General features: G+C 45.6%; 1 protein-coding gene across 1 annotated transcript; it reads right to left on the reverse strand.

The window, feature by feature from the left end:
- Window positions 1–2,120: 2,120 nt before the first annotated feature.
- Window positions 2,121–60,409, reverse strand: LOC147095993 (uncharacterized). Its single transcript, XM_085974945.1, has 16 exons — window positions 60,313–60,409; window positions 44,617–44,665; window positions 41,903–42,247; window positions 39,358–39,693; window positions 38,011–38,124; window positions 34,096–34,114; window positions 33,962–33,999; window positions 31,547–31,578; window positions 29,931–29,972; window positions 29,799–29,842; window positions 27,931–27,968; window positions 25,555–25,589; window positions 21,652–21,749; window positions 18,263–18,291; window positions 6,612–6,652; window positions 2,121–4,923 (listed from the first exon to the last, which is right to left on the reverse strand). The coding sequence occupies exons 2-16, from the start codon at window positions 44,657–44,659 to the stop codon at window positions 4,816–4,818; spliced, it is 1,362 nt and encodes a 453-aa protein (XP_085831071.1). The 5' UTR covers window positions 44,660–44,665; window positions 60,313–60,409; the 3' UTR covers window positions 2,121–4,815.
- Window positions 60,410–72,089: the final 11,680 nt, after the last annotated feature.

The following is a 72,089-nucleotide window of genomic DNA, read 5'->3' on the forward strand; positions in this document are numbered from 1 at the left end:
GGGATGGTCGTGTCTGACTAACTTGATTGCATTTTTTGAGGAGGTAGCAAGGAGGGTCGATGAGGGTAGTGTGTTTAATGTAGTCTATATGGATTCTAGTAAAGCTTTTCATAAAGTCCTGCATGACAGACTGGTCACGAAAGTAAAAGCCCATGGGGTCCAAGGCAAAGTGGATCCAAAATTGGCTCAGAGGCAGGAAACACAGGGTAATGGTCGAAGGGTGTCTTTGTGACTGGGAGGCTGTTTCCAGTGGGGTTCCACAGGGCTCAGGACTGGGTCCTTTGCTTTTTGTGGTATTTATCAATGATTTGGACTTGAACGTAGGAAGTATGATTAAGAAGTTTGCAGATGATACAAAACTTGCCCATGTGGTTGCTAATGAAGAAAGCTGCAGACTGCAGGAAGATATCAATGGACTGGTCAGGTGGGCAGAACAGTGGCAAATGGAATTCAATCTGGAGAAGTGCGAGGTAATGCATTTGGGGAGGGCTAATAAGGCAAGGGAATACACAATGAATGGTAGGACACGGAGAAGATTCTGATGAAGTAACAGGGAGGATTGATGAAGGGAATTGATGTTGTCTACATGGATTTTAGGAAGGTGTTTGACAAAGCACCACGTAGAAGGCTGGTTAACAAAACTGAGGCTCATGCAATAGGTGGGTCACTGGCAGCTTGGATAAGTAATTGGCTTAAGGACAGAAAACAGCACGTTGTGGTAAATGACTGGAGGATGGTAGACAGTGGTGTCCCCCAAGGGTCAGTGCTGGGGTCACTGCTTTTTTTGATATATATATGACCTGGATATTGGAATACAGAGTAGAATTTCTAAATTTGCCGATGACACCAAACTTGGAGGTGTGGCAAACAGTGATGATGATACCAATCGACTGCAAAAGGACATAGAAAGACTAGCAGAATGGGCAGACAAGTGGCAGATGGCATTTAATAGAGAGAAGTGTGAGGTGATGCATTTTGGCAGAAGGAACAGGGAGAGGCAATATACACTTAATATACACTGGGAGTTAATGTGCATAGGTCCCTAAAGGTGGCAGGATATATTGAGAGAGTGGTTAGCAAAGCATTTGGGATCTTGGGCTTCATAAATAGAGGTATTGTGTACAAAAGTAGAGAAGTTATGCTGAACCTTTATAAAGTGCTGGTTAGGCCACAACTGGAGTATTGTGTCCAGTTCTGGTCACCACACTTTAGGAAGGATGTGAAGGCACTTGAGAGGGTGCAGAGGAGATTTACCAGAATGGTTCTGGTGATGGGGGATCTTAGCTACAAGGACAGGTTGGAGAAGCTGGATTTGTTTTCATTAGAGCAAAGGAGGTTGAGGGGTGATTTGATAGGTGTACAAAATTATGACAGGTTTGGATAGGCTGGACGGGGAAAGGCTGTTCCCACTAGTTGATGGTACAAGAACTAGGGGGACACAGATTTAAGGTTTTTGGCAAGAGATACAGGGGGGATGTGAGGAAAAACTTTTCTATGCAGCGAGTAGGCTAAAGGGATCAAGGGATATGGGGAGAAAGCAGGGACAGGGTACTGAATTTGGATGATCAGCCATGATCTCATTAAATGGCAGAGCTGGCTCGAGGGGCCGAATGGCCTACTCCTGCTCCTAGTTTCTATGAGTGGTGAGGATCTGGAACTCGCTGCCGAAGGAAGTGGTAGAAGCAGAGACACTCAATGTTTTCAAGAGGAGACTGGATAGGCACTTGAGGGAAATAAACTTGCAGGGCTACGGGGATAGAGCGGGGGAATGGGACTGACTGGATTGCTCTACAGAGAGCCGACACGGACTCATTGGGCTGAATGGCCTCCTTCTGTGCTGTTACGACTATGACCAGAGGAAAATGTTTAATAAAACGTAGACATTTTATATGGTGGACATATTACTGCAGATGTTCATCAACTTATAACTCACCAACTAGAACCAACATCTGAAGTTCGCAATTCCAAGGTACTTGCGATAGATGGAGCTACCGTTCCTACCTCTGAGTTTAAGGTGCAGGATTCAAACCCTGCTTCAGACAGTGCCGGTGAGTGGAGAACTGAATTCTGGATAGACAGTGCATGTTTGCAAAATAATTCATTTTCCTAAACAATTGAAAATGTATTAGTTTTATTTGCATTTTAAAACAAAGATTTTTTTTATAACCATTTTAAACATTTGTTTACATGCTGCATCGGTTATAACAAACTACAGTGGTGGTGTTGTATCAGTGGTCAGATTTGCCAGCATCACTGATAAGGGCTAAGCTGCTCGATGCCCACATACATTTCCACCAAACGTTGCTAAGCATCAAAATCTACATCCGAAGTTTCACTTGCGACCAGCACTGACATGGGCGGTATTTCCCCCCAAGCCCCGCTCATAACAGTCAGAAAATCCCATCCAAAAGCAGTCTTGAATGAAAAAGACTTATTTATATAGCGCCTTTCATTACCACCCGACATCTCAAAGCGCTTTACAGCCAATGAAGTACTTTTGAAATGTAGTTACTGTTGGAATGTGGGAAACACGGCAGCCAATTTGTGCACAGCAAGCTCCCACAAACAGTAATGTGATAATCACCAGATAAACTGTTTTTGTTATGTTGGTTGAGGGATAAATATTGGTCCAGGACACTGGGGCGATCTTCCCTGCTCTCCTTCAAAATAGTGTCATGGGATCTTTTACGTCCCCGAGGGGGCAGATGGGACCTCGGTTTAACGTCTCATCCAAAAGACGGCACCTCCGACAGTGCAGCACTTGCTCAGTACTGCACTGGGCATGTTAGCCTAGATTTTATGTGCTCAAGTCCCTGGAGTGGGACTTGAACCCACAAACTTCTGACTCAGAGGCGAGTGTGCTACCCACTGAGCCACAGCTGACACAGGAACTGATTATTTAAGAATTCATATTTATTTTACCTGTTCCTTCCATCTGTTGCTCATCTTTCCAGAGATGTTTGAGGTCACAGCTTTGCAAACTTTAGAATTAACTAATAGGAGTGATTCGAGGAATCTGCCCTCGGATGCATTGTGTAAACTACTGTCTGGATCACCTGATATGCACCTTAACCCTTGGTTTAAACTGAAGAGGTGTTATTGCAGAGCGATCTATCTCCAGCCATGCATTCATCACCTTACCCCTTAAATTTATAAAAGATTCATGTTGATCGCTGATTATTTCTTGTCTTATGTTCAGCGAGGCTTTGAGTGTTTAAACTGGAAATTCAATGGTGGGGGCGCAACTGACAAGTTGGTGAGACTTCTCTGCGATGGGTGGACATCTTATGACCCAATTAAGTTACCACACCCAACTTCTGCATTCTGATTGGTGTTTACTCTAATGAAATGCCAACCGTGTGGCATTGCCACCTTCGCGTCACCCTTTCGGGTTGAAGTCTGAACTACAATTTAAAGGTGGTGAATTGGGCACCAATTTTAAACCTCACCCGCCCGTCGGCGAACTGGCGAGATCGGGTCCAACACTGGTTTTACACCCCGCCCGATTTTCCTCTCCGTGGAAGTCGTTGGGCCGTATATTCCGATCCCTACGGGTGTGTATGAGCTGTGTATGCACCCATAGGGACAGCGGAAATTCCGGTTTCAGGCATGCAAAGCGCTTGCGCTGAAAACCGGCATTTCCGATGTCAGGAATGCTCTCGGCAGATCGGACGCCTGCTCTGGAGAAGAGCAGAACCTCCACCCACTGAAACACCTTAGAAATCTTACGGCTGGTAAAAGCAGGTGTAAGGCCTGCTTTTACCTGCATAAGAGTTGAAAAAAGTTTTTTTTTATTTTTTATTTCACTCATTTATAATTTAATAAAAATACTTTTCAAAAAAGGTAAGTTTATTTTTTGCCCCGTAAAAAACTTCAATTATTTTTTTCAAAAAATTAAATTTTCATTTAAAATATTTAATTTAAACTCATTTTAAAAACATGATGGTTTTTTTAAATGTTTTTAATGTTTTAAAGTGTGTTTGGGGTGATCTCCATTCATATGTTTGACAGGTCTGTCAAGTTTATGAAGGGAGATTCCCTTCTGCTATTGGCTCCCCATGGCCCACCTGATCCCAGGGAGGCTTGCGAACCGCCTGCGTCTCGGATACCTGGGCCCTGCGCACCAGCAGTTTGGAAAGGACTTCGGCTGCCCTCAGGTAAGTTCGTAGATTTTTTCCAGATCAGAGGCCTCCGCACGCGGGAAGCTTCCGATCGGAAAATACAGGCCAATGGGATAGCAATATTGGGCGGGGCGTAATACCGGCATTACGACCGATCCGGTGGGCTTCCCACCCAGGCGAGTTCGGTTACAATCACTGGTCTGACAGTGGCTTAACCACACTCAGCAGTTTCAAGAGAATAAACTGGGATATCTGGGAACATGCGTTCCATTCTGCTTTTGAACAAAATCCTAGGCATTACTGAATGCTGCAGTAGATTACCGCACTCTCCGTCCTGCTTTGGGAGGTTGATTAAAAAAACCTCAGCACAGTCTGGTGAAGCAGGAAAAGTACCACAAAAAAAAAATCACCAAAATATTTCTAGGTTACAAATCACACACTGCTAAATTTAATCGGATGCACAAATAACTATTAAAGTTGTAATGTTAGCAGACGGAAAGAACGAAGTTGCATTTATATGGCGCATCTCAGGACCTCGGGACTTCCCAAAGCGCCCACTTTACAGCTGCTTCATTGGCTGTGAAGGGCTTTGGGACATCGAAGGCCTGAAAGGCGCTATTTAAAAAGGCAAGCTTTTTTTTTCAGAAAATAAAATTGGACCTGCGTCACAAGGGTTGACATCACACCACATTGGCTAATGTAGTGCTGCGTATACAGTAGAAGGTTGGCTTGGAGACAGATCTTCTTCTTTGCATTCATTCACCACCCAAGGGCACTGGTCGAAATCTGCTCCGTCTCCCTGCTTAAATTACGAAGGGACAAAAGTAAATTACACTCAACTTACTTAAACAGTACAGCCTCAACACTGGTAAAAGTGTTCCACCTAAATGTCATTGTATTTATTTTTTAATTTGCTCACAGGATGCAGGAGTCACTGGCAAGGCCAGCATTTATGGCCCATCCCTAATTGCCCTCGAGAAGGTGGTGGTGAGCCGCCTTCTTGAACCGCTGCAGTCCGTGTGTTAGGGAGGGAGTTCCAGGATTTTGACCCAGCGACGATGAAGGATCGGCGATATACTTCCAAGTCAGGATGATGTGTGACTTGGAGGGGAACTTGGGGGTGGTGGTGTTCCCATGCGCCTGCTGCCCTTGTCCTTCTAGGTGGAAGAGGTCGGGGGTTTGGGAGATGCTGCCAAAGAAGCCTTGGCGAGTTGCTGCAGTGCATCTTGTAGATGGTACACACAGCAGCCACAGTACGCTAGTGGTGCAGGGAGTGAATGTTTAAGGTGGTGGATGGGGAGCCAATCAAATGGGCTGCTTTGTCCTGGATGGTGTCAAGCTTCTTGAGTGTTGTTGGAGCTGCACTCATCCAGGCAAGTGGAGAGTATTCTATCATACTCCTGACTTGTGCCTATGACTAGCAAGGTTAACACAGTGGATCAAGTAGCTTATTTTAATGACAAACTTCAACAACAAATTGATAATTGTTGCTACATGTTAAATACGGTGGTGCAGGCTGGTCTTCACGCTCCAGGAGACTGTTGATGAGTCATCAGCCAATCTGGCTCATCACTGGGATCTGTAGCGGTAGACCAGTCACAGGAAGATAAGATTCTCCCCGTTCTATATCAGATAACCCCATGGGTACAATTTTAACCATTGGTCAGTAAACTGATTGTGTGTAATGCTGGTTTGAAGTCAATGGAGAGTAATATTGGGTAATGTGTATTCCAGCATTCCACCCGATCCTGTAGGTTTGCTGCCCAGCAGGCTAGGTTACAATTACTCCCCTGTAAGTCAATATCCTAATTGGTAAGGTGATCCTGGCTAAACAAGTGATGGAAATTGCTTTATCAATGTTTGGAGCTGGCTAAAATTGCAGCAGTATTCCTGTGGCGATCCCCAAGCCTAAGCTCTGCCAACCTGCCACCTAAGCTCTCTCCGCGTAGGTAAGTGGAATGTACTTACGAGGAGACAGCCATGCTCCATATGACTATTTGTGTGCATTTCTCAGGCATTTGGATTTCCCAGTACCACAGTTACTCTGCATCAGATATTGGGCGGCCACAGAATGTACATTGCTATATTGTTTGCTATTTTGGCCCATGTCCAATTTGGAGGATGTGGTGGTGTTAATTATGGACAGTTGCTGTCATGCATATTTATAAAAATATAATTTCATTTTAAGGCGACCGTATAAAAGCCACATAGTCACCAGATAGCTTTGGATGAAAAGTCTCTTCAGTCTATCGGCTCTCATCCATCCTTCATATCAACTCTGCAGCCTTTCCCATAACAGCATCTAGCCGTTTCCTAAATGAATCCAAGGGAACCCTCCCTGGTCACATGTTCCAGTTGCTGATTACTGCCTTGTGCAGAAATACTTACCGTCAATCAGACAGTAACCTGTAACTTGAATTGGTTTGATTTTCCTTATGTTAAATGTCGGCTTAGTGACATAAATGCAGGGTGCAAACATTGCTTTCTTACCTGATTCACGGACATGCCTTCAGGCTGAGGGTCACGTCTTGCTGTGAATTAAATGAGAGAAATGTAATGTATATACCTTTAAGGGGGAACCATCTTTTACAGCTCATGTATACTGCAGTACCGGCAGTGACCACACCTGTATATAGCACTGAGTAGTAATCTGTACAGACCAGTTCCAGTGTGAGCCACGTTGAGTAAACACCTGTTGTACCGTTCTCCTGCAGTCTGTGTCTTATTATACACTGACACAACATTGGCGACAAGGCAAGTTCGAACCTACTTACAACTCTGCATCACCTCCCGGAGATTCGTTCCTGGAGATCAGTGGATTGGAGGACAAGGCCAGAGACTCGGGCGTCGACCACAGGCAACCGCCCAGTCATCCAGCAGAGACTCGAGAATTGCGGGGGAGGCTGTCGAGCCAGGCTTGGCTTTCCAGTCGAGGTGGTCCAGCGAAACGGGCTGGCAACAGGTAGTGTGCAGACCCTTCCCAGACAGCGGCGGGCTAGAGCCCGACCGAGCGGCAGAGCAAAGGGGCTGAGCAGCGTCGAAGAGAGGGAGAGAGAGACGCGCAGAAACCCGCGAGGCGCCACCATTGCCATGAGGACCGCCGAGAGCAGCAGCGCAGGAGAAGCGCGCGAAACCTACAGGGCGCCGCCATTGCCACGAGAACCGCCGGGAGCAGCGTTGGCAGCAGCGGGGGAGGAAGGAAAGTGCGGGAGATGCCATTTTAAACCACACCCAAAATGCCGAAGAGTGGCAGTATCACCGCATTTGACAATGAAGTCGAAGATTGGACTACATATGTCAAACGAATAGAGGTATACGGCAAGGCAAATGAGGTGTCAGATGACAAGAAAGTGTCGGTATTGTTAAATTTAATGGGTGCAAAGACGTATGGTTTATTACGAAATCTAGTAACACCAACGAAGCCAATGGAAGAGAGTTTTGAAGACATAGTAACGATACTACAGGAACATTTAAACCCCACACCGCTGCTGATAGCAGAGAGAGATTCAAGTTTCACAAACGGAACCAGCATAAGGATGAAAGCAATGCTGATTATTTAACAGAACTGCGCAAACTATCGAAACACTGCCAGTTTGGAGCGGGACTGGCAGATACCTTAAGGGACAAGTTTGTATGTGGGCTTCAAAGTGAAGGAACCCAGAAACGGCTTTTATCTGAAAAGGACCTTACGCCGGAAAAGGCTTTCAGCATTGCGGTATCATATGAAGCAGCAGCACGGGGCGCTGCAGAGATACAACAGAGACTGCAAGAACATGGCACAAACGAAATGTCATATGGAACAGAGAAGTGCTATCGCTGCGGCAGAACACACGACCAGAATGATTGCTGGTTCAAAGACAAAGTGTGCAGACAGTGTGGAAAAGTAGGACACATAGCACGAGTCTGCAGGTCGGGAAAAAAAACCAGCAATAAGAAACCTACCAAAGAAAAGTATAAGGAGGTACATAAGATGACGGAGAATAGTTCAGATGAACAAGAGTGATAACGACTCCGAAAGCAGGGAACCGAGTTGTCTGAAACGACATAATGTGATCACAATGGAGGATCACCGAACCATTTGGGTCACTCTCAAGATAGCAGGAGTCCAGGTAAAGATGGAATTGGACACAGGATCAGCCCTAACAGTCATAAACCGACAGGACTATGAGCGGCTACTCTCACACATACCCTTGAGAGACACAAAAATTATTTTGAAGACGTACACGGGGCAAAAAGTCTACCCCAAAGGAAAAATAAGGGTGACCGTTATATATAACGGTAAGGAAACACCAAAACTAGACCTGTATGTATTGCAAGATGGAGGACCACCATTTCTGTGACGTGAATGGATCCGGAAAATACAACTGGATTGGCATTCCATACAGGCACTGACTGTGGCTGACAAAAAGGATGACGACGTCACACCTGGGCGACTGTCAAAGATCCTAACTGACGCGAAAGAAGTGTTCCAGCAAGGACTCTGAACACAAAGGCATGACAGCGACGATTAAAATTGAAGAAAACGCAAGGCCAAAATTTTTTTTTTTTTTTTTTTTATGCCAGACCGGTACCTTATGCGATCCGCCCAGCCGTCGAAGCAGAGCTGGAGAGTCTGGAACGTTCAGGTGTACTGTCCAAGGTAGACTGGAGCGAGTGGGCTACACCCATCATCCCTGTGATGAAAAAGTCGTTGAGCAGCACGCCTGGGGAACCAAGGAAGGTTCGCATCTGTGGGGACTTTAAGGTAACAGTGAACCCGGTCCTTCACACCGTACAATATCCACTTCCGCAGATTGAAGATATTTTCGCCTCGCTATCTGGAGGGAAGCGCTTCACTAAGATTGATCTGGCCCAGGCATATCTGCAAATGGAGGTAGAAGAAGCATCAAAAAAATACCTCACAATCAACACCCATAAAGGTCTCTACCAATACAACCGGCTGGTATTCGGGGTAGCATCAGCTCCGGCTATTTGGCAGAGGGCAATGGAACAAGTCCTGCAAGGGATCCCAGGGACCCAGTGCTATTTGGACGACATCCTGGTCATGGGCGAAAATGACAGTGATCACCTTGCCAACCTGGAGCAGGTGCTCACTAGATTGCAGGAATATGGGCTCCGAGCTAACCGCCCCAAATGCGAGTTTTTTAGAAAACAAATCTCATATTGTGGCCACGTTATCGATAAAGAGGGGTTACATAAGTCCCCAGAGAAGATTGAGGCAGTAGTCAAGGCTCCAGCACCGGAAAATGTGTCACAACTGAAGTCGTTCCTCGGGCTGGTAAACTACTACCATAAGTTCTTGCCAAATTTGTCTACAATACTACACCCACTGAACACCCTACTGCAAACTGGGGTGCCGTGGAAGTGGAGTGACGAATGTAGACGAGCTTTCCAGAAGAGCAAAACACTAATCACATCGAAAGAGGTATTGGCCCATTACAACCCGGCATTATCAATTCGGTTGGCATGTGATGCGTCACCCTACGGCATTGGAGCGGTGCTGTCGCACAAATTCTCGGATGGCTCAGAGAGGCCAATAGCCTTTGCGTCACGATCACTAACCTCAGCCGAGCGTAACTACGCCCAGATTGACAGGGAGGCCCTCAACCTAGTGTGGGGAGTGAAAAAGTTCAATCACTATCTGCACGGGCAGAAATTCACCTTGCTGACTGATCACCAGCCTCTTGTCTCCATTTTTAATCCGAAGAAGGGCGTTCCGGTGATGACTGCGTAACAACTACAAAGATGGTCACTTTCTAGGGGCGCACCACTATGAGATTGAATATAAGGGCACGAAACAGCATGGAAATGCTGATGGGCTATCACACCTGCCACTGCCTACTGCAGAGGAAGCACCAGCAGTGGATCCTGTCTAAATAGTCCATTCGACTATAGTTGAATACCTACTGGTATCTAACGCTTGTATCGAAAAGGAAACCCAAAATGACCAGACACTGTCTCGGGTATATGATTTGACGGTGAAGGGATGGCCAGCACATGGCGACTCACTGTTGCCAGCATTCTCGACAAGGAGAAGTCAGTGTGCCGGGGAACCTTGATGTGTGGATCCAGAGTGGTAATTCCACCCAAGTTAAGGGATAGAGTGCTCAATGAGCTTCATGAGGGTCATCTGGGAGGGGTAAAAATGAAAAGCCTAGCCAGGGCTTGTGTGTGGTGGCTGGGAATCAATAAACAAATCGAGGACCTGACCAAGAGCTGCTCAGGATGCCAGAAAGTCCAAAATGCTCCACCACAGGCCCCTCTACACCCATGGGAGTGGTCCTCATCTCCATGGCAACGGGTGCATATTGATTTTGCTGGTCCATTCATGGACTCAATGTTTTTAATAGCCGTGGATGCGCACTCGAAACGGCCTAGGTCATCAAAATGTCCTCCACCACCACGGAGAAAACTATTGCAGTCCTACGGACCATTTTTGCCAGGAATGGCTTGCCAGAACAGATTTGCTCCGACAACGGACCACAGTTTGTGTCCGAAGAGTTCCGGAGGTTCTTGAAAAAGAATGGGGTAAGGCATTACACATCCGCCCCATATCATCCAGCCACAAATGAATTGGCCGAGAGGTTCGTACAAACCTTTAAGAAGGCAATAAAGGCTATGTACAATGACAACATTCCGCTGCAGCACAAGGTGGACAATTTCCTGTTCGCCTACCGGAATGCAACACATGCAGTCACCAACCAGGCCTCAGCCATGATGTTCTTTAACCGAAGGTTAAGATTTCACCTGGATTTGCTCAGACCAAACATACGAAGAGATGTTGAGAGTAAGCAATTCCAGCACATCCATGAGAAGCCAACAAGGAGCTTCAATGTAGGGCAACCAGTCTTGGCCCACGACTACCGAACAGAAAAATGGCAGCCAGGAACGATGTGCACACGGCAGGGCCCACTAATGTACACAGTGGACGTTGGGGAGAGCACCGTGAGACGCCATGCTGACCAGATCCTAGAGTCACAGGAACAAGTCAACCCCATGCCTCGCCCATACGTACCTGGTGATGAACCCGACGTACAGGTCGCATCTACCCCAGAAACAGTAGCATCGGAAGCTGATGAACCAACTGACGACAGGGGGCCAGAATCGCCTCCGCACCAAGAGCAAGACACTCGGGAAAGGCGCTATTCAGAAAGGATCAGGAAGCCTCCCCAAAGACTGAATATATAAATAGACTATTCTCAGCTAATGTTGCATGTTAAAAGTGTTAATTGTAATTAGTTTGATATTTAATTGTTAAAAATGAGTGTTCTGGTACTGTTAATCTAAAAGGGGAGGAATTGTAATGTATATACCTTTAAGGGGGGGACTATCTTTTACAGCTCATGTATACTGCAGTACCGGCAGTGACCACACCTGTATATAGCACTGAGTAGTAATCTGTACAGACCAGTTCCAGTGTGAGCCACGTTGAGTAAACACCTGTTGTACCGTTCTCCTGCAGTCTGTGTCTTATTATACACGAACACAACAAGAAAAGTGCATGTAAATAGTAAAATGCTCTGCCCCCACTCCCACTCGGACCTTTCGGTCCTCGGCCGCCTACAATGTTGCAATGAAGCTCAACATAAGCTCGAGGAACAGCACCTCATCTTTCGATTAGGCACTTTACAGCCTTCTGGACTCAACATGGAGTTCAACAATTTCAGATCATAACCTCTGCCCCCATGATTTCCGCACGGCAGCTGTTGATAATTCTGATATTCCCATTTACATCTCCTCTAGACCCATCTTTCATTTCTTTACTTGTCCCTTTCCTTTTTGTCACTTAATCTCTCCTGCCTTCCACCATATCACAGACCTTCCCATTTGTTCTTTTCTCCCCTCACCCTTTTCCCTGCCCTTGCTTAAAACCGGTTACATCCCTAACTTTTTCCAGTTCTGATGAAAGGGCTGAAACATTGACTCTGTTTCTCTCTCCAAGGATGCTGCCTGACCTGCTGAGTGTTTCCAACATTTTCTGCTTTTATTTCAGATTTCCAGCATCCGCAGTGTTTTCTTTTGTAAATACTATAACATTACAACCCCACAAAAAACAATCTGAGAACATACTTTTCAAATCCTGATTTCTTTCACCTTGCATTAATATACGAAAATAAATGTTGTCACGTTAAAGAATGTGCCAAAAGTTTGGCTCCGGCCATTCGCAGTAAAAGTACTCGTGAAAGTCTGTCTGTGGGATGATAGGGAAAGAGAGGGTGAGTGGGACTAATTGGAGAGCTCCTTCAAAGAGCCAGCACAGGCACAATGGGCTGAATGGCCTCCTTTTGTGCTTTGTCATTGTTTGATAGTAGCAAGATCATGAGAACAGAACTGCCTCCACTCCCCTCCAAGGGAGATATAGAAACATAGAAGATAGGAGCAGGAGTAGGCCATTCGGCCCCTCGAGCCTGCTCCGCCATTTAATGAGATCATGGCTGATCATCCAAATTCAGTACCCTGTCCCTGCTTTCTCCCCATATCCCTTGATCCCTTTAGCCTCAAGAAATATATCTAACTCCTTGTTGAATATATTTAATGAATTGGCCTCAACTGCCTTCTGTGGTAGAGAATTCCACAGGTTCACCACTCTCTGGGTGAAGAAATTCCTCCTCATCTCAGTCCAAAATGGCTTACCCCTTATCCTTAGACTGTGACCCCTGGTTCTGGACTCCCCCCACCATCGGGAACATCCTTCCTGCATCCAATCTGTCTAGTCCTGTTAGAATTTTATAAGTTTCAATGAGATCCCCTCTCATTCTTCTAAACTCCAGCAAATAAGCCTAATTGACCCAATCTCTCTTCATACGTCATTCCTGCCATCCCAGGTATCAATCTGGTGAATCTGCACTGCACTCCCTCCATGGCAAGAACATCCTTCCTCAGAGAAGGCGACCAAAACTGCACACAATACTCAAGGTGTGGTCTCACCAAGGGCCTGTACAACTGCAGCAAGACATCCTTGCTCCTGTACTTGAATCCTCTCACTATGAAGGCCAACATACCATTTGCCTTCTTAACCGCCTGCTGCACCTGCATGCTTACCTTCAGCGACTGGTGCACAAGGACACCCAGGTCTCGTTGCACTTCCCCTTCTCCCAATTTATTGCCATTCAGATAATAATCTGCCTTCCTGTTTTTGCCACCAAAGTGGATAACCTTGCATTTATCCACATTATACTGCATCTGCTATGCATCTGCCCAATCACCCAACCTGTCCAAATCATACTGGAGTTTCTCGGCATCCTGCTCACAGCACACTCGCCCACCCAGCTTTGTGTCATCTGCAAACTTGGAGATATTACATCTAGTACCCTCGTCTAGATCATTAATATATATTGTGCATAGCTGTGGTCCAAACACCGATCCCTGCGGTACCCCACTAGTCACTGCCTGCCACTTGGAAAAAGACCCATTTATTCCAACTCTTTGCTTCCTGTCTGCCAACCAGTTCTCTATCCAAGTCAGTACCTTACCCCCAATCCCATGTGCTTTAACTTTGCATGCTAATCTCTTATGCGGGACCTTATCGAAAGCCTTCTGAAAGTCCAAATACACCACATCCACTGGTTCTCCCTTATCTATTCTACCAGTTACATCCTCAAAAAATTCCAGTAGATTAGAGATGTTATCCTCACTTGGGCATACACCGTTTCTTTCATATGCGCTCTGTTAAAATCCTGAAATGGCCTATCTCGCACCATTGTAGGAGCATCATCACCACAACGACTGCAGTTGCACAAGAAAAACATAGAAAACAGAAATGTCAATATGACTGGGAACTAAACATCCAGGGGTATTTGACAATTAGGAAGGACAGACAGAAAGGAAAGGGAGGTGGGGTGGCTATGTTAATAAAGGATGGAATCACTGCAATAGTGAGAAATGATATTGGGTCAAAGGATCAGGATAGTGAAGCGGTTTGGGTGGAGATAAGGAATAATAAGGGGAAAAAGTCACTAGTGGGCGTAGTCTATAGGCCTCCTAACAGTTGCAACTCTGTTGGTCGGAGTATAAATCAGGAAATAGTTGGGGCTTGTAATAAGGGAACAGCTATAATCATGGGGATTTTAACTTTCATATTGACTGGACAAATCAAATTGGGCAGGGCAGCCTTGAGGAAGAGTTCATAGAGTGCATTAAGGATGGGTTCCTTGAGCAGTATGTTACTGAACCAACCAGGGGGCAGGCAATCATAGATCTGGTCCTGTGTAATGAGACAGGATTAATAAAAAATGTCCTAGTAAAGGATCCCCTTGGAATGAGTGACCATAACATGGTTGAATTCCAAATTCAGTTGGAGGGTGAGAGAGTTGGATCTCAAACCAGCGTACGAAGCTTAAATAAAGGAGACTATGAAGGTATGAGAGCAGAGTTGACTAAAGTGGACTGGGAAAATAGATTAAAGTTGTGGTAAACCACTTTTACCGTTCACTATCGTTACACTATAGTTATCACTGTTAGATCGTTTCCCTATAGTTATCACTGTTCACATTGTTGTATCACTGTACGAGGTCGCCTCGTCACGCTGCTATACCTGGGCTGGCCACTGCCGACTCCGCCCATGGCTCCGCCTACCTGCCCGGGTATAAAGGTGGTCGACTGGCTGGTATTCCTCCTTCTTGGATCCGATCGCCCACGAGGGTGGGCTCTGTTATTTAGTCAATAAAAACCTATAGTTACTTTCTTAACTCGTCGCTTTTCATTGGACGAATTGATAGGTATATCAATTTTATTGACTAAATAACAGAGCCCACCCTCGTGGTTGATAGGTATATCAAAAGTGTAAGACAGTACATGAGCAGTGGTGTGCATTCAAGGAGATATTTCACAACTTTCAAGAAAAATATATTCCACTGACGAAAAAAGGGCGTAAAAGAAAAGACAGCCATCCGTGGCTAAGTAATAAAGGATAGTATCCGACTGAAAAACAAGGGCATATAAAAGGAGCCAAACCCAGTGGGAGGATAGAAGATTGGGAAGCATTTAAAAGCCAGCAAAGAATAACTATAAGATTAATTAAGAAAGGGAAGACAGATTATGAAAGTAAACTAGCAAAAAATATAAAAACAAATAGCAAGAGTTTCTACAGTTTTATAAAAAGAAAAAGGGTGGCTAAAGTGAATGTTGGTCCCTTAGAGGACAAGACCGGGAAATTAGTGGTGGGGAACATGGAGATGGCAAAAACGCTGAACAAATATTTTGTATCAGTCTTTACAGTAGAAGACACTAAAAATATCCCAACACTGGACAAACAGGGGGCTATGGGGGGGCGGGGGGGCAGGGGAGGAATTAAACACGATTAAAATCACTAAGGAGGTGGTACTCGGTAAGATAATGGGACTAAAGGCGGATAAATCCGCTGGACCTGATGGCTTACATCCTAGGGTCTTGAGAGAAGTAGCGGTAGGGATTGTGGATGCATTAGTGGTAATTTTCCAAAACTCCCTGGATTCAGGAAAGGTCCCAGCAGATTGGAAAACTGCTAATTTAACACCCTTATTTAAAAAAGGGAAGTAGACAAAAGGCTGGAAACTATAGACCAGTTAGCCTAACATCTGTGGTTGTTAAAATGTTGGAGTCCATTATTAAGGAAGCTGAAACAGGACATTTGGATAAGCATAATTTAATCGGACAGAGTCAGCATGGTTTTATGAAGGGGAAGTCATGTTTGACAAATTTGCTCGAATTCTTTGAGGACATAACAAACAGGGTGGATAAAGGGGAACCAGTGGATGTGGTGTATTTGGACTTCCAAAAGGCATGTGACAAGGTGCCACACAAAAGATTACTGCACAAGATAAAAAAAAAACACAGGATTGGGGGGGTAATATACTGGCATGGGTGGAAGATTGGCTATCTAACAGAAAACAGAGTTGGGGTAAATGGTTCATTCTCGGGTTGGCAATCAGTGACGAGTGGTGTTCCGCAGGGGTCAGTGCTGGGACCCCAACTCTTTACAATCTATATTAACGATTTGGAGGAAGGGACCGAGTGCAACATATCCAAGTTTGCCGACGATACAAAGGTGGGAGGGAAAGCAGTGAGTGAGGAGGACATAAAAAAACCTGCAAAAGGACATAGACAGGCTAAGTGAGTGGGCAGAAATTTGGCAGATGGAATATAATGTTGGAAAGTGTGAGGTTATGCACTTTGGCAGAAAAAATCAAAAAGCAAGTTATTATCTAAATGGAAAGAAACTGCAAAGTGCTACAGCACGGTGGCATAGTGGTTAGCACTGTTGCCTCACAGCGCCAGGGACCCGGGTTCAAATCCAGCCTCGGGTGACTGTGCAAACTCCACACAGACATTCTCCCAGTGTTTGCGTGGGTTTTCTCCGGGTGCTCCGGTTTCCTCCCACAGTCCAAAGATGTGTGGGTTAGGTTGATTGGCCATGATAAAAATTGACCCTTAAGTGTTAGGGGAGATTAAATACGTGGGGTTACGGGGATAGGGCTTGGGTGGGATGGCTGTCTGTGTAGGGACCGGGTGCTGGGGTTTGGATGATCAGCCATGATCTCGTTGAATGGCAGAGCAGGCTCAAAGGGCCGAATGGCCTACTCCTGCTCCTATCTCCTACCTTCTTCTAGTACAAAGGGATCTGGGGGTCCTGGTGCATGAAACACAGAAGGCTAGTATGCAGGTACAGCAGGTGATCAGGAAGGCCAATGGAATCTTGGCTTTTATTGCAAGGGGGATGGAGTATAAAAGCAGGGAAGTCTTGCTGCAGTTATACAGGGTACTGGTGAGGCCACACCTGGAATACTGCGTACAGTTTTGGTTTCCATATTTAAGAAAAGATATACTTGCTCTCGAGGCAGTTCAGAGAAGGTTCACTCGGTTGATTCCGGAGATGAGGGGGTTGACTTATGAGGAAAGGTTGAGTAGGTTGGGCCTCTACTCATTGGAATTCAGAAGAATGAGAGGCGATCTTATCGACGCATAAAAGATTGTGAGGGGGCTTGATCGGGTGGATGCGGTAAGGATGTTGCCACTGATGGGTGAGACTAGAACTAGGGGGCATAATCTTAGAATAAGGGGCTGCGCTTTCAAAACTGAGATGAGGAGAAACTTCTTCACTCAGAGGGTAGTAAATCTATGGAAGTTGTTACCCCAGAGAGCTGTGGAAGCTGCAACATTAAATAAATTTAAAATGGAGATACAGTTTCCTAGCAGATAAGGAAATTAGGGGTTACGGGGAGCGGGCAGGGAAGTGGATGAGAGTCTAGGATCGGATCAGCCATGATCCTATTGAATGGCGGAACAGGCCCGAGGGGCCGTATGGCCTACTCCTGCTCCTACTTCTTATGTTCTTATGTTCTGATCATGGCTGATCCTCTATCTCAATACCATATTCCTGCTCTCTCCCCATACCCCTTGATGCCTTTTGTGTCTAGAAGGTCCACCATTACCTTCTCAGGGATGGATAATAAATGTGGCCCTGTTAACATCATCGAAACCCCGAAAACAAACTTGAAAATCACAGAGACATTGCCTACGATGCGGTCTCCTCTACATTGGGGAGACCAAACGCAGATTGGGTGACCACTTTGCATAACGCCTCCATTCAGTCCATAAGTGTCACCCTGGGCTTCCGATCGCTTGTCACTTTAATTCTCCACTTCCACTCCCACTCTGACCTCGGCCTCTTACACTGTTCCAATGAAGTTCAACGTAAGCTCGAGGAACAGCACTTCATCTTTCGATTAGGCACTTTACAGTCTTCTGGACTCAACATTGAGTTCAACAATTTCAGACTATAACCTCTGCCCCTATTTTTTCAGGCGACAGCTGATGATGATTCTGCCATCCCTATTTGCAACATTTAATCTCTCCTGCCGTCCACACTATCACAGACCGTCCCTTTTGTACTTTTCTCCCCATCCCCTTTCCCTGTCTCTGCACCTGCTTAAAACCTGTTACATCTCTAACTTTTTCCAGTTCGGACGAAGGGTCACAGACCTGAAACGTTAACTCAGTTTCTCTCTCCACGGATGCTGCCTGGCCTGCTGAGTGTTTCCAGCATTTTCTGTGGTTATTTCAATTAGGAACCTCTTGACTCAGAAGGTCACACGACAAAGCTCAAAACACAAGAAACTACCCAGTTCCCCAAGAGGATGTTGATTTTATTTTGTATTATTCACCTGTTACATTAAGCTCATCATATCCATACCTGCAAAAAGAGGGAAGAAATTTTATATGGCATAGGAATAAAATGTACATCAAGAAAACAGTTCTAATTTGAAAACTTCTTAACTTCCAACAAGTTGGATATGAACAAATAAACCTTTAGAAACTCAAATGTGCTCTAAAGACACATTTTATACAATCCCCTTCCCCCCACCACCGCTTTATTTCACCAAAGCGTGCATTCTAGATGCTGGTTTAAGACTGGTACCATTACGCAGTCAGACCCCAGTTACATTGCCCAGGGGAAAATATTCGCTTTTGTGCTTCCCTACATTCATCAGCAGTGCTCAGTCTATCGGCATCCCAATGCAGGATACAGTTGTCCCTTTGCCTGATAATATAATTTTTTTTTTTTAATGATTTTCAAAAAGTTCACAAGTAGTCATTTTATTTTAGACTTTCATTTGCATTGAAACTAGTTATACTGCAGCAGGTGTCAAACTGAAAGAGGTGTAAAAGGACACAGTAGCATAGTGATTATGTTACTAGTTAATCCAAAGGCCTGGATTAATAATCCAGTGACAAGAATTCAAATCCCACCATGGCGGCTGGAGAATTTATAATTTAGTTAATTAAACAAATCTGGAATAAAAAGCTAGTATCAGTAATGGTGACAACCGGATTGTTGTAAAACCCCATCTGGTTCACTAATGTCCTTTAGAGAAAGAAATCTGCTGTCCCTACCTGGTCTGGCCCAGATGTGACTCCAGACCCACAGCAATGTGGTTGACTCTTAACTGCCCTCTGAAATGGCCTAGCAAGCCACTCAAGGGCAACTAGGGATGGGTAATAAATGCTGGCCTTGCCAGCAACGCCCACATCGCATGAACAAATAAAAAACACTTTCCTGGAGCTGGCCCTAGAAGAGTTACTTAGATTCAATTCTGCCATCTTTGCACAATAATCCGTCCTGATGTGAAGCACAAGTTGATTGGCATTCAGGCAAACAGTGCAGCCCATAAGCCAAAAATTATATTTTAGCCGAGACATTACAGTCGGTGATATTAAGGGATGGTATGCTAACCACGTTGGTACGGCGTTGCTCTATTGGCTATTTTAACGTGGATGTTAAAAGCATTTGAGTTACTTTTTAAGAGAAAGGGTGGTAGATTTGTGGAATCAGGTATGAGGAAATTCCACTGAAAGGAACAGCATTATTCAACAAATATCTAGAGTGAGAAGGGACTAAGCAATAATGTGAGATGATAAGAAAGTCGAGTTGAGAGGAGTTAAAAAGGGACAGGTTCATTGGGCCAAGTGGATTTTACTTTGCTCCTATTTTAAAATGTTCTCATTGACTCTGCTACAAGGACAGACTGACGAGACTGAGATTAGGACAGTCTGTTGGTTCTCTCAGTAAAGGGAGAAGGTAAAGTCAGCCCATTATTTGAGCTGAATTAAGAGCATGAGACAGGACAATACAACTTAAATTGATGAAACCTTGTTTAGATTGAAAGAAATTGACACTACCCAGTGAAGTGAACCCATCCTTTACAATGCAGGGGAGATACACATCTTCATCTACAGCTTTAATACACAACAACTTGTATTTATATAGCGCCTTTAACGTAGTAAAATGTCCCAAGGTGCGGCACAGGAGTATTTTAAGACAAAATATTTGATACCAAGCCACAGAAGGATAAATTAGGGCAGGTGACCAAAAGTTTGGTCAAAGAGGTAGGTTTTAAGGAGCATCTTAAAGGAGGAAAGAGAGGTAGAGAGGCGGAGAGGTTTAAGCAGGGAATTCCAAAGCTTAGGGCCTAGGCAACAGAAGGCACGGCCACCAATGGTTGAGCGATTATAACCAGGGATGCTCAAAAGGGCGGAATTAGAGGAGCGCAGATATCTCGGGGTGCGGGGTGGGGGGGGTTGTGGGGCTGAAGGAGATTACAGGAATAGGGCGGGGGTGAGGCCATGGAGGGATTTGAAAACAAGGATGAGAATTTTGAAATCAAGGCGCTGCTTAACCGGGAGCCAATGTAGGTCAGCGAGCTCAGGGGAGATGGGCGAATGGGACTTGGCATGAGTTAGGACACGGGCAGCCAAGTTTTGGATGACCTTAAGTTTACGTAGGGTAGAATGTGGAAGGCCAGCCACGAGGATGAAATGTTTTTTTTTCCCCAATTGCCCAATCTCCTGAAGATAGCTACTTTTCTAAAGCGGTCGGCAGCCCTCGTGTACTTTGCCTATACAGTGAATATCAACTCTCTACTGGACCATGGATAGCGTCACAGTCACGCCTGATCTATATGCTGTCCATCAGGGGTCAGTATGATTGTGATCAGGAATACCAACACTGTCTGATTCCCATCTCACCAGCCCCTGCCACAGCTCGGGGTTTGATGGGACTCCCTATGCTCCCTGTCCCACCAGGGACCAGCGAGCTCAGCGCAGGTCAGGGATCCAAGCTGCACCTTCCAAATATGGGTCAGTAGCACACTGATGGGGCATTTCTCCACAATTAATGATGGGTCTAACTCATTGTCAAGGTATTTCAATCCCACAAAAATCGATTATTTTTACAGTTACAAAAGTCATAAAGATTATTCTACATTACTAACAAATGGTTGGGAATCTGACTCCACCTGATGTGTCAGCCATGGCTCAGTTGGTAGCACGCTCGTCTCAGAGTCAGAAGGCTGTGGGTTCAAGTCCCACTCCAGGGACTTGAGCACAAAGTTAGGCCGACACTTCAGTGCAGTACTGAGGGAGCGCTGCGCTGTCAGAGGTGCCGTCTTTCCAGATGAGACGTTAAACCGAGGTCCCGTCTGCTCTCAGTTGGATGTAAAAGATCCCATGGCACTATTTCGAAGAGGAGCAGGAGAGATATCCCCGGTGTCCTGGCCCAATATTTATCCCTCAACCAACATAACAAAAAACAGATTATCTGGTCATTGTCACATTGCTGTTTGTGGGAGCTTGCTGCGTGCAAATTGGCTGCCACGTTTCCCCACATTACAGCCAATGAAGTACCTTTGGAGTGTAGTCACTGTTGTAAAGCGCCTCGAGACATCTGGTGGCTGTGAAAGGCGCTATATAAATGCAAGTCTTTCTTTTTCACAACCGTTCATAGAAATTTGCAATAACAAGTGTTGGCACACAAGCTTGGGCAGAAATCGCGTTAACAGCGTAGAAAACGTTTTTGGACTGGAAGTGCCAGATTTTTAAATTATATATACACAAAGGAGCCAAGATGCTTAACTCCTTAACTGTGATGTTTAGTGTTCGGTGGAACTGGGGGAATAAAGATCTCTTTCTGCCCTAGCTGTGGCATCAAAAAAGATGCTGAAATTATCAGAATCCGAAATTGAATGCGTTACGTTCAGAGAAATTCCTGACTCACTCTAAATCATGGTTTTCCACAGTCACGTTCAGAGAAGAGCCTTGTTTAAACTTGTCTTTCTGTATTGTTGCATATTGTATGCAGTCTGTTGCAGTTGTCTGTTTAAATAGAAAGATTAGATTAGACTAGATTGATGTAGCCTTCACGAATCCACGCCGACACACTTTGTTTAGCTGATATTGTCATTGTGATCAGTCAGTCTCTTTAGGTTAGGATTAAGAATGAAAGTCACCCAAAATGCAATAGACTTGGAAAAGAGTTATCAGGATAAGTCATTAAACTCGACAGTATATAGGAGCACAAACAAAAACTGGGTGTGTTTCTGTAGAAAGCGAGAGTAGGGATTGAGGGATATGATGAAAAGGTTTGATAAATGATAAATGTTTGGGCTTCCTGGGCCTAGTGCCCATTTCCTGTTCTCAACCTCAGTCGCACTCTTAGTCTTAAAAGTAGATATGCTGTATTGTTTAATTTCAACATTATATCAATCAACATCGCTGCAGGAGTTCCTCAGAGCAGGGTCCTAGGCCCAATCATCTTCAGCTGCTTCATCAATGACCTTCCCTCCATCATAAGGTCAGAAATGGGGATGTTCGCTGATGACTGCACAGTGTTCAGTGCCATTTGCAACTCCTCAGATAATGAAGCAGTCCATGCCCGCATGCAACAAGACCTGGGCGACATTCACGCTTGGGCTGATAAGTGGCAGGTAACATTCGTGCCACACAAGTGCCAGGCAATGACTATCGCCAACAAGCGAGCATCTAACCACTGCCACTCGTCAGTCAACAGGCATTGCCATCGCCGAATCCCCCACCAACAACATCCTGGGGGTCACCATTGACCAGAAACTTAACTGGACCAGCAACATAAATACTGTGGCAACAAGAGCAGGTCAGAGGCTAGGTATTCTGCGGCGAATGTCTCACCTCCTCAAAGCCTTTCCACCATCTACAAAGCACAAATCAGGAATGTGATTGGATACTCTCCACTTGCCTGGATGAGTGCAGCTCCAACAACACTCAAGAAGCTCGACACCATCCAAGACAAAGCAACCCACTTGATTGGCACCCCATCCACCACCTTAAACATTCACTCCCTCCACCACCAGCGTACCGTGGCTGCAGTGTGTACCATCTACAAGATGCACTGCAGCAACTCACCAAGGCTTCTTCGGCAGCACCTCCCAAATCAGTGACCTTTTCCACCTAGAAAGACAGGGGCAGCAGGCGCAGGGGAACACCACCATCTCCAAGTTCCCCTCCAAGTCTCACACACCATCCTGACTGAGAAGTATATCGCCGATCCTTCATCGTCGCTGGGTCAAAATCCTGGAACTCCCTCCCTAACAGCACTGTGGGAGCACCTTCACCACACGGACTGCAGCGGTTCAAAAAGGTGGCTCACCACCACCTTCTCAAGGGCAATTAGGGATGGGCAATAAATGCTGGCCTTGCCAGTGACGACCACATCCCATGAATACACAAAAAAATATAATAGAAACATAGAAGATAGGAGCAGGAGTAGGCCATTCGGCCCCTCGAGCCTGCTCTGCCATTCAATGCGATCATGGCTGATCATCCAAATTCAGTCCCTGCTTTCTCCCCATACCCCTTGATCCCTTTAGCCTTAAGAAATATATCCAACTCCTTCTTGAATCTATTTAATGAATTGGCCTCTACTGCCTTCTGTGGTAGAGAATTCCACAGGTTCACCACTCTCTGGGTGAAGAAATTCCTCCTCATGTCTGTCCTAAATGGCTTACCCCTTATCCTTAGACTGTGACCCCTGGTTCTGGACTCCCCCGCCATCGGGAACATCCTTCCTGCATCTAGTCTGTCCAGTCCTGTTAGAATTTTATAAGTTTCAAGGAGATCCCCTCTCATTCTTCTAAACTCCAGCGAGTATAAGCCCAATCGACCCAATCTCTCCTCATACGTCATTCCTGCCATCCCAAGTATCAGCCTGGTGAATCTTCGCTGAACTCCCTCCATGGCAAGAACATCCTTCCTCAGATAAGGCGACCAAAACTGCACACAATACTCAAGGTGTGGTCTCACCAAGGCCCTGTACAACTGCAGCAAGACATCCTTGTTCCTGTACTCAAACCCTCTCTCTACAAAGGCCAACATACCATTTGCCTTCTTAACCGCATGCTGCACTTGCATGCTTACCTTCAGCGACTGGTGCACAAGGACACCCAGGTCTCGTTGCACTTCCCCTTCTCCCAATCTATTGCCATTCAGATAATAATCTGCCTTCCTGTTTTTGCCACCAAAGTGGATAACCTCACATTTATCCACGTTATCTTGCATCTTCCATGCTTCTGTCCAATCACCCATCCTGTCCAAATCATCCTGGAGTTTCTCGGCATCCTCCTCACAGCACACATGCCCACCCAGCTTTGTGTCATCTGCAAACTTGGATATTACATCTAGTTCCCTTGTCTAGATCATTAATATATATTGTGAATAGCTGGGGTCCAAGGACCGATCCCTGCGGTACCCCACTAGTCACTGCCTGCCACTCGGAAGAAGACCCGTTTATTCCAACTCTTTGCTCTGTCTGCCAACCAGTTCTCTATCCAAGTCAGTACCTTGCCCCCAATCCCATGTACCTTAACTTTACACGCTAATCTCTTATGCGGGACCTTATCGAAAGCCTTCTGAAAGTCCAAATACACCACATCCACTGGTTCTCCCTTATCTATTTTACCAGTTACATCCTCAAAAAATTCCAGTAGATTAGTCAAGCACGATTTACCTTTTGTAAATCCATGTTGACTTTGTCCGATCCTGTCACTGTTTTCCAAGTGCTCTGCTATTACATCTTTTATAATGGACTCTAGCATTTTCCCCACTACCGATGTCAGGCTTACCGGTCTGTAATTCCCCGTTTTCTCTCTACCACCTTTTTTGAATAGTGGGGTAACATTAGCTACCCTCCAATCCATGGGTACTGTTCCAGATTCCATCGAATGTTGAAAGATGATCAGCAATGCATTTACTATTTCTAGGGCCACTTCCTTAAGTACCCTAGGATGTAGATTATCAGGCCCTGGGGATTTATCGGCCTTCAATCCCATCAATTTCCCTAACACCATTTACCTACAAATACTGATTTCTTTCAGTTCCTCTCTTTCATCAGACCCTATGTTCCCCGACATCTCTGGGATGTTATTTGTGTCCTCCTTTGTGAAGACAGAACCAAAATATGTATTTAATTGGTCTGCCATTTCTTTGTTCCCCATTATAAATTCCCCTGATTCTGACTGCAAGGGACCTACGCTTGACTTCACCAATCTTTTTCTCTTCACACATCTATAAAAGCTTTTACAGGCAGTTTTTATGTTCCCTGCAAGCTTACTCTCATTCTATTTTCCCCTTCTTAATTAATCCCTTTGTCCTCCTTTGTTGAATCCTAAACTGCTCCCAATCCTCAGGTTTACTGCTTTTTCTGGCCAATTTATATGTCCTCTCCTTGGATCTTATGCTATCCCTGATTTCCCTTGTTAGCCACGGTTGAGTCACATTTTTTGTTTTATTTTTATGCCAAACTGGGATGAACAAATTCTGTAGTTCATCCATTCGGTCTTTGAATGTTTGCCATTGCCTATCCACCGTAATACTCTGTGAAATCCAGCCATTCTATCCAATTATCAGGTCATGTTCTGTTATGATGTGCTGTTGCTACTGCAGAACACCTCGATATGAGATTTGTAAAAGGTGCAGCTCATCGGTTTCCTACAACCTGACATTTTGAAAGTGTAGTTTGATCAAGAGCAACTTATGTAAAAACACGTGTGTGTGTTAACAGTGAGTGTTCTGCCTCGAAACCTATTAAAATCAAAGAGTTTATTTCACACAGTTTATGATTAACTGCATACTTTATACTGCTGCTTACCTCATTCGGCAAGTTGATTAGAGAACTTTGAGCGTCTACAATACAAAACACAATGTATGAGAAATTGTCAATACATTTTAATACAATAAGGTACAGCATGAGAGACAGAGACAGCGAGTCGGTGGAACAGGCTCGAAGGGTTGAATGGCCTACTCAGGTTCCTCTGAAATCACAGAATCACAGAATCCCCACAGTGCAGATAGAGCCCATTTCGGCCCATCGAGCCTGCACCGACACATATCCCACCCGATCCCCGTAACCCCTACACCAACACATATCCCACCCTATCCCTGTAACCCCACGTATTTAATCCCCCTAACACTAAGGGTCAATTTATCATAGCCAATCAACCTAACCCGCACATCTTTGGACTGTGGGAAGAAACCGGAGCAAACCCACGCAAACAAGGGGAGAATGTGCAAACTCCACACAGACAGTCGCCCAAGGCCGGATTCGAACCCGGGTCCCTGGCGCTGTGAGGCAACAGTGCTAACCACTATGCCACCGTGCTGCCCTATAACATCTTATCATGCCTCTCTGCTTCTATAACATCTTATCATGCCTCTCATGACATCCCAAATCACCTCCCATAGAATTAATAACTTTGAAAAGCAGTCATTATTGTTGTGAATGCAAAAAAACAGCAAAGTCCCAGAAACAGCAATAAGATAAATGACCAATTAATCGTTTTTGTATGTTTCTGTGTGTTTGTATGTGTGGGTGTGTTTCCATCGAAAAGCTTTGGCTAGGATGCTAATATAATGCCTTGCTGTTCTTCAAACATCCACCTAGATAAGGAGGCAGGGCTTTGGTGTAATCTCCTCGGAAGGATAGACTATCTGGCCATGCAGCACTCCCTCACTCCTGCACAAAGCCTAGATAATCTACTGAGCTGTTGCAGTACTTGCAACGTTTTGACTCAGAGGCAAGAAGGGTACCAACTGAGTCAGACTGACAAGACAGACCAGCCAACAACAGGCACACACACATTTGTATAGAGTTTGGCTGACATTCATTAAGGGCCGGCAATAGTTGCGTGAGAAATGTGTGCCTTAATGTTAAGTTGTGCTATGTTGTAATTTGAGTATTTAAAGCAAATGAATTAAAATAACAAGCAGAGTAATTTGATACAAACGCACCAAGTGTTCACCATATCATAATTACCGAACTATAACGACTAAGTTATTATAACAACTTGGTGTCAATCCAAGCACCCCACCCACCCGCCCCTTCAAGCACCGTCTGCCCCACCTGTGACAGAGACTGTAGGTCCCGCACTGGACTCGGTCACCCAAGAACTCATTTTTAGTGTGGAAGCAAGTCATCCTCGGTTCCGAGGGACTGCCGAAGAAGGAACAACTAGAGCCCCATTCATCCGATTTGCTGCATAAAGGCAGATAGTTGCACTATAACAGTTGATCCATGTTGTGTCATTAAAGTGAAGGTCACGTCTATCTTTTACTTGTGTCCAATATAGCATGGGTTCAATGTAGAGCTCAGGAAAAGTACCTCCAGTGTAGTATTTCCATTTCCCACACCAGCCATTTCTCCGAGGGGGCAATTGTCAATTTAGTAGCGGGTTTATGAGTAATTTTCTGCTGTGGGCCACAGATTGCTTTATGCATTTCCAGGCTCAGACGGAATTGAGGCTAGAGATTGAATTGAGGCTCTTCAAACTCATTTCATATATCACACTTAGAACCAACACTTGGGAGAGTTTAATCTTATCCGTCTGGGCTGCAGTCAAATCCAGATACTAGACCTAAAAGGATAATATGCTAATGCACTGCATCACCAGTTCCACCCTATGCTTATTCAGGACAGCAGTGGCTTACTTTCAGTAGGGGCTCAGTGGGTAGCACTATCTCGTCTATGAGGGTCGTGGGTTCAAGTCCCGCTCCAGAGACTTGAGCACAAAATCTAGGCTGACACGCCAGTGCAGTGCTGAGGGAGTGCTGCACTGTCGGAGGTCCCGTCTTTCGGATGAGACGTTCAACCAAGGTGGGCATAAAAGATCCCCTGGCACTGTTTTGAAGAGGAGCAAGGGAGTTCACCCTGGTGTCCTGGCCAATATTTATCCCTCAACCAAAATAATTAAATCTTGTTATTATCACATTGCTGTTTGTGGGAGCTTGCTGAGCACAAATTAGCTGCTGCGTTTCCTATATTACAACCGTGACTGGTACTTGAGAACGTATAAAGAATACCCATTTCCAGATGGCCTCCCAAGAGCTGATAAGAACTATAAAGGAAAGCTGGGGAAGATTGGAGAGGCCCGAGTCAGTATACAGAAGTTTATACTTGCGATAGTTCTAATGAACACAATCCTTCGTAACAGTGTCAAACATCTAATTTCATTCTTATTGAGTTACTTGCCCATCACATTATCGAACGAATGGTCGAATGTCCTCAGGCTGTAGGGGAAAAATGGGAAAGAATGTCATGCACGATAAACATAGAAGGGAAATCAATCAAACTCAATTCTACTGCAATTTCTGTTCTTCTAGCTTAATATTAGTGTGGATGGTCCAAGTCTATGACTGGAAATTCTACTATACTGCATTTCTGAGAGGCCTAAGTACCAAGACCCCTTAATATGACAAGGACCATAGCATAATCCCATAGAATGGTGGGCAGGCTAATACTAGAGGAAACCTATCCACTCCAGGTCCAACAAGAGTAGCAAACTCTTAGAGAGGGTGCAGAAAAGATTCACAAGAACAGTTCCAGGGATGAGGGACTTCAGTTACATGGGTAGACTGGAGAAGCTGGGATTGTTCTCCTTAGAGCAGAGAAGGTTGAGAGTAGATTTGATAGAGGTGTTCAAAATCATGAGGGGTCTAGACCGAGTAGAGAGAGTGAAACTGTTCCCATTGGCAGAAGGGTCGAGAACCAGAAAACACAGATTTAAGGTGATTGGCAGAAGAACCAAAAGCGATATGTGGAAAAACTTTTTTACACAGCAAGTGGTTAGGATCTGGAATGCACTGCCTAAAAGGTTGGTGGAGGCAGACTCAATCGTGGCTTTCAAAAGGGAATGGGATAAGTACCTGAAGGGAAAAAAATTGCAGGGCTAAGGGGAAAGGGCGGGGGAGTGGGACTAGCTGAAGTGCTCGTGCAGAGAGCCGACACGGGCTCGACGGGCTGAATGGCCTCCTTCTGTGCTGTAACCATTCCATGATTCTAAACTCAAGGACATGCCTAATTAAGCACCGTAGCTTGTCCATCCTCGCTCAACAACTCCCCCCTCCATGGCCACCACCAGCAAAAGACTGCAATCCTGAACAACATAACACGACTATACCAATGGCTGCAATAACACCGACAGACTCAGCAGGAGAAATTTTAAGCGAACTCACTGGGCGGGAAACCCACGGGATCGGAAGGAATGCCGGTTGTATATCCCGCCCAATATTACTCTCCGATGACTGAAATGGGGCGTGAAATGGGGCAGGATGTAAAACCAGCGTTCCACTCCACAAGTACTTCTTTTTCATTCACTTATGGGATCTGGGCGTTGCTGGCAAGGCCGGCATTTATTGCCCATCCCTAATTGTCCTTGAAGATGGTGGTTGTCGTCGTACGTGTCTTCACACTGTTCCCTTTGGGAAACTGTATGAAGTGGTGGAAGGATTTCTGGCCGCGTTTAATGCTCCTTCCGTGACCGTGACCATCTTTATACCGGCCATTAGGGTGGTTAGTCCTATGGCGGGAGGGTTTTACGGGCTCCCACAATCCATACGGGGGGCGGGCCACCCACACCCACAAGTATCCCGCTGCATGTCAACCCAGAATTTAGAGTCGGAGCTCCGACTCCACTTGCCAGGACTGTCTGGAGCGGGGTTCGAAACCCTACACCTTCTGGCCCAGCAGTGGGGATGCTACCGCTACACCAAAGGCCCACTCCTAAGATGGTGGTGAGCCGCCTTCTTGAACCACTGCAGTCCGTGTGGTGAAGGTACTCCCACAGTGCTGTTAGGGAGGGAGTTCCAGGATTTTGACCCAGGATGGTGTGTAACTTGAAGGGGAACTAGGAGGTGGTGGTGTTCCCATGCACCTTCTGCCCTTGTCCTTCTAGGTGGAAGAGGTCGCGAGTTTGGGAGGTGCTGCCGAAGAAACCTTGGTGAGTTGCTGCAGTGCACCTTATAGATGGTACACACTGCAGCCACGGTACACCGGCACTGGTGGGAGACTAATAGCTGCAGGCTAACTGTGACCTTAGTGGTTGGTTGAATGGGACGTACCTTGCCATGGGGGCGTAGACCGATTGATCTCCTTGCTCTAGATCCTTTTGAATAAAAATGAAACTCTATCAGTGATAAGTTTACTTGCATTAAAGTTTGATATAGCCAAAAAAGTGAAACACACTTCAATACCGTGCAGAGAGAGTCAGGTTCAAGTAGATTCCCATCTTGATTCTGCCATAAAAATAAAATATTTATCCATTTAAAAATAGATATTTATATAGACAAAGAAATCCTACTATACTACAGGAAAGTTTCCTCTGCTAGCAATATCATAAATGTCTAATTTTAGAGCTGAAAATACAGATTTGCCAGGTAGCAATGTATCACGCTAGTGGAAGCTTTCCTTTGGTTACTCAGTTAATGGCGTCGAAAACAACAACAACTTGTATTTTGTGTAGCGCCTTTACCGTAGTAAAACATCCCAAGGCGCTTCACAGGAGTACTACAAGACAAGAAATTTGACACCGAGCCACATAAGGAGGAATTAGAACTGGTGACCAAAAGCTTGGTCAAAGAGGTAGGTTTTAAGGAGCGTCTTAAAGGAGGAAAGACAGGTAGAGAGGCGGAGAGGTTTAGGCAGGGAATTCCAGAGCTTAGGCCCTAGGCAACAGAAGGCACGGCCACCAATGGTTGAGCGATTATAATCAGGGATGCTCAAGAGGCCAGAATTAGAGGAGCGCAGATATCAGGTGGGGGGCGGGGGCTGGAGGAGATTGCAGAGATAGAGAGGGGGCGAGGCCACGGAGGGATTTGAAAACAAGGATGAGAATTTTGAAATCAAGACGTTGCTTAACCAGGAGCCAATGTAGGTCAGCGAGCACAGGGGTGACGGGTGAATGGGACTTGGTGCGAGTTAGGACACAGGCAGCCGAGTTTTGGATCACCTCAAGTTTACGGAAGGTAGAACGTGAGAGGCCGGCCGGGAGTGCATTGGAATAGTCAAGTCTAGAGGTAACAAAGGCATGGACATCTTCTCAATATCTTTAACATGTCACTAGGACATAGGGAATAAAGGAAATATTTCCACTATGCTTACCATATCACCAATACATTGGCACCAAATGGCATATTCCTACTATTGTTAACTTGTCACTAACACACATGGATTAAAGGAGATCTTCATGCTATTTTTACGATGCTGTCAACATATAACAACAAGAGTAAATCTTGCCGCATTATATTCAGGCCCGCGCAGTTATACATTGTCACATTCAAATGAAATCTCTACATCTAACTGGAAGCGGCAGAAATATCACGGGTACAGGTCTTGGAGTGCAGGCCTTGATCAACATGGATCAGTGAAATCCAGATTTTCAAGGTGCTCCTCGCCACAGTTAAACACTCTGACGGGGCTCGCACGTGAAGGACTGGCAACGTCCCTTTATTATTGGAGGGTGCTGGGCATCCATGGAACTGGAGCAAAACCAGTCTCAGCATTGCCCTTCCCACTGTTTGCTCAATAGGAGCGAGCTCGTTGAAAAGAAATGGAATATATTATGGTGTATCTGCAAAAAATTAAACGTGAAGGATGGCCATGTTTCCTATGCTTAATGAATATCTGTTGAGTTCTATCATTTATATATGGCGTTCATTTCCAGCAACAGCAGCACCGTTATTTCCACGGCCATATATCTGATTTAAGAAACGTGCAGTTGGGGATGTGTTGCCCAACTCCTACTCTTTTTGGGGGGGGGTGGGGGGAAGGTTTCAAGTGAAGTGATTTGTCTTCTTGTTGGGTTACTTACCGGATCTTGCTCTCCTTCCAAGGTCAAACTAGCTGCAAAACAAATTATGGGATAATAAATATAAAACGTACTAGCGTGTCTTCCCCTGGCATTGCTCACAGTGAGTAGGAGGGTGCACTGCTTTTAGAATAATGGTAATCTGTGGCCAACCAAATATGACCGGTAAAAATCAAAGAATCATAGAATGGTTACAGCATGGAAGGCGGCCCTTCGTGCCGGCTCTCTGCAAAGAGCACTTCAGCTAGTCCCACTCCCCCACCCTTTCCCCCAGCCCTGCAAATGTTTTCCCTTCAGGTATTTATCCAACTCTCTTTTGAAAGCCACGATTGAATCTGCCTCCACCACCCTTTCAGGCAGTACATTCCAGATCCTAACCACTCGCTGCATAAAAAAGTGTTTCCTCATGTCGCCTTTGGTTCTTTTGCTAATCACCTTAAATCTGTGTCCTCTGGTACTCGACCCTTCCGCCAATGGGAACAGTTTCCCTCTATCTACTCTGTCCATGGTGTGGAGATGCCGGAGTTGGACTGGGGTGGACAAATGCAAGAAGTCACACAACACCAGGTTATAGTCCAACAGCTTTATTTGAAATCACAAGCTTTCGGAGCGCTGCTCCTTCTTCAGGTGAAGTGGAGAAATGCATAAAGACACAGCTTTGTGCATTTCTCCACTTCACCTGAAGAAGGAGCAGCGCTCCGAAAGCTTGTGATTTCAAATAAAGCTGTTGGACTATAACCTGGTGTTGTGTGACTTCTTACATTTGACTACTCTGTCCAGACCACTCATTATTTTGAAATGTTACACGTAAGTGTGTGCTATGTGCAAGATATTTACTATATTATAAATATATCCATGAAACTGTTTATCCATTCCAACTTAGCTCAGAAGAGGACACTTTCACTTCCAAATGGTGATGGTCGTGGGTTCAAGCCACACTCCAGGACTTAAGTACATCATAAACTCTTGCTGGCACTTCAGCGCTGTACTGAGTGAGTGCTGCATTGTCAGAGGTGCCTCATTCAGTGAAATTTTAAAGAGAAGCCCCATCTGTCCGTTCCGGTGGACAAAAGATCCCACTACACCATTCAAAGAAGAGTAGGATGTTCTCCTAGTACACTGGTCAACACTCTTCCTACAAACAACCCCACCAAAAACCGGTTTAATGGTCATTACTCTCAGTTGCTGCTTGTGGGGCCTCACAGTATGAAAATTGTCTGCCTCTCAATCCATTGGCTTTCGAGAGCTTTGGGAGGGGCCCCCCAGTAACAGATGTGCTCTATAGATGCACCATCTTTGCTTTATGGGTGTACTCTTTCGGGTACGATCAATAAACGCTAAGTTAACAAAAATACATTAAATGAAACTTAAATTTAAATTAAAATGTGGTTGCTGGGAGTGACTATGCACTCCAGTCCCCGCGGTGCCCACCGGTCGCGAAAGGCCTCGAGCGAGCCGGCGGACACCACATGCTCCATCTCCAGGGCCACCCGGGCGCGAACGTAGCCACGGAAGAGGGGCAGGCAGTCGGGCCAAACGACCCCCTCGACCGCCCGCTGCCTGGACCATTTGATAGCCACTTTGGCCAGGCCCAGGAGCAGGTCCCTCCGACCTGCCCGCTCCCCTCCGCACCGGGTGACCAAAGATCAGGAGCGTGGGACTGAAGTGCAGCCAAAAATCGAGGAGCAGCCCCTTCAAATAATGGAAGAGGGGCTGCAACCTCTCACATTCCGTATAAACGTGGAACACGGACTCCTCCAGGCCGCAGAAAAGGCAGGCAGCCTGGGAGTCTGTGAACCTACTTAATAACTTATTGCACGGGACTGCTCCGTGCAACACCCTCCAGGCCAAGTCCCCCATAGATAAATGGAAGACTCCTGCGTAGAGCGCCCCTTTATGGGTGTAAAGAAAATTAAAGTTTTCATTGAATACCTTGTATTTTAAGAAATGCTTTCAGTAGATCAAGCGTGGCAAATCAACTGATTGCATTTTTTTTTTTAAGTCAATTTTGCATTTCAACACAGTCAGTTGAAACAATTGCTGGTGAATCCACCCGTCGGGAAACTGACGAGCACTGGCTTTACAACCTGCCCAATTTTACTCTTTACTGAAGTCAATGGAGAGTGGCATCGGGTGGGGTGCGTTCCACCCGGTCCCATGGAATTCCCGCCCGGCTAAAATTCAATATTGACTTCAATAGAACTGAATGTCAGACGTGTGGAGTAACAGTGGGCAACATACGATTCCGGCCTGTTTTGTGTCCCCAGCCACATCCACTTTCAACCGCAAATGTCTCTTAAAAGATCAGACAGTGGAACGTCTTGCACACTAATATTACAAATTGTAATTTCTGGGCTCCAATATCCCTATAGAAGACTTCTGTTGTTTGTCCCAGGGATCAAACCCAGCTTTACTTACCCGCCGGGTAAGCGACATCTGGAACAATTGTTTCTTGTCTGCAGAGCAAGAAGATGACAGAAGTCAACCGCATGTGGTCATGTCAACTGCGTGCACTTATCATATGAACATATATTTGTTTAACAATTACCCACCTTTCGGCCTGTTGACGGTCTAATGAAAAGGGAGATAAGAAAGAAAAGTGGATTACAAAATGTATTTCTTACTTCTGATCGCTGTCAACTTTGTCCAGGTAGAAACTATTGCCTTCACTTAAAAATAATTCATTGTGTGAAGTGATTCAATACGTATGAGACATGATAAAGCACTGTATAAATGCAAGTCGTTTCTTTTATTTTTTTTTAAATATGTGTTTTATCTTAAAATGCATCTCTAGAAAAGAGAAGGCCGAGGGGTCTTTAAAATTATGAAAGAGGTTCGATAGGGTAGATGTAGAGAAGTTGTTTCCACTTGTAGGGGAGTTCAAAACTAGGGGTCATGACTATAAGACAGTCACTAATAAATCCAATAGGGAATTCAGGAGAAACTTCTTTACCCAGAGAATGTGGAACTCGCTACCACAAGGAGTGGTTGAGGCGAATGGCACAGGTACATTTAAAGAGAAGCTACATAAGTACATGGGGGAGAAAGGAATAGGTTATGCTGATGGGGTGAGATGAAGTAGGGTGGGAGGAGGCTCGTGTGGAGCATGAACACCAGCATGGACCAGTTGGGCCGAATGGCCTGTTTCTGCACTGTAATGTCTATGTAATTATTAATATTCTAAATCAAATGGAAACTCTTGGGGTTTTTTTTTTATTTTTATTTTCTCTCTCCCACATGGCAGCTGACTTCCATTCTGCTAGTGTCATATACACTTCATCTAAAGCCACCTTTTGTTTCTTAACTTGTCCCATTACCATCTCCTTTTGCCTTGCACCATCTCTCAATCTCTCTTAATCTCTCTTAATCTCTCTTAATCTCTCCTGCCTTCCATCCTATCACAGACCTTCCCTTTTGTTCTTTCCTCCCCTCCCCCCCCCTTTCCCTGTCCCTGCACTTGTTTAAAAACCTGTTCCATCTCCAGCAACTTTTTCCAGTTCTGACGAAGGGTCATCGGCCTGAAACGTTGACTGTTTCTCTCTCCACAGATTCTGCCTGACCTGCCGAGTAGCTCCAGCGTTTTCTGTTTTTATTTCAGATTTCCAGCATCCGCAGTATTTTGCTTTTGGAAACTCTTGGGCCTTGTCGCTATGTGAAGATCAGACTAAATTCCATAGTCTGCCATTCTAAGGGAGGGATTTATCCGTTTATTGCCTGTATATTAAACTAATGGAGAAAGCAACTTCACACTAACGCATTAAACCTTCACGCACCCGTTTCTCACAGCATAATGTCAAGGCAGAAGAAACGTAGCATGGACACCTAGAGCAGAGGATGTGGTAGTGAAGTGTTTATCCTCCTGGGCCACACAGGCATGTAGCACGGAGCCTTGGGGAGGGGACTCGCATGTAAAGTCTGCATCCATGTCCCACTAATTTGCAATGGCCTCGAGTTGCTCTTACCAACAGCTTGGTGTTCTGATTGAGGATTTATCCAGCAACCAAACAACAGTGGGGAGGCGGGGGAGCTCGTTGCAAACCTCCAGGCCCACCAAAATGAGAAACGCGGTATAAATCAGCTTGGGCAAAAGTGCACCATGGGCAATATCGCATTGGCCGCCGGCTAAATGTCCCACTCAAAAATAATATCCATTTAAGTCAAAGGAACTGATTATTGGACGGGCAAGTAACAGTCAGCCATGCGATACTGCCCATTTTGCGTTACCACCATGACAAATTCCGACCTCATTACACACATAGAAACATAGAAGATAGGAGCAGGAGTAGGTCATTCGGCCCCTCGAGCCTGCTCCGCCATTCAATGAGATCATGGCTGATCATCCAAGTTCAGTACCTGGTCCCTGCTTTCTCCCCATACCCCTTGATCCCCTTAGCCTTAAGAAATATATCTAACCCCTTCTTGAATATATTTAATGAATTGGCCTCCACTGCCTTCTGTGGTAGAGAATTCCACAGGTTCACCACTCTCTGGGTGAAAAAATTCCTCATCATCTCTGTCCTAAATGACTTACCCCTTATCCTTAGACTGTGACCCCTGGTTCTGGACTCCCCCGCCATCAGGAACATCCTTCCTGCATCTAGTCTGTCTAGACCTGTTAGAATTTTATAAGTTTCAATGAGATCCCCTCTCATTCTTCTAAACTCCAGCGAGTATAAGCCCAATCAACCCAATCTCTCCTCATACATCATTCCTGCCATCCCAGGTATCAGTCTGGTGAATCTTGGTTAACCAAATTACCTTGGTTTCAAAGGTCACATTATTAGGTCTCAGGACACACATGGGGGCAATTTTAACCTAACCCACTCATCGGGAAACTGACGGGATCGGGTGCAACGCCGGTTTTACACCCCGCCCGGTTTTGCTCTTCATTGAAGTCAATATTGGAGCAGGTGTAAAACCAGCGTTCCACCCGATCCCATGGGATTCCCGCCCAGCAATTTAGGTTAAAATTACCCCTACATTATTTGGTCATATAGGTAACCTTTATTACCCATCCCTGACTTCCCCAAGAAGCTGGGGGCGAGACTTTTTCAGCCGTGGCTCAGTGGGTAGCACACTCGCCTCTGAGTCAGAAGGTCCTGGGTTTAAGTCCCCACTCCAGAGAGCCGAGCACAAAAATCCAGGCGGACACTCCAATGCAGTGCTGCGGGAGTGCTGCACTGTCAGAGGTGCCATCTTTCGGATGAGACGTTAAACCGAGGCCCCCTCTGCTCTCTCAGTAAAAGATCCCATGGCACTATTTCGAAGAAGAGCAGAGGAGTTATCCCCGGTGTCCTGGGCCAATATTTATCCCTCAATCAACATTACAAAAACAGATTATCTGGTCATTATCACATTGGAGCTTGCTGTGCGCAAATTGGCTGCTGCATTTCCCTACATTACAAGTGACTCCACTTCAAAAGTACCTCACTGGCTGTTCACTTTGGGATGACCTGAGAACGTGAAAGGCGCTATATAAATGCAAGTCTTTCTTTCTTGAAGCAATTGCTATTCTAAGTAAGTAGCTCAACTGAAGTTACCTGTAGATCAGGGCACAATGGCAGATTCCCAGCTAAGGTTTTACAAAATTCCACAACTTTAATAATCACCAACGCCCCCACCACCCCCCCCCCGCTAATAAATCACCACATTTATTAAATTTATATTCACAGCTAACTAGGGTGCGGTTTTAATGCACGACCACTAGGTTGCTGGTCCAGTACCATCTCTACTACACTACCGTATACATGGACCATGTACAGCAGGCACCTCAAAGCACTGGAGAGGTACCACCAACGCTGCCTCTGCAAGATCCTGCAAATCTATTGGCAGGATAGGCGCACCAACGTCTGTTCTCGCTCAGGCCAACATCCCCAGCATCGAAGCTCTGACCACGCTCGATCAGCTCCGATGGACGGGTCACATCGTCCACATGCCCGATACGAGACTCCCAAAACAAGGGCTCTACTCGGAGCTCCGACATGGCAAGAGAGCCCCAGGTGGGCAGAGGAAACGCTTCAAGGACACCCTCAAAGCCTCCTTGAAAAAGTGTAACATCCCCACCGACACCTGGGAATCCCTGGCCCAAGACCGCACAAAGTGGAGGAGAAGCATCCGGGAAGGCGCCGAACATCTCGAGTCTCTTCGCTGGGAGCAAGCGGAAGCCAAGCGCAAACAGCGGAAGGAGGGCGCGTCAACCCAAGCACCCCACCCACCCGCCCCTTCAACCACCGTCTGCCCTGCCTGTGACAGAGACTGTAGGTCCCACATTGGACTCATCAGTCACCCGAGAACTCATTTTTAATGTGGAAGCAAGTCATCCTCGGTTCCGCCTAAGTACCCACTTGCCAATGTACCTCTAGGGCCGGAGATTGGATACCTCCGCCTTAAGTAGTTGGATGTCAATCTTCCCAACAAAAATTCACAGCCTTAGCAATTGGCAAACAGCAAATGATTAACACCATTACCTTTCATTCTGCGAAGCTGCATACAGAGCAGTGCAATAATTAGAAGGATGCTCACTTCCACACCCACACCGATGAATACGATTGACAATAGAAGAATGATAGATTTTGTTTTCGCTGTGGAGAAGAAAGTAAGTCAGACAAACATTGGAAGACAGAAACAGGAGGTGGCCATTCAGCCCCTCGAGCCTGTTCCACCATTCAATTAAATCATGGTTGATGTGGATCTTAACTCCATCGACCCGCCTTGGTTCCATATCCCTAACAAAAATCTATCAATCTCAATTTTGAAATGTTCAATTGACCCCCCAGCCTCAACAGCTTTTCGGGGGAGATTTCAACGGCCCTTTGCGCGAAGGGCTTTCTGACATCACCACTGAATGGCCTAGTGGTCATTTTAAGGTTATGTCCCCTTGTTCTAGACTCCCCCACTAGAGGAACTAGTTTCTCTCTATGTACTCAACCAAAGCCTTTAATCATCTTAAAAGACCACAATTAGACGAACCCTTCCATACAGAAGGGCATACAAACCTCGTCTAGGAAAGCTGTCCTCATTTAACAATTTTAGCCTCAGTATCATTCTGGTGAATCTGCGCTGCCATCCTCCGAGGTCAACGTGCCCTTCCTGAGGGGCGGTGCCCAAAACTGAATGCAATACTCAAGAGGCGGTCTAAGCAGAGCTTTACATGACTGTAGCTTAACATGCACCCTTATGTATGCAAGCCCCCTTTGAGATAAAGACTAACATTCATTTGGCTTTTTAATTAATGTTTGTACATGTCCACTGACTTTTAATGACTTTAGAATACTTTCCCCAGTTGTTTTCCAAACTGGACAATCAGGGTCCTCTGTAGCTTACAGGAGCCCGATCTGCATATTAATATGTTTGACCCACTGCACCACCGAGTACCAGAGGGGGAAAGGACAGTGTCTGACCCACTGCACCAACCAGCCCCAGACGGGGAAAGGACAGAGTCTGACCCACTGCACCACCCAGTCCCAGAGGGTGAAAGGACAGTGTCTGACCCACTGCACCACCCAGTCACAGAGGGGAAAGAGCCTAACCTGTAGCACTGCCCTTTATGTGGTATATTAAGTTCTATTACATAATATGCACATTGCACCAACCGGTCATTTACAGAAATGTTGGGTAAGATCTTCAATTTATCACCCTGGAGTAAAATTGGCGTTACCAATCTGCTGCCTGTTATCGGAACGGTTTCTACAACTGGCAGCCGATTCTTAACGCCAGTTTTACACTTGGGCAGCAAGTTGAAAACTAATCTTCAGTAGGTATATGGCTAATTACAATTGCAGTTCGATGATATTGCAGGCAGGCAAATCACTCACCTCTCACAGTGAGATACGTTCCGGTTCCATATTCCTCGCCGAGTCCCCCCTTTCGCACTTTGCAGTAATACATCCCAAAATCGTTCACTCCCACCTCCTTTATTAGAATGGAAGCATTTAAAAAATCCTCTTCCTTGGGCCGGAAGATCCGGCCTCTGTACTCTGCTGTTCTGTTGGAGACTTCTGTACCATTTCTGGCGCCCTTGTGCCAGGTGTACTGCCCTTTCTCACTCGAGACGTTGGCTGTGTAGGTACAGGGGATGAGCACGGTCTCCCCTTCCACCGCCAGAATACTGGTCTCCTTCTGAATAACTGTGAACCTCTCAGCGTTAATCCCTGGAAATCAGAAGAATAAAAAGGTCGCTGCTATCTGATTAGAAGTTGGGACTAAGTTAGGCAGGACCAGTAATGAAGGGCCAACGTTCAGATTGAAGTCCCGATTAGCAGCAACACTCCTCAGCTACCAAAAGGCACAACCCTCCCTCGATAAGTCTCAAGAGGAAGACAGGGAGTCGGATATTGGTTTGGATTCAAATATGGACTTGATTTTGTCAGCACGCCCGCTTGAGAACATAAGAAATAGGAGCAGGAGTCGGCCATACGGCCCCTCGAGCCTGCTCCGCCATTCAATTAGATCATGGCTGATCATCGACCTCATCTCCATATCACTTGATTCCCCTAGAGTCCAAAAATCATTCTATCTCAGCCTTGAATATACTCAAAGGCTCAGCATTCACAGCCCTCTGGGGCAGAGAATTCCAAAGATTCACAACCCTCCGAATGAAGAAATTCCTCCCCATCTCCCCTGTGCTCGCTGACCTACATTGGCTCCTGGTTAAGCAGCGCCTCGATTTCAAAAATTCTCATCCTTGTTTTCAAATCCCTCCATGGCCTCACCCCTCCCTATCTCTGTAATCTCCTTCAGCCCCACACCCAGCGCCCCCCCCTCCCCGAGATATCTGCGCTCCTCTAATTCTGCCCTCTTGAGCATCCCTGATTATAATCGCTCAACCATTGGTGGCCGTGCCTTCTGTTGCCTAGGCCCTAAGCTCTGGAATTCCCTGCCAAACCTCACTACCTCTCTTTCCTCCTTTAAGACACTCCTTAAAACCCACCACTTTGACCAAGCTTTTGGTCACCTGCCCTAATTTATCTTCATGTGGCTCAGTGTCAATTTTTTTTGTCTTAAAATACTCCTGTGCAGCGCCTTGGGGCGTTTTACTCTGTTAAAGGCTCTACAAGTTGTTGTTGTTAAATGGCCTACCCCTTATCCAGAGACTGTGGCCCCTAGTTCTAGATTCTCCAGTCAGGGGAAACAACCTCTCAGCATCTACCCTGTCAACCCCCCTTCAGAATCTTGTATGTTTCAATGAGATCACCTCTCATTCTTCTAAACTCCACAGAGTACAGGCCCATTCTACACAATCTCTCATCATAGGACAGCCCTCTCATCCCAGGAATCAATCTAGTGAACCTTCGTTGCACCGCCTCCAAGGCAAGTATGTCTTTCCTTAGATCCTTTGTTATAACTATGCAGCCAGCCAACAGGTTTGATTTCCGACGAGTGCTATTCTTTAACATAGAGATTCCTGCGCTATGTAATTGCAAAGTCGACAACCTGCTATTTAAAATGGTGAAATAGTCTCCGCTCTGCAGCTGAGTGCAATTCCACAATCGGAGTTCCCCCACAGTGAAGCCATTCCGGCAGAGGCACCATAGAATGGTTACAGCACAGAAGGAGGCCATTTGGCCCATTGAGCCCGTGCTGGCTCTCTGCAAGTGCACTTCAGCTAGTCCCACTCCCCCACCCTTTCCCCGCAATTTTTTTTCTCCTTCAGGTACTTATCCAAGTCCCTTTTGAAAGCCATAATTGAATCTGCCTCCACCACACTTTCAGGCAGTGCATTCCAGATCCTAACCACTCGCTGTGTAAACAAGTTTTTCCTCATGTCGCCTTTGGTTCTTTTGCCAATCACCTTAAAAGTGTCCCCTCTGGTTCTTGACCCTTCCGCCAATCTACTCTGTCTAGACCCCCTCATGATTCTGAACACCTCTATCAAATCTCCTCTCAACCTTCTCTGCTCTAAGGAGAACAACTCCAGCTTCTCCAGTCTATCTACGTAACTGAAGCCCCTCATCCCTGGAATCATTCTCGTAAATCTTTTCTGCACCCTCTAAGGCCTTCACATCCTTCCTAAAGTGCAGTGCCCAGAATTGGACACAATACTCCAGTTGAGGCTGAACCAGCTGAAAGTTCGTCATAACTTCCACGCTTTGTACTCTATGCTTCTATTTATGAAGCCCAGTATCCCGTATGCTTTTTTAACCATTTTCTCAACCTGCCCTGCCACCTTCAATGATTTGTTCACATACACCCCAGGTCTTTGTGTTCGTGCACCCCTTTAGGAGCGTACCCTTTAGTTTAGATGTCCTCTCCTCGTTATTTCTACCAAAATGTATCACTTCGGAGATAGCGCCATAACACTGTGGAGCTGATTCTCCCACCCATGGGTCGCACGATATTGCAGGCAGGCGAATCACTTACCTCTCACAGTGAGACGTGTTCCGGCTCCAAATTCCTCGCCGAGTTGCATCAGTCTCACATTGCAGTAATACACCCCAGAATCGTTCACACTCACGTCCTTTATTAGTATAGAAGCGTTTCTGGTATTGATAAAATCATCATCTCTGGGTGTGTGGATCCGGCCTCTGTACTCTGCTGTTTTGTTGGAGACTAGTGTTCCATTTCTGGTGTCCTTGTACCAGGTGCCAGCCCCTATCACCTTAGAGACATAGGCTGTGTAGGTACAGGGGATGAGCACGGTCGCCCCTTCCACCGCCGTAATGTTGGTCCTCTTCTGAGTAACTGTGAACCTCTCGGCATTAATCCCTGGAAATCACAAAAATAAAAATCTGACTGGGAGTTGTGACTTTGAGAGACAATCGTGTAAGAACAGTGATGAAGGGCACAGGTTTAAGATAAATGAATAAAGAACCAGGGGGGAAATGAGGAGAAAGGTTTTGACACAGCGAATTGTTGCGATCTGGAATGCGCTGCCTGAAAGGGCGGTGGAAGCAGATTCAATATTAACGCTCAAAAGGGAATTGGATATAGACTTGAAAAGGAAACATTTGCAGGGCTACGGGGAAAGAGCAGGGGGAGTGGGTCTAACTGGATAGCGCTTTCAAAGAGCTGACACAAGCACAATGAGCCTAATGGCCTCCTTCTGTGCTACATCATTCTATGAACAGTGGATTTCAGCGATCTTTTACCAAGAACAAGTACCCCTTCATTTTCAGTTCAACACCCCAATCTGCATCCAACATGGTCACCAAGCTTAGGTGATCCATATACAGGACCTCTCCAACATCCAGAGAGACCAGACAAACCAGGAAGTGGTTCCTTCTCCCTGCATCCCCCCCCTTGTTGAAGTCAGAACTCACTGCGCCGTCTCCTAACCAACCCCATTCCCTCCTAGGAGTCCAAAATTGTGGAGCTCCTCGTCTCCTTCAAACCTGTCTTCTTATAACCTACAGTCTCCCAAAATCCAATATTTACCTCGCCTAATGCATTACTTCATTGACCTCTCAGCATTTTCACAGTGATCTCCCCCATAGAACTTGATGCTTAAGCTCCTCAATATTATAAGAGTGACACATAGAGGCATACCGTAATGGTACGCCATGTTGTGGTAAAATGTCCGCTGTGGCTCAGTGGGCAGCAATCTCGCCTCATGAGTCAGAAGGTCGTGGGTTCACAGTCCTACTCCAGGGTCTCGAGCACAAAAATCTAGGCTGACACTCCAGTACAGTACCGAAGCAACGCTGCACTTTCAGAGGTGCCGTCTTTCGGATGAGACGTTAAACCGAGGCCCCGTCTGCTCTCTCAGCTGGACGTGGACGATCCCGCGGCACTCTTTTGAAGAGGAGCAGGGGAGTACTTCATTGGCTGTAAAGCGCTTTGGGATGTCTTGAGGTCGTGAAAGGCGCTGCAGAAATGCAACTCTATTTTTCACACTACTGAAGTTTATTCAAATAAAAAGCAGATCTACAGTGGTTTGATGCGGTGTAGATTTTCAACAATCTACACCTAAATCTCTGTCACATATGTAGAACCATTGCGGCACACTGTCCATTTAGTTATTAGCCCTGGCAGAAATTGTGAAGCTTTAACTTGTATAGAACCTTGGGTAGACCACACTTGGAGTACTGTGCACCGTTCTGGTCTCCATATTATAAAAAGGATAGAGAGTCACTGGAGAGGGCACCAAAAAGATTCACAAGGATGATACCAGAACTGAGAGGGTATACCTATCAGCAAAGATTGAAGCAGCTGGGGCTCTCTTCTCGAGAAAAGAGAAGGCTGAGGGATGACCTAAGAGGGATTATCTAAAGGATAAGGGGTAAGCCATTTAGGACTGAGGTGAGGAGGAATTTCTTCACCCAGAGAGTGGTGAACCTGTGGAATTCTCTACCACAGAAGGCAGTTGAGGCCAATTCATTAAATATATTCAAGGAGTTAGATATATTTCTTAAGGCTAAAGGGATATGGGGAGAAAGCAGGGACAGGGTACTGAATTTGGATGATCAGCCATGATCTTATTAAATGGCGGGGCAGGCTCGAGGGGCCGAATGGCCTACTCCTGCTCCTATCTTCTAAGTTTCTAAGTTTCTAAGTTTCTAAGAGAGGTCGTTAGGATTATGAAAGAGGTTCGATAGGGTAGACAGAGAAGAGGTTTCCACTTGTGGGGAGACCAAAACTAGGGGTCATAAATATAAGACAGTCACCAATAAATCTAATAGGGAATTCAGGAGAAACTTCTTTACCCAGAGAGTGGTTAGAATGCGAAACTTGCTACCACAAGGAGTAGTTGAGGCAAATAGTGTAGATGGATTTAAGGGTAAGCCAGATAAACACGTGAGGGAGAAGGGAATAGAAGGACATGCTGATAGGGTGAGATGAGAGGGGTGGGAGGAGGCTTGTGTGGAGCATAAACACTGGCATGGACCTGTTGGGCCGAAGGGCCTGTTTCTATGCTGTACATTCGATGTAATTATGCACAGAGACAAGCTGATTGACACATGCCAATCAATGGACAAATGACATCATATCCATCTTGGGTAGTAGCACAAAAACAAGTGAATGGGTGGCCCGGTTTGCACTGTGCCCGCTTTTCTGTTCCATCGCCACTTCGCTGTCGCCCATTTTTGCACTGCCACCCGAGACTGGCGTCTACCCCGAAGAAACAACCCGCTTACCAGAGAAGACGGCCAGTATCCACAGGACGGGGCTGGGGTTCATTTTTTCCTGCAGTAGGAGGACAAATAAATTAGACAAAGCTTGAAGTTAGCAGAGCGAGGTTAGAAAACGGCAAACGTCATACGTCATTGCAATTGGGACGGTGACAGCCACAAAAGATGGGAATCGGGACCTGGACTTTCCTCCTTGGGCGCAACCCGGAAATTGCAACCGAAATTGCCAATGTCTAGTTACACCCAAGTATCCTCCCAATCTCATTAGAATATGCCCGAACTTAAAAATGGGCGTAAAGCAAACATAGACCAATGGGGCCCAAGGAAACTCCTGAACCCGCATCAGTATATTTCTGCTGAAAGGTCATCGACCCGAAACGTTAACTCTGTTTCTCTCTCGACAGATGCTGCCTGACCTGCTGAGTATTTCCAACATTTTCTGTTTTTATTTCAATATATTTCTTCAAGTCTTAAAATTAAAAGTTTCATCTCATTGAACCATCATCCAAGCACATCAGGTACGGTACTTTAAAGAACCTGCTTTTCAATTTCTAATCTGACTTAATGCATTAAAAGCACAAAATATAGTGCAGGTCTCAGTGAGGAAAATTTATTTTAAAAATGCTTAAAAATTGCAATAACAAGTAAAAACCAAGCATCATTGTTTCCTGGTGCGCCTGAAAATCTGGTCCATGAAATTGGAGGATACTCAGTTTTGAGAGTTGGGGCGCGGACAGTTTTGTGGGCGGAGATTGGATTAGAGGGAAGGTTTGCTGGACCGTAAGACATCACAAAGACTTGGCCATGTGGTAGGTGCAGGTGCAACTCAAATACGCCCAAAATTGCACGTGTAAAACACGTATCTGGTGCACGCCCGGATTACATATGCATCTGAGTGCAAATGTGGAACAAACTCTGTCTATAACCGCGCTGGGCGGGGTGGATTGGGTGGCCGCGCTGGGCGGGGTGGATTGGGTGGCCGCGCTGGGCGGGGTGGATTGGGTGGCCGCGCTGGGCGGGGTGGATTGGGTGGCCGCGCTGGGCGGGGTGGATTGGGTGGCCGCGCTGGGCGGGGATTCGGTGGCCATGTTGGGCGGGGATTGATTAGATTTAATGTGATAGCTCACTATTTTCCAGCTCTTGTCCCCTACCTTTGGGAACAGGCAGGAAAGATAAATAAGCAGAGGGACACAAAAAAAGTTAAATCTGATGAGAGAGAAACCGTGAGATTAGAAAATAAAGAAGAATGTCATATTATATTATTTCAGAATGCATAATATACAATAAATTGAGCGACATTCTGCAGTTCTGTCTAACTGCTTAATTTTTAAACAAATAGAAATTGAGTGTGACATTGTCTGCCTCGTGTGTAATGGTGAAACTTTCCTCCGTCTACAATTTTAGCAGACGTCTTAACCCTATTATAATAAAGGGGCTAACCTCATCTTTAGAATAAGGGACCGAGTAATGTTGCAACACTGAATTGAACATTCCTCTGCTAGCTTGTAGAATAAATATAAAAAATAATTTGGGGGCCATTGTGATGAAATATGTCATTCATCAGGCACTCTGTATTCTCTGTGTTTGATTGTGCCTGCAGGGGAGTTTAGTTTCAGTTTCATTTCCTTACCTGTATTGTATTGTGTGTAGGGCTCTGCCCATACCTGGCCCCTACTTAAGCAGGCCCCAGCGTGTCTCACAGGCAGTACAGCAGATCTCTGGATGAGAGACACTTCTCCACTGTGTATTACTTTGAGTTAATAAAAGCCTTGCTTTGCTCCGCTAACGTTGCGTCTCGGATTCATTGAGGCACATCAGCCATTACCTTTATAATAAAACTTTTAAAATGACAGCCAGCTCTTCGGCCAACACCGATAGACTGAATAAAAATAAACACAGGGACTATCCGAAATTAACACAGGAAGTGCCAGAAATCCACAGTAGCCCAGTCAGCCCCTGAAAGAAAACATGTTTTAGAGAATATCCTTCATCAGAACTTGTAAATTGAAACCCCTGAGAAATCGGCAGCCCAATTTACAGCTCTCCCAATTTCTATTCATACTGACGTCTATTGGAAGGGATGTAAAACTGGCCTGCTGACTCGCTGTCGCCCGTTTTACACTCACACGCCAAGTCAAGACCTAACCCATGGATTCTCCCGGGGTGCAACCGCCTACCGATCCCCACCTTTATGGAACATTCAAAGCTGGGAATTGTCCTCAGTAACCCTATCTTAATGCCAGAGTTAAAATAGGAGAGGAGAGAGGAAGCTGATAGGAGTGTGTTAAGTCTTGCTGATTTGATATTGTTCACTAGCATATGCTGACATCGAGCTCACTCCCCTGGATAATGATAAAATCTAGCAATGCTATTAATACCTCTATTACCCAGAGTCCCAATTCAACATTCAGGTCCTAAAAGCAGGGTATAGGGAGTTAGGAGGTAAATTAAAAAACAGGACCTCAAAAGGTAGTAATCTCAGGATTGCGACCAGTGCCACATGCTAGTCAGAGTAGAAATAGAAGGATACTTCAGATGAATACGTGGCTAGAGGAATGGTGCCGGGGGAGGGATTCAAGTTCCTGGGACATTGGAACCGGTTCTGGGGGAGGTGGGACCAGTTCAAACCGGACGGTTTGCACCTGGGCAGGGCTGGAACCAATGTCCTAGGGGGAGTGTTTGCTAGTGCTGTGTGGGAGTGTTTAAACTAAAATGGCAGGGGGTTGGGAACCTGAGCAGGGAGACAGAGGAAAGGGAAACAAGGATAAAAGCAAAAGATAGGAAGGAGAAAAACAAAAGTGGCAGTCAGAGAAATCAACGGTTTAAATCAAACATGGCCACAGTAAATAATAATTCTAATAGGTCTAAGAGCGTTAAAAAAACAAGCCTGAAGGCTTTGTGTCTTAATGCGAGGAGCATTTGTAATAAGGTGGATGAATTGGCTGCACAAATAGAAGTAAACAAATACAATTTGGTTGGGATTACGGAAACGTGGCTCAAGGAAGGCCAGGACTGGGAACTCAGCATCCAGGGGTATTCGATATTCAGGAAAGATAGGCAAAAAGGAAAGGGAGGTGGGGTAGCATTACTGGTTAAAGAAGGGATTAACACAATTGTAATGAAGGATATTAGCTCTGATGAGGTGGAATCTGTATGGGTAGAATTGAGAAATACTAAGGGGAAAAAACATTAGTGGGAGTGGTTTATAGACCTCCAAACAGTAAGGCGGAGGTTGGGGATGGCATTAAAAGGGAAATTAAAGAAGCGTGCAATAAGGGCACAGCAGTCATCATGGGTGACTTTAATCTACATATAGATTGGGCCAACCAAATGAGTAACAATACTGTGGAGGAGGAATTCCTGGAGTGTTTACGGGATGGTTTCCTGGACCAATATGTCGAGGAACCAACCAGAGATCAGGCCATCTTAGACTGGGTATTATGTAACGAGAAAGGATTAATTAGCAATCTTGTTGCAAGAGGCCCCTTGGGTCGGAGCGATCATAATATGATCGAATTCTTCATTAAGATGGAGAATGAAGTAGTTGACTCGGAGACTAGGGTCCTCAATTTAAATAAAGGAAACTATGATGGTCTGAGGAGCGAGTTGGGTAGGATTGATTGGGGAATGGCACTCAAAGAGTTGACGGTGGATAGGCAATGGCAAACATTCAAAGACCGAATGGATGAACTACAGAATTTGTTCATCCCAGTTTGGCATAAAAATAAAACAAAAAAAAGGTGACCCAACCGTGGCTAACAAGGGAAATTAGGGATAGCATAAGGTCCAAGGAGAGGGCATATAAATTGGCCAGAAAAAGCAATAATCCTGAGGATTGGGAGCAGTTTAGGATTCAACAAAGGAGGACAAAGGGATTAATTAAGAAAGGGAAAATAGAATATGAGAGTAAGCTTGCAGAGAACATAAAAACTGACTGTAAAAGCTTTTATAGATATGTGAAGAGAAAAAGATTGGTGAAGTCAAGCGTAGGTCCCTTGCAGTCAGAATTGGGGGAATTTATAATGAGGAACAAAGAAATGGCAGACCAACTAAATACATATTTTGGTTCTGACTTCACAAAGGAGGACACAAATAACCTCCCAAAGATGCCGGGGAACATAGGGTCTGATGAAAGGGTGGAACTGAAAGAAATCAGTATTTGCAGGGAAATGGTGTTAGGAAAATTGATGGGACTGAAGGCCGATAAATCCCCAGGGCCTGATAATCTACATCCCAGGGTACTTAAGGAAGTGGCCCTAGAAATAGTAGATGCATTGCTGGTCATCTTCCAGAACTCGATAGACTCTGGAACGGTACCCATGGATTGGCGGGTAGCTAATGTTACCCCACTATTCAAAAAAGGTGGTAGAGAAAAGGCGGGGAATTATAGACCGGTAAGCTTGACATCGGTAGTGGGGAAAATGCTAGAGTCCATTATAAAAGATGTAATAGCAGAGCACTTGGAAAGCAGTGACTGGATCGGACAAAGTCAACATGGATTTACAAAAGGTAAATCATGCTTGACTAATCTACTGGAATTTTTTGAGGATGTAACTGGTAAAATAGATAAGGGAGAACCAGTGGATGTGGTGTATTTGGACTTTCAGAAGGCTTTCGATAAGGTCCCGCATAAGAGATTAGCGTGCAAAATAAAGGCACAGGGGATTGGGGGCAAGGTATTGACTTGGATAGAGAACCGGTTGGCGGACAGAAAGCCAAGAGTTGGAATAAACGGGTCGTTTTCCGAGTGGCATGCAGTGACTAGTCGGGTGCCACAAGGATCGGTCCTAGGACCCCAGCTGTTCACAATATATATTAATGATCTGGACAAGGGAATTGGATGTAATATCTCCAAATTTGCAGACGACACAAAGCTGGGTGGGAGGTGTATGCTGTGAGGAGGATGTCGTGAAACTCCAGCACGATTTGGACAGGTTGGGTGACTGGGCAGAAACATGGCAAATGCACTATAATGTGGATAAATGTGAGGTTATCCACTTTGGTGGCAAAAACAGGAAGGCAGATTATTATTTGAATGGTAATAGATTGGGAGAAGGGGAAGTGCAAAGAGACCTGGGTGTTCTTGTACACCAGTCGCTGAAGGTAAGCATGCAGGTGCAGCAGGCAGTTAAGAAGGCAAATGGTATGTTGGCCTTCGTAGCAAGAGGGTTCGAGTACAAGAACAAGGATGTCTTGCTGCAGTTGTACAGGGCCTTGGTGAGACCACACCTTGAGTATTGTGTGCAGTTTTGGTCGCCTTACCCGAGGAAGGACGTTCTTGCCATGGAAGGAGTGCAGCAAAGATTCACCAGGCTGATACTTGGGATGGCAGGAATGACGTATGAGGAGAGATTGTGTCGATTGGGCTTATACTCACTGGAGTTTAGAAGATTGAAAGGGGATCTCATCGAAACCTATAAAATTCTGTCAGGCCTGGACAGACTAGATGCAGGAAGGATGTTTCTGATGGCCGGGGAGTCCAGAACCAGGGGTCATAGTCTAAGGATAAGGGGTAAGCCATTTAGGACTGAAATGAGGAGGAATTTCTTCACCCAGAGAGAGTGGTGAACCTGTGGAATTCTCTGTCACAGAGGGCAGTGGAGGCCAGTTCATTAAGTATATTCAAGAAAGAGTTGGATATATTTCTTAAGGCTAAAGGGATCAAGGGATATGGGGAGAAGGCAGGGACCGGGTACTGAATTTGGATGATCAGCCATGATCTCATTGAATGGCGGAGCAGGCTCAAAGGGCCGAATGGCCTACTCCTGCTCCTATCTTCTATGTTTCTATGTAACAGCAATCATCCAGCTCAACTCATCCCAAGTCAGCTCCCTTCCCTGGGATTCTTTCATTGGATGTGGCAAGGCCAGCATTTATTGCCCATCCCTAGTTGCCCTTGAGAAGGTGGTGGTGAACGGCTGCAGTCCATGTGGTGAAGGTACTCCCACAGTGCTGTTAGGGAGTTCCAGGATTTTGACCCAGTGACGATGAAGGAACAGACGATATATTTCCAAGTCAGGATGGTGTGCGACTTGGACGGGAACTTGGAGGTGGTGGTGTTCCCATGTGCCTGCTGCCCTTGTCCTTCTAGGTGGAAGAGGTCGAGGGTTTGGGAGTTGCTGCCGAAGAAGCCTTGGCGAATTGCTGCAGTGCATCTTGTAGATGGTACACACTGCTTTATAGCCTGTTCTATATTCCCATTCTGCCCTGGGGTAAAAACATTTATATATATATATATTTCTAAACTCTGCCTTCGCTGGAGGCTTGAGATTTTTTCACGTAAATCGTACAATCGTTATCTGAAAGCATTATCCGCACACTGGCTTCTCGCACGATGTGAGCTTGTTCACAGGAGTCCGCCTGTCGTGGTCGCTGATTAAACATAGATCACTTTGCAGGCATATTATTGAACAAACTTTGTACTGAGCTCGACCTCTGGGCCCGACGTGCCTGCGCGTTACAGCCATTCAACTTGTAGCAGCGCCGTTTCCACGCTCTGTTCGCCGGGTATGTAAATAAATGCACCCATTGTGCTGCTAATGCAGTCTGAATGACTGCTGCAGGCGAACCTCTCGCTCTATTTTAATCCAGCAAGTGGTCGGCTTGTCACACGCACAGAACCACATGGTCTTCAGAGGTGGACCGTGTAACGAGAAGTGTGACGTAGGACCAAGGGGACACAAGACCGGGAAGTCAGCGAAAGACCAGGGAGGTAAGACTAACTGGTAAGTACTTTCCTCAAACCTAGAAAGTAAAACCAAAACTAGTGGGATTTGGTTAGTTTAAAAAGGAATAAGAGGAGTACAGTATACATTGGTCTAAGTAAGCTTCGGGAAAACAAAAGTCGATAAATAAACTAAAACTAGAAAATTAAAAAGTAATATAAGGGTTAAGTCATGGCAGTAGAGCTCGGACCTGTGTCATGCTCCTCCTGTAACATGTGGGAAATCAGGGACGCTTCCTGTGTCCCTGACGACTATGTGTGCGGGAAGTGTGTCCAGCTGCAGCTCATGTGGGACCGCATGACGGCCCTTGAGCTGCAGATGGACTCACTTTGGAGCATCCACGATTCTGAGAGGGGTGTGGATAGCACATTTAGTGAGTTGGTCACACCGCAGGTTAAGGCCAGCGTAGACAGTACATGGGTGACCAAAAGGCAGAGCAAGGGCAGGAAGGTAGTGCAGAAATCCCCTGGGGTTGTCTCCCTTAGCAACAGGTTCACCGTCTTAGGTACTGTTGTCGGGGGGGGTGACGCATCGGGGGAAGGCACCAGCAGCCAGGCTCATGGCACCATGACTGGCTCTGTTGCAAAGAAGGGAGGGAAAAAGAGTGGCAGGGCTATAGTAATAGGGGATTCGATTGTAAGGGGAATAGATAGGGGTTTCTGTGGTCGCGACCGAGACTCCAGGATGGTATGTTGCCTCCCTGGTGCAAGGGTCAAGGATGTCTCGGCGCGGGTGCAGAACATTCTGGAGGGGGAGGGGGAACAGCCAGTTGTCGTGATACATGTTGGTACCAACGACGTAGCTAAAAAAAGGGAAGAGGTCCTACAAGTAGAATTTAGGGAGTTAGGAGCCAAGCTAAAAAGTAGGACCTCGAAGGTAGTAATCTCTGGATTACTACCAGTGCCACGTGCTAGTAAGAGTACAGAGAACAGGATAGTTAGGCTAAATACGTGGCTTGAGCAGTGGTGTAAGAGGGAGGGTTTTAAATTTTTGAGGCATTGGAACCAGTTTTGTGGTAGGTGTGACCTATACAAAAGGGACGGTCTACACCTGTGCAGAGATGGAACTGATGTTCTCGGGGTAATTTTTGATAAAGCAGTTCGGGAGCATTTAAACTAGTATGGCAGGGGGCTAGAAACCTATGTAGTGAAATAGAGGAAAGTGAAAGGCAGACAGAAATAAATGGTAAAAGGGTGAGGAACAAAAAACAAAGGGCCAAACTAATTCATAAAAAATGTGAGCATAAAAAAAGCCTGAGGGTTTTATACCTTAATGCGAGAAGCATCAGGAACAAGGTAGATGAATTAGCTGTGGAAATAGAGGTTAATAATTATGATCTAATTGGGATTACGGAAACATGGTTGCAGGGTGAGCAGGGCTGGGAGCTTAACATACAGGGGTATTCAGTATTTAGGAAGGATCGACAAAAAAGAAAGGGAGGAGGGGTAGCATTGCTAGTAAAAGAGGGGATAAATGCAATTGAAAGGAAGGATATTAACTCAGTTAATACAGAATCTATATGGGTGGAGCTAAGAAATAGCGAGGGGCGAAAAACATTAATAGGAGTGGTATATAGGCCTCCAAATAGTAAAATAGAGGTTAGGGAGGGCATCACGAGGGAAATTAGAGAAGCGTGCAATAAGAGCACAGCTGTCATCATAGGTGACTTTAACTTACATATAGATTGGACTAGCCTAATCAGTAAAAATAATGAGGAGGAGGAATTCCTTGAGTGTTTAAGGGATGGTTATCTGGATCAATATGTCGAGGAACCAACTCGGGAACAGGCTATATTGGACTGGGTACTGTGCAATGAGAAGGGACTAATCAGTAATCTTGTTGTACGGGGACCCTTGGGTCAGAGCGATCATAACATGATCGATTTCTCACTCGAAATGGAGAGCGAAGAAATTGACTCAGAGACTAAGGTCCTGAATTTAAACAAGGGGAATTATGATGCCATGAGACGGGAACTGAGTAGGTCTGATTGGACAACGTTCCTGAGAGGACTGGAGGTAGATAAACAATGGCAAACATTTAAAGATAGAATGACAAAATTGCAAAAATTGTTTATACCAATCTGGCATAAAAGGAAATCTAAAAAGGTGACTCAACCGTGGATAACAGGGGAAATTAGAGACAGCATAAAATCCAAAGATAGGGCGTATAAAATAGCCAAAAAAAGCGCCAGAGCGGAAGATTGGGAACAGTTTAAGATAGAGCAAAGGAGGGCAAAGGGCATGATCAAGAGGGGCAAAATAGCTTACGAAAACAAGCTGGCGGAAAATATAAAAACTAACTCCAAAAGCTTTTATAAATATATCAAAAGGAAAAGACTGGTGAAAACCAAAGTTGGTCCATTGCAGTCAGATACGGGGGAATATATAATGGGAAATAAGGAAATGGCAGATCAACTAAATGCATACTTTGGGTCAGTCTTTACGAAGGAAGACACAAAAAACCTCCCTGGGATATCGGGAAAAATAGGGACATTGGCAAAGGAGGAACTGACGCAAATCAATATCTCTAAGGATATGGTGTTAAGGAAGCTAAAGGGATTGAAGGTGGACAAATCCCCAGGGCCTGATAACATGCATCCTAGGGTACTGAAGGAGGTGGCCCTAGAGATAGCGGATGCACTAAGGATGATTTTTCAGAATTCATTAGACTCGGGAACAGTGCCGATGGATTGGAGGGTAGCTAACGTTACCCCACTATTCAAAAAGGGGGGTAGGGAAAAAGCAGGTAATTACAGACCTGTAAGCCTTACATCAGTTGTGGGCAAAATGCTGGAGTCCATCATTAAGGATGAAATAGCGGAGCACTTAGCAAATGGGGACAGGATAGGACAGAGTCAACATGGATTTACAAAGGGTAAATCGTGCTTGACTAATCTATTGGAATTTTTTGAGGGAGTAACTGGTAGAATAGATGGGGGAGAGCCAGTAGATGTGGTGTACCTGGACTTCCAAAAGGCCTTCGATAAGGTCCCACATAAAAGATTAGCATGGAAAATTGAGGCTCATGGGATAAAGGGGAAAGTTTTGGCGTGGATAGGGAACTGGCTGTCAGATAGAAAACAGAGAGTTGGAATAAACGGCTCATTTTCTGAATGACAGGCAGTAACAAGTGGGGTACCACAGGGATCTGTCCTGGGCCCCCAGCTGTTCACAATTTACATTAATGACCTGGATCAGGGAGTCGGATGCAGCATTTCCAAATTTGCAGACGACACTAAACTAGGAGGTGGGGTGGGCTCAGAGGAAGAGACCAGGAAGCTCCAGAGCGATTTGGACAGACTGGGCGATTGGGCGGATAAATGGCAGATGCACTATAATGTGGACAAGTGCGAAGTTATCCACCTTGGGTGCAGGAACGGGAGGGCAAATTATTATTTAAATGGCAATAGATTGGGAGAGGGGGAAGTACAGAGAGACCTGGGTGTTCTTGTACACCAGTCACTGAAGGCGAGCATGCAGGTGCAACAGGCGGTCAAGAAGGCAAACGGTATGCTGGCCTTCATAGCAAAAGGGTTAGAATACAGGAACAGGGATACCTTGCTGCAGCTGTACAGGGCACTGGTGAGACCACACCTCGAGTACTGTGTACAGTTTTGGTCGCCTCATCTGAGGAAGGATGTTCTTGCCATGGAGGGGGTGCAGCGGCGATTCACCAGGCTGATACCAGGAATGGCGGGAATGACCTATGAGGAGAGACTATGTAGTTTAGGGATGTACACACTGGAGTTTAGAAGATTGAGAGGGGACCTCATAGAAGTGTATAAAATTCTGACAGGTCTAGACAGACTGGATGCAGAAGGAATGTTTCCCTTGGCGGGTGAGAACAGAACTAGAGGACATAATTTAAGGATAAGGGCTAAACCATTTAGGACAGAGATGAGGGGGAATTTCTTCACTCAGAGAGTGGTGAACCTGTGGAACTCATTGCCACAGAGGGCAGTGTACGCCAGCTCATTAAATATATTTAAGAGGGAATTAGATATATTTCTACGGGCAAAAGGGGTTAAGGGTTACGGAGAGAAGGCGGGGACGGGATACTGAATTAAAGGATCAGCCATGATCTCATTAAATGGCGGAGCAGGCACGAAGGGCCGAATGGCCTACTCCTGCTCCTATCTTCTATGTATCTATGTGACAATTTTAGCTAAAGCTGTTTTTTTTCCCCCCTTTAACACGAGTGAAAGGCAAATACGAGCTGGCTGTGAGAATGAGCAGGATGTATGTGTGATTAGTGCAGGCTGTGAGGTTTCCTCAATAGTACAGAAACACGCTCACAAAGAGATATTCACACACTGACACAGACATTGGCACAAATATATAGATAATATACACACATTCACGAAAAAAGTTAGTCACACTGACAGATATTATGGCCCAGAAATTCGGGTCGGGGGCTTCCTGGGCCGCCTCCAACTGCCAGCACGCAGTGCTTGCGTATCCCAGGGGCGCAGTTAGTTCGATGCGTCCCCTGGGATCACGTGGGCCATGGAGAGCCAATGGTAGCAGGGAATGCTTCATTCATAAGTTTGACAGGAAGACCTGTCAAACCTATAAATACTGTAAGCCCCAAAACATCACAATCATCAAATAATTTTTTTTTTTTTTTTTTTTTTTTTTTTTTTAAAAACATCACATTTTTAAAATAACTATAAATTACATGAAATAACTATTTTAAACAATAATTTAAATTTGAAAAAAATTACATTTTCTAGCGGGGCTAAAAATAAACTTACCTTTCTTTAAAGTATTTAAAAATAATAAACCTGTGGAAAAAATGTTTTAATTTTAATTAATTCACCACTTACCTTGTTAAAAGCAGGCCTTCTGCCTGCTTTTTAAAAGTGTAACTTCTGGAGACTTACCCTCCCGGAGAAAGCTGCAAAAAAAACGTAAGTTCGATGCACACGCGCTGCCTCTCCAGCGCACACGTTCGACCTCTGAACCCCTTCTTTCAGGGGAACGGAAGTGCCGGTTTCTCGTGCATGCACGAGACCAGCACTTCCATTGGGCTTACAGGTGAGTACCCCGTGCATACTCACCCGTGGAGTCCCGAATTTCTGGGCCAATATTCACACAGACACACACAGTGAAACAGATACAAAAAGAAAATGAAATAAAAACAGAAAATGCTGGAGATACAGTAACACAGATGTTCAGGCAGATATATAGGTATTAAAATTGACACATTCACAGACACACACACACACACACTATGATAGAATTGCACATTCATTTTGAGTGTGACTTGCCCAAGTCCAAAACTAGAGTCTTAAACTTAATTAAAGCCAATTACATAGGTATGAGGGGCGAGTTGGCTAAGGTAGTTTGGAAAAATAGATTAAAGGGTATGGCGGTAGATAAACAGTGGCTAGCATTTTAAGAAATATTTCATAATTCTCAACAAAAATACATTTCATTGAGAAACAAAAACTCTATGGGAAAAGTGATCCAACTGTGCCTAACTAAAGAAGTTAAGGGTAGCATAAAATTGAAAGAAGAAGCTTATAATGTTGCAAAGAATAATACTAAGCCTGAGGATTGGGAGAGTTTCAGAAACCAGCAACGGTTGACCAAACAATTGATAAAAAGGGAAAAAAGAGAGAAAACTAGCAAGAAATATAAAAGCAGAGTGTAAGAGTTTCTACAAGTATGTAAAAAAGAAAAGAGTAGCAAAAGTAAACATTGGTCCCTTAGAGGCTGAAACAGGAGAAATTATTATGGGGAATAAGAAAATGGCAGAAATGTTAAACAAATATTTTGTATCTGTCTTCACAGTAAAAGACACAAAAAGCATAGCAAAACTGGTGGGGAACCAAGGGTCTAATGAGGGTGAGGAACTTAACATAATTAATATAAGTAGAGAAAAAGTACTAGAGAAACTAATGGGACTAAAAGCCGACAAATCCCCTGGACCCGAGGACCTACATCCTAGAGTTCTAAAAGAGGTGGCTGAAGAGATAGTGGATGCATTTGCTTTGATCTTCCAAAATTCCCTAGATTCTAGAATGGTCCCAGTGGATTGGAAGGTCACAAATGTAACACTACTATTCAAGAAAGGAGGGAGAGAGAGAACAGGGAACTACAGGTCAGTTAGCCTGACATCAGTCATCGGGAAAATGCTGGAATCCATTGTTAAGGAAGTGGTATCAGGGCACTTAGAAAATCATAACATGATTAGGCAGAGTCAACATGGTTTTATGAAAGGGAAATCGTGTTTGACAAATTTATTAGAGTTTTTTGAGGATGTAACTAGCAGGGTAGATAAAGGGGAACCAGTGGATGTAGTATATTTGGATTTCCAAAAGGCATTTGATAAGGTGCCACATAAAAGGTTATTACACAAGATTAGGGCTCATGGAGTTGGGGGTAGCATAGTAGCATGGATAGAGGATTGGTTAACGGACAGAAAACAGAGAGTAGGGATAAACGGGTCTGTTTCAGGTTGGCAGGCTGTAACTAGTGGGGTGCCACAAGGATCAGTGTTGGGGCCTCAGTTATTTATAATCTATATTAATGACCTAGATGAAGGGACTGAGTGTAATGTATCCAAGTTTGCTGATGATGCAAAGCTAGGTGGGACAGTGAGCTGTGAGGAGAACACAGAGTCTGCAAAGGGATATAGATAGACTGAGTGAGTGGGCAGTAAGGTGGCAGATGGAGTATAATGTAGGGAAATGTGAGGTTATTCACTTTGGTAGGAAGAATAGAAAAACAGAATATTTTTTAAATGGTGAGAAACTTTCAAATGCTGGTGTTCAGAAAGATTTGGGTGTCCTCGTGCAAGAAACTCAGAAATCTAGCATGCAGGAACAACAAGCAATAAGGAAGGCAAATGGCATGTTGGCCTTTATTGCAAGGGGGTCGGAGTATAAGAGTAAGGAAGTCTTGCTACAATTGTACAGGGCCTTGGTGAGACCACACCTGGAGTACTGTGCACAGTTCTGGTCTCCTTATCTAAGGAAGGATATACTTGCCTTGGAGGCAGTGCAATGAAGGTTCACTAGATTGATTCCTGGGAGGAGAGGGCTGTCCTATGATGAGAGATTGTGTAGAATGGGCCTATACTCTGGAATTTAGAAGAATGAGAGGTGATCTCATTGAAACATACAAGATTCTGAAGGGGATTGACAGGGTAAATGCTGAGAGGTTGTTTCCTCTGGCTGGAGAGTCTAGAACTAGGGGGCATAGTCTCAGGATAAGGGGTTGGCCATTTAAGACTGAGATGAGGAGGAATTTCTTCACTCAGAGGGTTGTGAATCTTTGGAATTCTCTGGCCCAGAGGGCGGTGGATGCTGAGTCTTTGAGTATATTCAAGGCTGAGATAGATAGATTTTTGGACTCTAGGGGAATCAAGGGATACGGAGATCGGGCAGGAAAGTGGAGTTGAAGTCGATGATCAGCCTTGATGTTATTGAATGGCGGAGCAGGCTCGAGGGGCCTTATGGACTCCTGCTCTATTTCTTATGCACTGACAGACTCACAGGCACACACTCACACTGACAGAAATTCTCACAGGGAACTACACTAGTTGCTCTTGGCACACACTCACACATTAATATAAACACAGAAACACTCAGAAAACAAACTAATGTGGCCTCAACACCCAGGATCTAGATCACAAGCACAGAGGTGTTCGAAATGATGAGGGGTTTTGATAGAGGAGATAGGGAGAGACTGAGGTTTTGGTGAACGCAGCGAGTTGAGAGAATCTGGAAGGTGAAGGAAGCAGATTCAATAGTAACTTTCAAAAAGGGAATTGAGTAAATGTTTGAAGGGAGAACGGCAACAGGGCTGTGGGGAACGAGCAAGGGAGTAATTGGAGAGCTCTTTCAAAGAGCTGACACAGCCAGGATGGGCCGAATGGCGGCCTCCTGTGCTGTATGATTCTATGCAAACCCACTTAAAACAGATGCGGTAACAGACCCTTTAAAACAGCGCACAAAGTCATTGCATAGCGCCGGGACACAAGTAGTGGGCACGGGGTAGTTTCAAGGCGCAATTCTTTCAAATACTGACAAGATTGTTGAAGTAAAAATTGATATTGCTGCAAATGCACAGCGGGGTTCTCGAGTGGAAATTCTGATCAGACGAAGGCTCCTCTCTCAAACTTTTCTCGGAAACTAAAAATGGTCTATTTATATTTCAGATCAACACCGAACGGGGTTTTTTCCTCCTCTTTATCCCCTGATAATCTGCATCTAGGATTAAAGGATGAACCGTAAGGACCTTACGAGGATCAAAACTACACGGAAAAGCCCATCAGATTCATTTCAATGTAGCCAGTTGACTAGCCCTCCTACACATGCTGCGAGTTGAGGCTCTCGCAGGTCAGTCCCAGGTCAATCTCCGTTGCCTGAAGCTAGATGGTCTGCAATGCTCCTAAATTACCTGCCTTACCTACTGTTGCATCCACTGGCTCCTTGCACCCGTCTCCTGGGTTGGCCAGAGTGACTAGCTCTGCACCGTTTTGGCAGGGGTTGGTGCTTTCTCTCCAGGGACCACCTGCTGGGGCGGGTTTCCCACTTCGGTTTGCCCGCCGTCTCCTCCCTTTTGATGCCTCAGTTCTCCACTTCCGTCAGCTCACGTTCTGCCCAAACACCTGTTGGCCTCCTGGCCCGCATGTTCCGGTCGGTCTCCCCTTCCCCTCTGTCTCGGGGTTCTTGGTTTGCTAAATCACCTGCTTGCACTGCTGCACTAGGCAGTGTGGGTTGCAAACCTGGAAGTGGGGAGGATCAGCCCCACACCGTAACACCAGCAGCCAACCAATCGGGAGCAACAATGAAAAGAAGCCTGCGAATGTTGTTCGTCAACTCAAGATCAGGATTGGTTCCCCTTTTGTTCTTTCCTCCCCACCCCTTTCCCTGCCCCTAAACTTCCCTTAACAACCTGTTCCATCTCCAACTTTTTCCAGTCTAGAAATTCGGGTCACCATGGGTGAGTACGCGCTGTGTACTCACACGTAGGGCCAACGAAAGTGCCAGTTTCGTGCGTGCGCTGGAAACCGGAACTTCCGTTCCCTTGAAGGAAGGTGTTCGGAGGTCAAATGCGTGCACCGGAGAGGCAGCGCGTAGACCTGGAACTTCTGATTGTTTTATAGGTTTCACCGGGAGGGTAAGTCTCCAGCAGCTACACTTTTAAAAAGCAGTCGCAAGGCCTGCTTTTAACAAGGTAAGAGGTTAATTAAGTAAAATTAAAACATTTTTTCCACAGGTTTATTATTTTTAAATACTTTAAAGAAAGGTAAGTTTATTTTTAGCCCCGTTAAAAACTGTAATTTTTTCAAAAATTTAAATTATTGTTTAAAATAGTTATTTATGTAATTTATAGTTATTTTTAAAATGTGATTTTTTAAAATGTATTTGAAGTTTTAGTTAGGTTTTGGGGCCGATCTCTATTCATAGATTTGACAGCTCTTCCTGTCAAATTTATGAATGGAGATTCCCTGCTACGTGATCCCAGGGGACGCTTCGAACTAACTGCGCCCCTGGGATACGCAAGCACTGCGCGCCGGCAGCTGGAGGAGGCCCAGGATCGGAATCCCACGCGGGCCCACAGCTCAACGGCCGGCGCGCAAGGTAAGTGCAGGTCGGGGGCTTGCACCCGCGGGAAGCCTCCGACCCGAATTTCTGGCCCAATAATTCTGTTTCTCTCTCCACAGATGTTGTCTGACCTGCTGAGTGTTTCCAGCATTTTCAGTTTTTATTTCAGATTTCCAGCATCCGCAGTATTTTGCTTTTGTGTTAGTTCCCCAGTGTTCTGGTGTCAACTAATGCCTTTATTAAAAAAAAGAGTTGGATAAACCTTGGGTATAAGACAGGGACTGAGGGTGTTCAGATCTGCGTACAATTCTGGGTGCCATATTAGAAAAAGGATATAGAGGCACTGGAGAGGGTGCAGAGAAGATTTACAAGGATGAATCATAGAATCATAGAAATTCACAGCACAGAAGGAGGCCATTCGGGCCATCTTGTCCATGCCGGCTGACAAAGAGCTCTCCACCCTAATCCCTTTTTCCAGCTCTTGGTCCGTAGCCTTGTAGGTTTCGGCACTTCAAGGGCATATCCAAGTACTTTTTAAATGTAATGAGTGTTTCTGCCTCTCCCACCCTTTCAGGCAGTGGGTTCCAGACCCCCACCACCCTCTGGGTGAAAACATTTCTCCTCAAATCCCCTCTAAACCTCCGACCAATTACTTTAAATCTATGACCCCTGGTTATTGACCTCTCTGCTAAGGGAAATAGGTCATTCCTATCCACTCTATCTCGGCCCTCATAATTTTATACACCTCAATTAGGCCTCCCCTCAGCCTCCTCTGTTCCAAAGAAAACAACACCAGCCTATCCAATCTTTCCTCATAGCTAAAAATATCCCTGCAATTTTTTTTAAACCGCTACCACTTACCCTTCATAAAATCATAGAATGGTTACAACACGGAAGGCGGCCATTCGGCCCATCGAGCCCATGCCAACTTTCAGCTAGTCCCACTCACCTGCCCTTTCCCTGTAGCCCTGCAATTTATTTTCCTTCAGATACTTATCCAACTCTCTTTTGAAAGCTGTGATTAAATCTGCCTAAACAACCCCAGACTATCCAATCATAGCTAAAATTCCCCAGCCCAGGCAACATCCTCATAAATTTCCTTTACACCCTCTCTAGTGCAATTACATCCTTCCTGTAATGTGGTGACCAGAACTACATGCAGTATTCTAGCTGTGGCCTAACTAGTGCTTTATACAGTTCAAGCATAACCTCCCTGCTCTTATATTCTATGCCTCGGCTAATAAAGGCAAGTATCCTGTATGTCATTTTTAACCACCTTATCTACCTGGCCTGCTACCTTCAGGGATCTGTGGACATGCACTCCAAGGTCCCTCTGGTCCTCTGCACTTCTCAGTGTCCTACCATTTATAGTGTATTCCCTTGCCTTGTTAGCCCTCCCCAAATGAATTACATCACACTCCTCCGGTTTGAATTCCATTTGCCACTGTTCTGCCCACCTGACCAGTTCCAATCGGGGTGCTCAAGAGGCCAGAATTGGAGGAGTGCAACGATCTCGGGCGGTTATTGGGCTGGAGGAGATTACAGAGATAGGGAGGGGACGAGGCCATGGAATGGTTTGAAAACGAATGAGAATTTTTAAATCGAGGCGTTGCCAGACCGGGACCCTGTGTAGGTCAGCGAGCACAGGGGCGATGGATGAAAGGAGTGAGTTAGGGTATGGGCAGCAGAGTTTTGGATAAGCTTAAGTTTATGGAGGCTGGAAGGTGGGAGGATGGCCAGGAGATCATTGGAATAGTCAAAAGCATAGATGAAGGTTTCAGCGGGAGATGGGCTGAGGCAGGGACAGCGATGGGCGATTATTACGGAGGTGGAGGTAGGCGGTGTTTATGGTGGAGAGGATATGGGGTTGGAAGTCCAGCTCAATGTCGAATAGGACGCCGAGGTGGCGAGCAGTCTGGTTCAGCCTGAAGCAATGGCCAGGGAGGGGGATGGAATCGATGGCTAGGTAACGGTAGTTTGTGGTGGGGATCAAAGACATTGACTTCAGTCTTCCCAATGTTTAATTGGAGGACATTTCAGCTCATCCAGGATTGGGGTGTCACACAAGCTGTCTGACAACACAGAGGCAATGGAGGGGTTTATTAAAAAATACCAGCCCTGCATGGTCTAGGCTTTTGTCCTATTTTGTGCAATTAATCTGTACATCTACAATGCTTTTTGCTGTGATATCAAAATCATTGGTTCATAGAACATAGAACATAGAAAAATAGGAGCAGGAGTCGGCCATTCGGCCCTTCGAGCCTGATCCACCATTCAATATGATCATGGCTGATCCTCTATCTCAATACCATATTCCTGCTCTCTCCCCATATCCCTTGATGCCTTTTGTGTCTAGAAATCTATCTATCTCCTTCTTAAATATATTCAGTGACTTGGGCTCCACAGCCTTCTGTGGTAGAGAATTCCACAGGTTCACCACCCTCTGAGTGAAGAAATTTCTCCTCATCAGTCCTAAATGTCCTACCCCGTATCCTGAGACTGTGACCCCTTGTTCTAGACCCCTCCCCCCCCCCCCCCCCCCCCAGCCAGGGGAAACATCCTCCCTGCATCCAGTCTGTCTAGCCCTGTCAGAATTTTATACGTTTCAATGAGATCCCCCCTCATTCTTCTAAACTCTAGTGAATACAGGCCTAGTCGACCCAATCTCTCCTCATATGACAGTCCTGCTATCCCAGGAATCAGTCTGGTGAACCTTCGCTGCACTCCCTCTATGGCAAGTATATCCTTTCTTAGGTAAGGAGACCAAAACTGCACACAGTACTGCAGGTGTTGTCTCACCAAGGCCCTGTATAACTGTAGTAAGACATCCTTGTTCCTGTACTCAAATCCTCTTGCAAGAGATTGAACATCAGAACATAAGAAATAAGAGCAGGAGTCGGCCATTTGGCTCTTTGAGCCTGCTCCGCCATTCAATGAGATCATTGCTGATCTTGCACCTCATTTCCACTTTCCTGCACTATCCCCACATCCCTTAATATTCAGAAATCTATCGATCTCTGTCTTGAATATACTCAATGACTGAGCCTCCACAGCCCTCTGGGGTAGAGAATTCCAAAGATTCACCACCCTCTGAGTGAAGAAATTTCTCCTCATCTCAGTCCTGAATGGCCGACCCTTTATTCTGAGACTGTGACCCCTGGTTCTAGACTCCCCAGCCAGGGGAAACATCCTCCCTGCGTCTACCCCGTCAAGCCCTGTAAGAATTTTGTATGTTTCAATGAGATCAACTCTCATTCTTCTAAACTCTCATTGAAACATACAAGATTGGCTTTCCATTTGCTCAAATTTGTGGGTGTTTTTTTTTAGACCATTGCTGGGCGGGCCTTGTTGGGCAGGGACATTTTTTCTTTTACCTCTCCTGTTTTCAGGTTGGAGGTCTGATCAACATTCTTTGCAACAAATCCACCAGGTGTGATAAGGCACTCTGTGCTTTAGTGTCTGGATTGCAGCCCACAGGTGGCGCTATTGTACTGAAGATGGTTGGGCAGTGTCCTAGGCCCAACTATCTTCAGCTGCTTCATCAATGACCTTCCCTCCAACATAAGGTCAGAAATGGGGATGTTCGCTGATGATCGCACAGTGTTCAGTGCCATTCACAACTCATCAGATAATGAAGCAATCCATGCCCGTATGCAGCAAGACCTGAACGACTCTCAGGCTTGGGCTGATAAGCAGCAGGTAACATTCGCACCACACAAGTGCCAGGCAATGACTATCTCCAACAAGCGAGAGTCTAACCACCGCCCCTTGACATTCAATGGTATTACCATCACCGAATCCCCCACCATCAACATCCTGGGGGACACCATTGACCAGAAACTTGACTGGACCAGCCACATAAATAATGGCCCAGAAATTCGGGTCTCCACGGGTGAGTACGCACAGGGTACTCACCCATAAGCCCAATGGAAGTGCCGGTTTCCTGCATGCACTGCGCATGCGCGGGAAACCGGCACTTCCATTCCCCTGAAAGAAGGGGTTCAGAGGTGGAATGCGTGCGCAGGAGAGGCAGCGTGTGCGCATCGAACTTACGTTGTTTTTGCAGGTTTTCCCAGGAGGGTAAGTCTCCAGAAGTTAGACATTTAAAAAGCAGTCGCAAGGCCTGCTTTTTACAAGGTAAGTGGTGAATTAATTAAAATTAAAACATTTTTTCCACAGGTTTATTATTTTTAAATACTTTAAAGAAAGGTAAGTTTATTTTTAGCCCCGTTAGAAAATGTAATTAATTTTTTCAAAAATTTAATTTATTGTTTAAAATAGTTATTTCATGTAATTTATAGTTTATTTTAAAAATGTGATTTTTTTTTTTAATTTATTTGAGGTTTTAGTGATGTTTCGGGGCTTATAGTATTTTTAGGTTTGACAGCCCTTCCTGTCAAATTTATGAATGGAGCATTCCCTGCTACCATTGGCTCTCCATGGCCCACATGATCGCAGGGGACGCATCGAACTAACTGCGCCCCTGGGATACGCAAGCACTGCGCGCCGGCAGTTGGAGGAGGCCCAGGATCGCAATTCCACGGGGGCCCACAGCTCAACAGCCGGCGCGCAAGGTAAGTGCATGTCGGAGGCTTGCACCTGCGGGAAGCCCCCGACCCGAATTTCTGGGCCATTGTGGCAACAAGAGCAGGTCAGAGGCTAGGTATTCTGCAGCGAGTGTCTCACCTCCTGACTCCCCAAAGCCTTTCCACCATCTACAAGGCACAAGTCAGAAGTTAATGGAATACTCTCCACTTGCCTGGGTGAGTGCAGCTCCAACAACACTCAAGAAGCTCGACACCATCCAGGACAAAGTAGCCCGCTTGATTGGCTCCCCATCCACCACCTTAAACATTCACTCCCTCCACCACCGGCGTACCGTGGCTGCAGTGTGTTCCATCTACAAGATGCACTGCAGCAACTCGCCAAGGCTTCTTCGGCAGCACCAGCCAAACCCGCGACCTCTACCACCTAGAAGGACAAGGGCAGCAGGCACAGGGAAACACCACCACCTCCAAATTCCCCTCCAAGCCACACAGCATCCTGACTTGGAAATATATCGCCGATACTTCATCGTCGCTGGGTCAAAATCCTGGAACTCCCTCCCTAACAGCACTGTGGGAGTACCTTCACCGCACGGACGGCAACGGTTCAAGAAGGCGGCTCACCACCACCTTCTCAAGGGCAATTAGGGATGGGCAATAAATGCTGGCCTTGCCAGCGATGCCCACATCCCACGAACGAATAAAAAAAATTTACTCTTGATGATTTTCCCTCTGTATTTGTAGCACTGCCTATCCGCCAGCAGAGGGTGCTCTTGCATCATTTTTAATCACAAAATAATTACGATTGGGGAGGACCATTTGGCTTATCTTAATTCATTCTTTTATTTATTTACTCGTTCACGGGATGGGTGGGCGTCGCTGACAAGGCCAGCATTTATTGCCCATCCCTTGAGGAGGTGGTGGTGAGCCGCCTTCTTGAACCGCTGCGGTCCGTGTGGTGAAGGTACTCCCACAGTGCTGACTATGATCATAGCGGTTTGGTACAACTGAGTGACCTGCTCAGCCATTTCAGAGAGTAGTTAAGAGTCAACAACATTGCTGTGGCTCTGGAGTCACATATAGGCCAGACCGGGTAAGGACGGCAGGTTTCCTTCCCTGAAGGGCATTAGTGAACCAAAGTTATCTATTTTGGTAGGAATAATAGAAAAGCAGAGTATTTTTTAAATGGTGAGAGATTGGGAAATGTTGGTGTTCAGAGGGACCTGGGTGTCCTTGTACACAAATCACTGAAAGTTAACATGCAGGTACAGCAAGCAATTAGGAAAGCAAATGGTATGTTGGCCTTTAATAGGATTTGAGTATAAGAGTAAAGACGTCTTACTGCAATTATATAGGGCCCTGGTGAGACCACACCTGGAGTACTATGTACAGTTTTGGTCTCCTTATCTGAGGAAGGATATACTTGCCATAGAGGGAGTGCGACAAAGGATCACCAGGCTGGTTCCTGGGATGGGGGGATTGTCCTATGGGGAGAGATTGAGTAGACTAGGCCTGTATTCTCTAGAGTTTAGAAGAATGAGAGGTGATCTCATTGAAACATACACAATTCTTACAGGGCTTGATCGGGTGGATGCAGGGAGGGTGTTTCTCCTGGCTGGGGAGTCTAGAACCAGGGGTCAGTCTCAGAATAAGGGGTCGGCCATTCAGGACTGAGATAAGGATAAATTTCTTCACTCAGAGGATGGTGAATCTTTGGAATTCTCTACCCCAGAGGGCTGTGGAGGCTCAGTCTTTGAGTATATTCAAGACAGAGATTGATAGATTTTTGAATATTAAGGGAATCAAGGGATATGGGGATAGTGCAGGAAAGTGGAGATGAGGTAGAAGATCAGCCATGATCTTCTTGAATAGCGGAGCAGGTTTGAGGAACCAAATGGCCGACTCCTGCTCCTAATTCTTATGTAGAAGGGTTTTTAACGACAATCAGTAGTTTCATAGTCAACATTACTGATACTAATTTTTTAATTCCAGATTTATTTAATTAACTGAATTATAAATTCCCCAGCTGCCATGGTGGGATTTGAACTCACGTCTGCCAGATCATTAGTCCAAGCCTCTGGATCACTAGTCCAGTAACATAACCATTGTGCTGCCGTACTCATTCCAGAGAGAAAATAATCCCCCATTGCAGCAACCAGTTGCTTCTGAAATGACTTTCGGGTTTTCATTTCCACTTCCAAATCTGCCCGTCCATCACATGATTGAATTACCTAAATTTGCTTTTCACTAATTTTAACCTGTGTCCGTCCCCTTGTCCTACTCTTGAAATTTAAAGCACATTTCTGGATTTATCTATTTCATTCCCTTAATTATCTTGTATATCTCTATGGGATTAGATCTCATGCCTGTTACCTCCAGACTCAAGTATTCCAAGGCTCTTCTGGCCGGCCTCCCGCCTTGCACCCTCCGTAAACTCGCGCTCATCCCAAACTCTGCCGCCCGTGTCCTAACTCGCACCAAGTCCCATTCGCCCATCGCCCCCTGTGCTCACTGACCTGTGTCGGCTCCCGGTCCGGCAACGCCTCGATTCTAAAATTCTCATCATTTTACTGTCTAGACCCCACGCTCTGGAATTCCCTCCCTAAACCTCTCCGCCTCTCAACCTCTCTCTCCTCCTTTAAGACGCTCCTTTAAACCTACCTCTTTGACTGAGCTTTTGGTCACCTGCCCTAATATCTCTTTATAGAACCATAGATTCATAGAATGATACAGCACAGAAGGAGGCCGTTCAGCCCATCACACCAGTTTGAAAGAGCTGCCAATTAATCCCACTGCCCAGCTCTTTCCCCCTAGCCCTGTGATTTTTTTTCCCTTCAAGTTTATATCCAATTCCCTTTTGAAAGTTACTATTGAATCTGCATCCACCACCCTTTCAGGCAGTGCAGTCCAGATCACAACAACTCCCTGCCTATTTTTTCCCCAGTTGTCACCTACATAAGATGTAGGAGCAGGAGTTGGCCATTGGGCCCCTCGAGCCTGCTCCGCCATTCAACAAGATCATGGACTGATCTGATCTTGGCCTCAACGCCACTTTCCCGCCCGCTCCCCATGACCCTCGATTCCCCTGATTTTCAAAAATCTGTCAATCTCCGCCTTGAATATATTCACTGACCCAGCCTCCCCAGCTCGCTGGGGTAGAGAATTCCAAAGATTCACGACCCTCTGAGAGAAGAAATTCCTCCTCATCTCTTTTTTAAATGGGCGACCCCTTATCCTGAAACTATGCTCCCTAGTTCTAGATTCCCCCACGAGGGGAAACATCCTCTCAGTATCCACCCTGTCAAGCCCCTTCAGAATCTTATATGTTTCAATAAGATCCCCTCTCATTCTTCTAAACTCCAATGAGTATAGGCCCAACCTTTCTTCATACGTCAACCCCTTCATCTCCAGAATCAACCTCGTGAACCTTCTCTGAACTGCCTCAATGCAAGTATATCCCTCCTTAAATAAGGAAACCAAAACTGTACGCAGTACACCCGGTGTGGTCTCTCCAATGCCCTGTACAGTTGTAACAGGACTTCCCTACTTTTAGACTCCATTCCCTTTGCAATAAAGGCCAACATTCCATTTGCCTTCCTAATTACTTGCTGTACCTGCATGCCAACTTTTTGTGTTTCATGTACGAGGATACCCAGATCCCTCTGTACTGCAGCATTCTGTAGTCCTCTCCATTTCATTCTTTCCTAATCCTCTCATTCTTTTGCCAATCACCTTAAATCTGTGCCCTCTAGTTACTGCCCCTTCTGTCACTAGAAACGGTTTCTCCTTATTTATCAAAACTGTTCATAACTTTGAACCTCTTTATCAAATCTCTTCTTAACCTTCTCATCTCCAAGGAGAACAATCCCAGCTTCTCCAGGTAACTGAAGTCCCTCATCCCTGGTACCTTTCCAGTAAATCTCTTCTGCACCCTCTCCAAGGCCTTGACATCCTTCCTAAAGTGTGGCGCCCAGAATTGAACCAGTGTATTTCCAGGAAATTCACATTGAAGGCTCTTTAGCCTGGAGGGCTGTGCCGTTATAATGAGCCGAGATGCTATTCGGGCGCAAGGATATATAGACGGGCATAAAAGAACGAGGAAAATCCGGCGCAGTGTAATTACGTGAACAACACAAATGCATTTATGCTCCACTCGAGCCTCCTCCCATCCTTACTCATCTAACTCTATCACCATAACCCTCTGTTCCCTTCTCCCTTGTCCAGCCTCCCCTTAAATGCATCGATACTATTCGCTTCAACCACTCCCTGTGGTAGCGAATTCCACATTCTCACCACTCTCTGGGTAAAGAAGTTTCTTCTGAATTCCCTATTGGATTTCTCGGTGACTATCTTATATTGATGGCCTCTAGTTTTGCTCTTTCCCACAAGTGGAAACGTTCTGTATCCAATCTATCAAAATCTTTCACAATTTTAAAGACCTCTATTAGGCCACCCCTCAGGCTTCTCTTTTCAAAAAGAGAGACCCGGCCTATTCATCCGATTTTCATCGCTCCGCCATTGGCGGCCGTGCCTTCAGCTGCCTGGGCCCTAAGCTCTGGAATTCTCTCCCAAAGCCTCTCTACCTCTCTCTCCTCCTTTAAGACGCTCCTTAAAACCTTTTGGTCACCTGCCCCAATATCTCCTTATGTGGCTCGGTGTCAAATTCTGTTTGATCATCGTTCCTGTGAAGCGCCTTGGGACGTTTTACTACGTTAAAGGCGCTATATAAATGCAAGTTGCTGTTGTGAATCTTTGGGGTAAAATTGGAGATGCAAAAACTGGTAGATTTGCATTTTCCGGCCATGGTACAACACACCCGATATACAGTTCTGTCAAAAATCAATGAAACTGAATATCGGGCGGAGCGTATAATGGGTGTCGGATGTGAGAACCACATGTTTTGCGTAATGTCCAATTTCATCCCCAGCTTTCCAGTGAAGCGCGCTTTTATTGTGGTAAAGCCTTTATGGCATGGTAATCGGCATGTGACTAATGCGCACATTTTCATTTGTTGTTGGGCACCCCGTTGTAAACCTGTCGACAGCAGCAGAGTTCAATAAACACACAGCGGTCCTGCACATTATGTGAACTTTTATTAAGGATCACCGCAGCAGTTGCACCGTTTGCAATCATGACTAATGCCAAAATAAACAGTCAATAAATTAGTGCAGGAGGGAGGGCTTTAGATTCCTGAGGCATTGGGACCGTTTCTGGGGAAGGTGGGACCTGTTCAAGTCGGATGGGATACAGCTCGACATAACCGGGACCAATATCCTCGCGGGGAGGTTTGTTAGTGCTGTTGGGGAGGGTTTAAACTAGCTTGGCAGGGGGGTGGGCATCAGCATATAGGAGTAGAAAAGAGGAATAAGGTGCATAAAAGAGTGAGTGTGTTGGATAGTACTAGAGAAGGTAGTACTAGAGAAGATAGTACTAGAGACAGAAGTAGTACCATATTAGATAGGAGCAGACTAAGAAAGACTACAAAAAATTCAAAAATGGGTTTAGAATGCATGTAGGTAAATGCACAAAGTGTGGTGAATAAGGTTGGTGAGCTACAAGCACAATTAGCCGTGTGGCAATATGATGTTGTGGCAATAACGGAAACGTGGCTTAAAAATGGTGAGGACTGGGCACTTAATATTCAAGGGTACAGGGTGTTCAGAAAAGACAGGGAAGGAAAAATGGGAGGTGGGGTGGCAGTGCTGATTAAGGAAGATATTGCAGTGTTGGAAAGGAAGATGTTCTAGAGACAAGGACAGAATCCAGTTGGTTAGAGTTGAGGAGCAAAAAGGGTATGATCACGCTATTGGGGGTATTCTATCGGTCTCCAAATAGTGACAGGGAGGTAGAGGAGCAAGTCTGCAGGGAAATCGCAGAGATATGCAAGAGCTATAGAGTGATGATATTGGGGGACTTTAATTACCCAAATATCGATTGGGATAATGCTAGGGTAAAGGGAAAGGAGAAGGAGGAATTTCTGAAATGTGTTCAGGAGAATTTCCTTGACCAATATGTTCTTGGCCCAACTAGGAAGGAGGCATTGCTGGATCTGGTGCTGGGGAAAGAGGTGGGCCAGGTCGACCAAGTATCTGTGGGAGAACACTTGGGTACGAGTGATCATCGTATCATAAGATTTAGATCAGCAATGGAGAGGAGCAAGGAACAATCTAGAGTGGAACTTCTAAACTGGAATAGGGCTAACTTCAATGGGATGTGAAAGGATCTAGCCAGGGTAAAATGGAACCAAAGACTGACAGGAAAAACTGTAACGGAACAATCTTCTTCTTGGGCAGTCCCTCAGAACCGAAGATGACTTGCTTCCACATTAAAAATGAGTTCTCAGGTGACTGATGAGTCCAATGCGGGACCTACAGTCTCTGTCACAAGTAGGGCAGACGGTGGTTGAAGGGGCGGGTTGGTGGGGTGCTTGGGTTGACGTGCCATCCGACAACTGAAGAACAACAAGTCCTCAGGAGCAGATGGAATCCCTACCGAGGCGCTAAAGCATGGCGGAGCACTACTGGTGCGAATTCATGAACTCATTTCTCTTATCTGGAAGGAGGAGAGCATGCCAGGGGATCTCAATGGAACAATGGGTGATCTTTAAGGAGGAGATGTTCTAAGTACAGGCTAGGTACTTTCCAACAAGAG

The sequence above is a fragment of the Somniosus microcephalus genome, unplaced genomic scaffold, assembly GCF_052327205.1.
Source record: "Somniosus microcephalus isolate GS21.2 unplaced genomic scaffold, FLI_Smic_1.0 unresolved_chr1, whole genome shotgun sequence".
Classification (NCBI taxonomy): domain Eukaryota; kingdom Metazoa; phylum Chordata; class Chondrichthyes; order Squaliformes; family Somniosidae; genus Somniosus; species Somniosus microcephalus.

What these genes read in the sequence shown, in the direction of transcription:
- LOC147095993 (XM_085974945.1), bottom strand. Translation starts at nt 44,659, where the DNA reads ATGAACCCCAGCCCCGTCCTGTGGATACTGGCCGTCTTCTCTG. An exon ending in GATACTGGCCGTCTTCTCTG is followed by an intron (nt 42,248 to 44,616) that starts GTAAGCGGGTTG and finishes TGTGATTTCCAG; the next exon opens with GGATTAATGCCGAGAGGTTC. An exon ending in TGGAAGGAGAGCAAGATCCG is followed by an intron (nt 29,973 to 31,546) that starts GTAAGTAACCCA and finishes TTTTTATGGCAG; the next exon opens with AATCAAGATGGGAATCTACT.